Raw genomic sequence first — 72,089 nt, 5'->3', positions numbered from 1 at the left:
GCATTTGAATGTTACAGGATTATTTTACATATGCATCCATTTTTTTCTATGTTTAGAGCAAGCTGCCACTCATCACACCAACTAGAAATTCTTTCAAAGTCACCCTGCATCCTCCTACAGTCACTCAACAATGACAAATCATGTACACCACAGTGTAATCAGCAAACAGTTGTAAATTTCTGCCCACCCTGTGTATCAGATCATTTCTGTATGTAGGAAATAAGAGTGGTTCCCTCATACTTCCCAGGGGCACTCCTAGTTATACCTTTGTTTCTGATGAACACTCTTCATTGAGGACAATGTACTGCTTTCAATTACTTCAGAAATAATTCCTTGACATTGTCAGTGGGCCAACACACAATCTGTTGATTTAGGACGTGTGGATAAAAATCATACTTCAAGATCATAAATTTTTTCTTTATTGATTACCAGTTTTGGATCACTGACTAGCCATCTTCAGATCTAAAATACAGAAAATTGTGTATAAAAAGTGAACGATACAAAATATATTAAATATTTGAATTTCAGTTATGCAATACATATTAGTCTAAAATTTTGTTCAGAGAGTGATGGTCATTACATGTCGTCATATTCTTAGAGCTAAGTTGCCCTAGCAAATAAAAAGAAATCATATGGGCATAATGGGAAAAAATATTAAAATGTGCAAAATAAAAACATGTAAAAATATATAATGAGTGATATGAAATATCTTACCTAAAATGAAAAATGTAAATTGACAGCATTAATCATAAAATCAAAATTTATTCAGACAGTTATGCTAGAGGATTAGCACCTATGTTAATGGACAGTGGAGCTCGTGTGATTAACGAGTTTGAAATAGAAGGCACCATTAAATCAGGAGCTAATTTATGAGACATTTCAACATCAATCAAGAAAGAAAGCCCAGCCCTCATGGACAGAGACTTTGTAGTGGTAATGGCCGGAGCAAACGACATCAGCAGAAACGAAAGGAAGATAGCTTCTTCAACACTGAAGAAGGCTCTCGGAATGTTAACCCACACCAACGTGATTTTCCTTAATGTGCCTCATCGACATGATTTGCCCCAGTGGTAATGTGTGAATAAGGAAGTGGAGCAGACCAACAAGGAGTAAAAAGCTATCTGTAAGCACTTTAAGAACATTTCCTTAATTAACACCAGTAGTTGTAGCAGAGAATGGCGTACTAAGCATGGTCAACATTTCAATAATCTAGGTAAATGTGTGTTAAGTGATACAATTCTTGGAATAGTATCAGATAAGCTAGAGAAGGAAAAAAGACCAGTAATGTGTTTGGATAATGTTTCAACTGAGATGACAAAAAACTTGTATGCGTAGACCAGGCTGGGTGTTCTAGTAACATAAGGACACAACCTGGTCAACTTTCAGGAGGTAACATTAGGTCATGACAACTAAGAGAATATGCAAAAAAAAAGAAATGCCTAAAGTAGAGTTTAAAATATGCTACCTCAATATTCAGGGTATGGCAGATAAAAACTTAATAGTCAATGAATTTTCAAATGAAAACGTGGTAGATATTCTATGTTTAAGTGAACATTGGTGTAAAGAGGATGTGCTTGGGTACAAAGTATTGCATGATTACACACTACTTAGTTGCTATTGCAGAAAACAGCACTTGCGTGGTGGGGTAGCAATACATGCAAAAGCACCTCTTGCACCAAACTGTGGTAGGATGGATCTCAATACCATTTGTGATGAAATGCATTTTGAAATATCATGTCTAGTAATTGAGAAACTTAAGCTAATGACAGTAGTAGAGTATAGGCCACCTAGTGGTGACCCCCATATCTTTCTGGAGAAACTTGAACTCTTAATGCACATATGTATACCGAAAAGGAAAAAACACAATATTGTCATTGGAGGGGATATCAATTCAAGGTTTGATGTCCTGAAGGACAGAAAAACTGTGAAAGAGCTCAAAAATGTGCTTCAACAATTTAACTTGTACTATATTAACTGCAAACCTACCAGAGGCTCATACTGTCTAGACAATATATTTACAAATATTAAGAGAACTTGTATGTCCACTGATGTAATTAGTTTCCCTTACTCAGACCATGATATAGTATATCTTAGACTTAATAATGTAACTTCAGACTGCGCCAAACCACAATCTAAAATTGCGATTACTAGACCAGTGAACAGAGAGAGGATGGATAGGTTTAGACATGCCCTCACTTATTTCAATTGGGACGCACATTTTATTAGGCTTCAACACTGTTCAGCTGATATTGTTTTCACGAGGTTTTCTCCATATTTTTGAATATATTTGAAAATAACATCCCTCTGAAAAAATGTACAACGAATATTAGTACTAATTACAACAAAAGGAAAATGAAGGAATGGTATACTCCACAGTTAGGGCAACTGAAAAATACTGTTATGCTGTATTCTAGCCTGTACAAAACCAGTAAATCAGAACTGTATAAAGAACTGTATGATAAAGCTAAATACAAGTATAGGAAGGCAATAAATGAAGCAAAGAAACTGCATAACATAGTAAACATTGAAAAATCTAACAATAAATGCAAAAAGGCCTTTAGTGTAATAAACTCCATTGCTCACACTAAACACAAAGAAAAATCACCATTACCCCAGAAGAATTTAATAAATATTGCATTCAGTCCATTGAAGAAATTAGTAGCTCAATAAACAAACGCCCTGAAAATGCACTTAGTATTATGGACAGCTGCTTTGAAAAGCTTCTAATGTGTACCTATTTTATGCAAATCAATTTACATCAATATATTAGTTTATGTAGAAATATATGCTCATGACTTTGTCTATTGCTGTAATCAGCCAAATGACAATAAAATTTTATTATTATTATTATTATTATTATTATCAGACAAATATTGTTACAGTGCCCATACTGCCCCACATGTGTACAAACTATTGACAGCAATGATAAGTGCATCACCCATGAGTGGATGTAAACAAGATATCACTTCTAATAATATTCACAGCAGGAAGAAGAAAGTGTCGTGTAACAGCCATCAGCCAACTTCCAGAGGAGTAACGTCAAGGCTACACGAAAACACTAACTCTCAGATGGCACTATCATCCACTTAATTTCATACAGATGTGACTCTAATATGACAAAGGATGTTAATAAAATACATTTTTTATAAATTTATGTTGTATAAATTCAAGAAATTATATTCATATCTCTATGTTTGTGGTAAATACACACTGAGAATTATCTGTTCACTGAATAATGAAAAATAAAAAGCAGAAAGTACCAAATGTCACGGAATCATGTCCAAAGGTACAACTGGAGAGAGTACATTATTTTAAAGACAGAAAATAACAATACTGCTGATCAAAAGACATAAATTTGTAATATTGAATACCATGACAAAATAATGTCAAAGCCCGAGGTCTAGGTGCCAAATGCAACCAGCTCAACCAATGGACGGGATAACCACCCAGTATATATGTGGCTAACCAACAGAATTACGGCTGAGCCATTAAATGTTACAGGTCATAGAATATGATATCAAAAGTCAAGAATTTTATCAAAGTGATCTTATACTTAGCTGTTTGTTGTAGAACATAGCATGAACTGCTGCACGTGTCAAAATACAATGAGCTGATCACTAACAAGCAATATTCCAGTTTATTTTGTAATATGTTTGTCAAGTCAATCACATTCAAAGACTGAAATCAAGAAGCCATAAAATACATATACATGGTTTAAATTTTAAGTTGACAAACCTGAATATCTCGAAAAATAAGCTTCACACGAAAAAATGTGTAGAATCCAAAATTGATTATTTTCCAGGGGGACATCTGCTGGCGATAAAATTAGCCTGCCACCCCAACCCTGTGGGGGTGGGGCAGGAGGCAACTTTAAAATTTCTTATTGCAGAATCAGATTCTACATAAAAAAACTAGGTACATTTTGCCTTAAACATTTGTTTTGATTCTTGGTAGTTGGCGCTGTTATTCAAGAAAATCTAGGTTCTCATTTTTGCATGGAAAATGGTTACTGATAAATAAAAATTACTTATTTAATTCATAAATTATGATTCACTAAAACTAAAACTCTCCCTCTCTCCCCACAGGGTGGGGTTTGAGAGAGAGGAATTAGAGTTTTACAAATGTAGACCCAAATATTAAATATGTCTGCAGATTTAAATAAATTTTGTTTGTTTCATGGTCAACATTTGTAAAACTCTAATTCCTCTCTCTCAAACCCCACCCTATGGGGAGAGAGGGAGAGTTTTAGTTTTAGCGAATCAAAATTTATGAAGTAAATAAGTATTTTTTATTTATCCGTAACCATTTCCCACACAAAAATGAGGACATGGATTTTCTTGAATTACAGTGCCAACTACCAAGAATCAAAACAAATGTTTAAGACAAAATGTATGCAGTTTTTTATGTAGAATCTGACTCAGCAATAAAAAATGGGGTTCCCATTTGAAATTTTAAAGTTGCCTCCTGCCCCACCCCCAGGGGGCTGGGGTGGTGGGCTAATTTTAGCACCAGCAGATGTCCCCCTCAAAAATAATCAGCTTTGGGTTCTACACACTTTCTCATGTGAAGCTTATTTTTCAAGATATTCTGGTTTGTCAACTTAAAATTTACACCCTGTATAGTACACATCTTGCTTAAGATCTAGGTGTTCAATATGAAGGTCATCCACAAAGTAAGTTCCATTTCTATTTCTATCCACAGCAGAGCTACAATCACAGTTCTGATCATGTGTGGCAGTTACTCTGACTCAAGAAGAAGACATGTACATCATTTTCAGATCGCTGCTGTCAAAGTGTGCTTTGTAGTGCTTCTTTATAATGTCAGCTGTAATTGAAAATGCCGCCGCATGTGAAATCAGATCTGTGATTCATTTTCTAAATGCAAAGAAAGTTAAACCAAAGAAAATTCATTGGCAAATCTGCAAGATTTATGGACAAAATGCTATGAGTGATTCAATGGTTATAAGATGGGTCAGACTGTTCAATGAAGGACGTGATCAAGTGCATGATGAAGAATGAAGTGGACACCCATCTATGGTTACTGATGAACTGGTTCGCACAATTGAAGAGAAGATAAAGCACAACGGTAAGTTTACACTTAGTGCCCTTGCTATGGAAGTTCTGCAAATCTCATGATCACTAATTTATGAAATTGTGACTCAACGATGATGACAAGCTGAAAGAACATGTTACCACATGGCTGAATACACAAGAGGCAACCTTCTATGAAGAAGGTATAGAAAAACATGTGCCACACTATGACAAGTGCCTACAAAATTTCAGTAGCTATGTAGAAAAGTAGTTTAACAGTTGTAGATTTTTATACAATAAATATTTTTTCTGTATCTGTACACATTTGTTTTATATAACCAAATGGAACTTACTCTGTGGACATACCTCGTACGTTGCATGCCATGTAAAGTACTTCAAGAATTTATGCTTCACACACAAGCAGTGAATAGCTAAAATTTCCATAATGAGGTTAGTCACATGTGGGTTAGCCACATGCAGCACATTAGTGGATATATATTAGGATGTACTTATACCTTATGTTGTTGGTTTTTCTGTTACACTTTTATACATGTTTGCAATATGAGCACTGTAACAATATTTGATTGGCGATTAATATTGTCAATTTACATTTTTCATATCACTCACCATACATTTTTGCATGTTTTTATTGTGGCACATTTTAATACTTTCTCATTATGCCTGTGTGATTTTTTATTCAACTAAGGCAACTTGGGATACGACAATGTGTAGTGATCGTCACAAACTGAACAACATTTTAGACTGGTATGTATTGCATAATGGAAATTAAAATATTGAATATATTCTGTATTGTTCATTTTTTATATGCACTTTTCTGTATTTCAGATCTGAAGATGGTGTGCCAATGGTCGAAAACTGGTAATTGATAAAGAAAAAATTATGATCTTGACGTATGATTTTTATCCGCACAGGTTTTACTTAAGAAGTCTTCGAGCGACTCCCAAGTCAGGAAAACTAATCCATATCCTCAAACCTTCATCAACAGACTGCAGTGGGGCACCATATCAAATGTTTTCCAGAAATCTAGGAATCCATAATCTACGTGATGCTCTTTATCCATAGTTCACAGGGTATCACGTGAGAAAATGGCAAGCTGAGTATCACACAACTGATGCTTTTTAAATCCATGCTGATTTGCAGACATAAGCTTTTATTTCTCAAGGAAATTTTTTCTATTCCAACTTAGAATATGTTCAAGAATTCAGCAGAAACCAGTGTTAAAGATATTGGTCTGTAATAATGCAAGTCCATTTTTTTATCTTTCTTATATACAGGAGTCATATGCAATTTTTCCAGTTACTTGGGACCTTGCACTGGGTGAGAGGTTCATGTTAAATGCAAGGCAAGTAAGGGGCCACTGCTGCAGAGTACTCTCTGTTAAACCAAACTGAGATTCAATTGGGACCTAGAGATACCTTTGTTTTCAACTCTTTCAGTGGCTTCTCTATGCCAGGTATGCCTATTTCTGTGTATTTCAAGTGTGAGTCTGTGCAACAGTCAAACAACAGTTTGTTTGCACGATCCTCCTGTGTGAATGGTTTCTTAAATGGGAAATTTAAAACTTCACGGTTTCTTTTGCTGTCTTGTACTCACACATGAAGGTCGATGACTTACTGGATAGAAGCCTTTCACTCGCTTAGTGATTTTACATACGAGCACAATTTTCTCAGGTTCTTGGCAAGCTCTTTCCCTAATTTATGATGGTGCAAGTTATTGTACACTTTGTGCATTGATCTTGTTATGGAAGCATGAGTCACTACTAACTTTTTCATGGCAACATTTGCACTTTCTTTTTTTAACCTGAATGTAACAATCTCTGATTCCTCAGCATTTTTCAAATTTGTATCACTGCAGTGTACAGGTGAATTAGTACCACAAGCACTCAGTCAATCTGATTTCAACTCCCACTGGTGAAACAAAGAATATAATGAACTCTCCTAAAAGAAAAAAAAATGCAAGGAGGTTTATAATATTTCAACCAAAATATTCAAATTTTGTGTTTCTGGTGTAGTTATTGTACTCAAACATTATTTTCACAATGTATCTCTGACAACTAAAGTAAGGCATTGCACATTTACATGTGGGAGAAAAATGCTGGAAGAGGTTAACATTAAATATAATGATCAAGACTTAATGAGTGTGGAATCTAAAAAAATTTAGTTCAACCTCTTCTGCTGTCCATATTTTTACTTCTATTTGTGATACTGATGCTGTCAAGAACTGCATACTTCAGCTACTTCCACTCACTGTTGTATTATGGCATTATATTCTGGGCAACCCAGCCACAGGCAACAAAAAAAATGATGTTCACTATTCCAAACAGAGTAATAAGAATCATGTGCATGGTTCACCACAGAACTTCATGCAGAAACCTGTTTAGAAAATCAGGAATTTTGATGACATTATCCCAATATACAGACTCCCTGATGAGGTGGTTTGTAAGAATTAGTCCCTGTACAAATCAAACATCTCATATTGCAATCACAATATAAGGAGAAAGCGTGACCTACATTGTGAATTAAAGAACCTTAGCATGATACATAAAGGAGTGCACGGCACTATCACACAAGTGTTCAACACTCTTTCTCCCCACATTACATCTGTTGTCGATGAACAGTCAAAACTTAATATGCCTTTTTAAATAATTCCTAAAAGAAAAATCCACATATACTTCAGATGATTATCTAAACAAAAAGGGAAAACATCTACTAATTGTTGTTAAATCTGCAGTGCTGTACCTTTGAGTAATGTAACCCTTGTTAACTTTGTTACGTAATTTTGAAGGTTAAATGGAATCAACCTTATGCTAGCACACTTTTGACTGTAACCCATACAGTTATTTAATACAATATAATCTAATGTAATTCAGTAGAATCTATTAATTATTGACTAATTATTCATGCTTTATTTTTACAAAGTCTCAATTTTCTTTTAAATTATATTTCTTATATTCTATGTACCTCATAATAACATTTGAAGTAATTTTTGTAAGTATTTTTTGACTCTTCCGACATCCAAGTGTCTCACTAACTAAGTAGGTATACAGGATTTGAAATATATAAATCAATAAAGATAAATAGACTAATCTTTAAGGCAGGTATAATGGTGGATGTTAATAATTATGAACTCTTAGCACTTACTTACTCCTCAAAGGTCTTGGAAAAGGTACTTCAGAATGGATGAATATATCGGCAACTATGAGATTCTCAATCAGTCACAATTTGGGCTACAAAAGAGCGCCTCTGCTGAACATGTCATCTATCATTTTATCAACTATGAATTAAAATAAATGATAGTTAATTGAAACCCTCAGCTGCCAACAGGTGTTGTTGATATACCTCGATGGGGACAGCCGAAAATGTGTGCCCCAACTGGGACTCGAACCCAGGATCTCCTGCTTACATGGCAGACGCTCTATCCATCTGAGCCACTGAGGACATAGATGAATAGCGTGACTGTAGGGACTTATCTCTTGCATGCTTCCTGTGAGACCCACATTCCCAACTTTCCACAATCTACATACATAATGTTCCTAACAGACAATGTTCCTAACAGATATTTGCCCATCCACTCATTACTCATGCCAACTATTTGACGATTCCCGTAAGAGTTCAGACAACCTGTGTGCATTCGCGCAGACGAAGTTCAATGACTGGGTAGCCTTTAAGATAGTAACTGTTCTCGAAAGAACAGATACCATTGATGCCCATGCAGCTTCTCTTAGAATAAATGATAATTAATTGAAACCCTCAGCTGCTGACAGATGCCATATTTCTTGACTTACAAAAAGTCTTTGACTCAGTACCACACCTATGGTTATTATTGAAAGTAAAATCATATAGGGTATCAAGTGTAATTTGTGACTGCACTGTGGACTTCTTTTTACAATCAACATAGTACATTATCTGGATGTGTAGTCATCAACCAAAGTAGAAGTAATTTCAGGTGTGTCCTGGGAAAGTGTGTTCTGATCCTTTCTGTTTATGTTGTTTATTAATGGCCTTGCAGACAATATCAATGGTAGCCTCAGGCTTTTCACAGATGATGTAGTTACTTCCAATGAAATACTGCCTGAAAAAAGTTGTACAAATCTTCAGACAGATCTTGATAAGATTTCAAAGTGGTGTAAAGATTGACTACTTGCTTTAAGTGTTAATAAATGTAAAATTTCAGCCCAGTACAGCCGATAGTTACACAAAACAGAACAGAAAATTTACATTCCTGGAACAAAGTTCCAAAAGTTTAGTGTAACTATCGGCTGTACTGAGCTGAGGTAAGTACTAGCCAGCCCCTCTATTTCTTTGTTAGTATTTGTTTGACATCTTTATATGAGATTTTCCATTAATCACTTAAATGTAAAATTTTGCACTTCACAAAAAAAAAAAAAAAAAAAAAAAAAACAGTATCCAGCATCCAGGATTTACAGGTGGAGTTGGATGACTTATAAAAACACCTTGGAGCAACAGTCTGGAGAGATATGAAATGGAATAATCAAGGAGGCTCAGTCATAAGTAGAACAAGTGGCAGACTTTGGCTCATTAGTACAATACTATGACAATCAGTCAGTCTACAAAGAAGACTGCTTACTTAACACATATGTGACACATCCCTGAATATTTATCATGATTGAGGGATCAGTACCAATTAAAAGAGTGGCAATACAAATAGTGACATGTTTGTTTGACGCATGGGAGTGCATATTGAGATGCTGATAAACACTGAATAGTAGATGTTTAAAGATAAAAGTATGACTGAAAAAAATCTTGTGAGAATCTACTTTCAGAGTTTCAGCCATAATCTTTAAGTGAGGACCCTAGTAATTTACTATGACCTGCCATGTATTACTCCCATAAGGATCATGAAGAGAAGATTAGTTTAGTTACACCATGCAAAGAGGTGTTCAAGCAATCTTTCTTCCCATGCTCCAAACCTGGTACAATGGGAAGTAGACTATGCCATGAACTTCATGGTGATCTGCAGAGAATGGATCTCGATGGGGATCACTCCTGTATTTCCTGTCATAAATGGCCTTCCATCTTGCACTGATGAAACAGAAATATTGCCCTTCATTGAATGATGCAAGCAACATAATCTAGCTCAATAGCGGTGGAATAAAAGGAGGAGCAATAAAAGAAATATTAAGAAAAAATACTGATTGGTTCTCAATAGGTGGTTTAACATCCAACTTAGAAAAAACACAGTTCATTCAGTTCTGTATTAGTCAGCAAATACCAATCATCAATAGTAACAGAGCATTAAGGAAATCGAAATTTTAAAATCCAATATCCAGAATTCTTGGGTGTGCACACTAGTCAGAACTTTAACTGGTAAACACATATTAGAGATGTCCTTAAACACTTGTGCTCAGCAACATTTGCTCTGCATGTGATTATAATTTGGATAGTGAAAGCATCAGAAAATTGGTTACTTCCTTTCATTAATGGCATATGAAAAATTTTTCTGGAGCAAGTCATCACTTATACACACAAGGTGCTACCCAAACTATCCAAGAAGTTCATTGTGCCAGTCACACCAGTAACAATACAACATTCTGATGCTAGCTGTCTCAAGGTACACATCTCAATTATTGTGGCACACCAAGTTGTGTCATCTGGTGCAGGCAGTTGTGAGTTGTTGTGGTGCATGTCTGCACATGTGTCAGTGCTTCTCCAAATTGTGAAATGGATGATGTGAAGGAGCAACAGTCTTGCATTATATTCTGTTTCAAGTTGAAGAGAACTGCATCTGAAACCTGACACAAGCTGACAGAGGCATTTGGTGAGAGGGCAGTGAATCAAACAAGAACATTAAATTGTTCAAGCACTTCAAGGAAGGCCAAGAATCTGTAGAAATGACAAACATTATGGTTGACCGTCAACATGCACAACACCGGAAATGATCATGAAAGTGCGTGACATGAGTCGTGAAGACTGGCATGTCAACAAATTCCAGCTGTTGAATTGAACATGAGAGAAATTGCTATGAAGTTTGTCCATCACCTTCTCAGCATCAACCATGGAAATCTCAGGATTTAGATATGCACTGAGCTACAACAAAGAGATCGGGAGTGTCCAAAATTCCCATCCAGAGACATAACAGGTGATGAATCTTGGGTTTGTGGTTATGACCCTGAAATGAAGCAGTAATCACCACAATGGAAAATCCCATCTTCTGCAAGGCTGAAGAAAGCTTGACACGTTCACAGCAACAAGATGTTCATGCTGATAATTTTTTTTGGCATTCGGAGAATAGTCGATAAGGAGTGTGTTCCACCTGTTCAGACTCAACAGGCAGTTTTATTGTGAGATTTTGAGGTGACTGAAGGAAAATGTTCAGCACAAATGGCTAGAGTTTTGGAAAAAGAAAGATGAGTGTTGCACCATAACAAAACACTCTCGCACATCTCGCATGTTGTGAAGGAATTCCTGGCTAAAAACAACCCCACCCTCCCCACTCACCAAATGTGACCCTGTATGACTTGTGCCTCTTCCTAAAGATGAAAATAATGTTGAAAGGGCACTGTTTTGCCTCGACTGAAGACATCCAAGTCTAATCACAATGGGTCCTGAACACCCTTCACCTTGTGGACTTCCAAGCGTGCTTCCAAAATTGAGAACAATGTTGGGATCATTACATACATGCCCAAGGTGACTACTTTGAAGGTGATAAAGGACATTAGAATATAGGTATAGTTTTATGATTTTTAGAATGAAATTCAAAGATGTTTTGGGTAGCACCTCAGTAAATTATTAATTGCACAGAAACATGTTGTAAGGGGTCCAGCAATGAAGGTCATGCAGGCAAGCTTAACAATACATTTACTCTCTTATGTAATTTACTGAGTAAAATGTGGCATGATTTAAAAGTAACAGTAACATCCATAAATACAACACCAGGATCAAAAATGGCTCAACTATCCACAACTTAACCTTATTACTATATGGAATGGAGCAAGGTACACAGTCATAAAAGTATTTGATGATCTCCATTGTAAATTAAAGGTAATGAGGCAATAAAACAATTTTAAAAACCAACTGAAAAAATTTTTACTTGAGAATTCCTTCTACTCCAAATATGTATTTATGATTAGACAATATTTACATATGGTTGAGTTATATTTTGTAAATTGTTTAGTGGATTAAAATTAAAGTAAACTTGAATCATGCAAATCATCAGCATGTATGCTTCCTTTCACTGAGAAAAATGTATAATGTTTGTGTATCTGCAAACATGATCCACACTGCAACAAGTTCTTACACATACAGTCCAGCATGCAAATTACTAAACACAATGGAATCATCCTACATAAATAATCAAATAACCAAAGGTAACAAATTATGTGATTTAATTAGCAAAAATTTTAAAACTATAAAAGTAACAGTGTCTATGAAAGCAAACTACACAACCACGCAATTGGTACATTGTTTGCAAACATGTGTCATTGCTTTAGAACATACCGTGCAAGACACTGTCAGTACCTAAGTGAACTAGAAAAGTCTACAAAAAGCAAGAAAACACTCAATGTAGGAAGATATGTATTGCGTCAATGTAATAAAGCATTGTGTATACTCCAGGAATAAAACACTGCAGGAGGCTACTAACATGGACAAAATCTAACGCAGGTAGAAACTGGTCAAAACATACTCAAAAATGTTAGAGAACAACACACAGTGAGTATATACAAACATAATGGACCCAATGAACTCAAACTACAATTATGTAGTAATAAATATGCTGTTTTCCTCCATATGTATGTACAGTCTGTTACAGGAAAACTTAAAGAATAGCAATAGTGACTAGAGAGAATTTATTGCAGTGTCTCTTATAAAATGAAGACTGAATGAAAAACATTAGAGTATCTTCTTGGATACTTGCTACTGTTAGGTGCTGTAGAATAAGTATTACACATTGTCAGGTATAATTTTGCATTAAAAACGACCTACATTTGCATTATCCATCCATAGGCTTCAGCAGAATACACCTTGAAGGCATATTTTAAGTAGCAGATACAGTAATGCACACACAAAAAATTGTTTTACTTTCTCAAACCATTTTATAATAAGTTGTAAGACAGTGATGATGAACTGAATACTTTATTATTCCACTTTTTTACATATCAAGAGCATAAACATATCATTGCAAGTGATACTATCATAAATATGAGCAAAGAGAAAAAATGAGATAAATTGCAGATTTAGAAACATCCAACTGTGTATATTACTAAATGAAATAAGAAACTCAGTTCTGGCTACAAGATGAAGATTTAACACATAATATTTGATCACATAATAAGGGAGGCCAGTTAATGGTAGTTAGTCAGTATAACTGTTAAGAAAGTGAAGTAGAAGTAGAAGTTTATTGTCTCATAACATACAATTTCAAGCCATTGACTTCAAAGTACAGGAGACTCATCAAAACACAAAAACTGGTTTACAATTTTCCTTATAATACCAGTAATATAATATGCAGTATTGAATAATTACTTAATTAAGCAGTTAATAATTTTTCTTCAAAAGTAACAGACTTTTAAGATTAACAGTCCTAAGCACTTGCTCTCTCCTGCTCAAATTTTCAGGTAGTCGTTCATGAATTCTTCTACTGAATAGTAACATTTCTGCACTAGTTTCTCATATAAGGTTTGTTTCAGTGTTTCTAAATGTATGCTGAGCAATTCTCTTCCTTTCACTTTGTTATAAATTTTCATACCCATATAATGTGGAGTTTGAGCATAAAGTTTTAAATGGTGGGTGGGCAGCGTAAAATTATTTTTAAGTCAGGGTTACTGTGTACAAAGATAATCAGCTCATATATATATATATATATATATATATATATATATATATATATATATATATATATATATATGAACACTTAGCATACTCAGATTTTTTAGGAGTGGGCGACATGATTTTCTTTGTCCTACATTGCGCATATTTCTAATGATGGTTAAATGAAGTTTTAGTATTTGACACATAGGGTTTGAGGTACCCCAAAATACAATTCCATACCTTATTACTGACTCAAGTAGCTGTGATATACTTCTTTTATTATGCCCATACTGGTAGCATTGTACAATATTTTCATTGCATATGCTAGGCTATTCAATTTATTTGCAAGGTACTGCATGTGTGACCCCCATGATAGATTTTTATCTAGTTGCATTCCTAGGAATGTCACTCCTGGTTTCTGTCACTGACCTGAATATCATTTAATTTTGCTTGCTTTGTTTTAAATTGCATTAACTGAGTCTTTTCCATATTTAATTTTAACTCATTTAAATCAAACCAGGTATCTAAGTTTTCTAGAGTATTTAATACAGTTTGTGGAATTTGATCTGTAATGGTACTTTCAGTGATTAAAGATGTGTCATCTGTAGAGGTGGCAAAAAATAATGTAACTGATAGAAATAACCAGTTACTGAGAAGTAACAGTTACTGCAATAACCGTTCCTCTGATACTGGTAGTTATTTCAATAACTGTCTAGTGTCAACAGTGCCTCACGCCATCTGTTGACCGAAGATCCTACTACGCTTTCGCGTCAACTCATCGGAGATCTGGCTACAAACGAAGGAGAGCGATAGACCATTTGGAAGGTGTTTTATAGGCCATGGGAATAACTGCAAGCCTGCGCGCCATCTGTTGATAAGAACTGTGTACTATTTCATGCACCTGTGTTACTTTTAGCACAAACAATTAAATAAAGTTAATGTCCGAGCGGTGGCTGATAGGAGGTGCAGTACAGGCATTAACAAGTACGGTCGTTCCCTTGAGACACTGCCTTATATGTCAATTTAGCTTGGACGGGTATTATAAAGAGATTACCATAAGGAATTCGAGCGGCTATGGAAATAACTGTCAGAGATCGGTATTTTCCTCTGGCGGTTATCGTTATTGGCTCACAGTTCTCGTTCTCTGGCAGTTATCGGGCTACCACTACAGGTAACCTGGAAGTTGGTGTCTTTGTTCCTGACTCAGTGACTCCAGTCGCAGGCCCTGGTGATATTTACAGAGAGGATAGTTACTGGAGCGAACAAATATTTTCGTACTGCTTCGGAAATAGCCACTGGCCATCGCAAAAGACTAATAACATGTCAGAAAGTATAACATAATACATTTGAATACACTAATTATTATCCTCATCATTTGTCAGGAGATTGTCAAAATATGTGAATATATGACTCCTAATATTTACAGAATTGATACACTGTCAGAATAAAACATAGTTATACACTTTTAATAAATTTATCATACACAGAATACCCGATCTTGACTGTTGCAACCAAGTGCTGTCAAAACTGAAATATAGCAGAATTTTTACTTAAGCTGGTCTAACAGTCTCTGTTAAGATATTCATCTACAGAGTAGAAGGAGGGGTCAATGGAAGCATCCGATTCCACCTGTCTGCTTTGACATAAAGGTGTTGTGGTATGTGAATGTCATTACGGCACGGTGTTTATGAGTTGGTTTTTTGTGTGTGTGTTTGTTTTTTTGGCGGCAGTAATTGTAATTTCAAACGTAAGATTTGGAAGTTTTTTCAATGAATTATCAAGTTTTTTTGTTTATATGTTTGGCATTTTCGTTAGGTGTTATTGGTTTGTTATTTGTAGTGTCGTAAGACGTTTAATGTGTGTGCGTGTGTGTGTGTGGGGAGGGGGGTAGGGGGTTGGGCTGGCTGATCTAGTTTGCAGTGTCAGAATTTGCTGGAGGTAACTAACCTTTTTTTTCTACTTGTGATGTTTTGTGTATTTATGGAGTATTCAATGTGTTTTAATTCATGTATTGATTTGTGGATTTTTGAGGTTGTGGTTTTGGTTTTATTTTCTCAGTTGTAGGTGTTGGTTTTTTGGCATCAGTAGTTGTGGTGGACCTATACAGGGTGTTACAAAAAGGTACGGCCATACTTTCAGGAAACATTCCTCACACACAAAGAAAGAAAATATGTTATGTGGACATGTGTCCGGAAACACTTACTTTCCATGTTAGAGCTCATTTTATTACTTCTCTTCAAATCACATTAATCATGGAATGGAAACACACAGCAACAGAACGTACCAGCGTGACTTCAAACACTTTGTTACAGGAAATGTTCAAAATGTCCTCCGTTAGCAAGGATAGATGCATCCACCCTCCGTCGCATGGAATCCCTGATACGCTGATGCAGCCCTGGAGAATGGCGTATTGTATCACAGCCGTCCACAATACGAGCACGAAGAGTCTCTACATTTGATACCGGGGTTGCGTAGACAAGAGCTTTCAAATATCCCCATAAATGAAAGTCAAGAGGGTTGAGGTCAGGAGAGCGTGGAAGCCATGGAATTGGTCCACCTCTACGAATCCATCGGTCACCGAATCTGTTGTTGAGAAGCGTACGAACACTTCAACTGAAATGTGCAGGAGCTCCATCATGCATGAACCACATGTTGTGTCGTACCTGTAAAGACACATGTTCTAGCAGCACAGGTAGAGTATCCCGTATGAAATCATGATAACGTGCTCCATTGAGCATAGGTGGAAGAACATGGGGCCCAATCAAGACATCACCAACAATGCCTGCCCAAACGTTCACAGAAAATCTGTGTTGATGACATCATTGCACAATTGCGTGCGGATTCTCTTCAGCCCACACATGTCGATTGTGAAAATGAAGCCTCATCTGTAAAGAGAACATTTGCACTGAAATGAGGATTGACACATTGTTGGATGAACCATTCGCAGAAGTGTACCCGTGGAGGCCAATCAGCTGCTGATAGTGCCTGCACACGCTGTACATGGTACGGAAACAACTGGTTCTCCCGTAGCACTCTCCATACAGTGACGTGGTCAACGTTACCTTGTACAGCAGCAGATTCTCTGACGCTGACATTAGGGTTATCGTCAACTGTACGAAGAAGTGCCTTGTCCATTGCAGGTGTCCTCGTCGTTCTAGGTCTTCCCCAGTCGCGAGTCATAGGCTGGAATGTTCCGTGATCCCTAAGACGCTGATCAATTGCTTCGAACGTCTTCCTGTCGGGACACCTTCTTTCTGGAAATCTGTCTCGATAAAAACATACCGCGCCACGGCTATTGCCCCGTGCTAATCCATATATCAAATGGGCATCTGCCAACTCCGCATTTGTAAACATTGCACTGACTGCAAAACCACGTTCATGATGAACACTAACCTGTTGATGCTACGTACTGATGTGCTTGATGCTAGTACTGTAGAGCAATGAGTCGCATGTCAACACAAGCACCGAAGTCAGCATTACCTTCCTTCAATTGGGCCACCTGGCGGTGAATCGAGGAAGTACAGTACATACTGACGAAACTAAAATGAGCTCTAACATGAAAATTAAGCATTTCCGGACACATGTCCACATAACTTCTTTTCTTTATTTGTGTGTGAGGAATGTTTCCTGAATGTCTGGCCGTACCTTTTTGTAACACCCTGTATAGGTTACTGGAAATGACTGATTCCCAGTTTCATAGTTGCAGGTGTTGATGTTTTGGTATCGTCATCTGAGGTTGACCTGTGTAGGTCAAGGGAAATGTTTGATTCCAATTTTTGTACTTTTAATTGTGGGTAATGGTGTTTTGGTATGGTCACCTATGGTTGACCTATATTGTTCAAGGGAAGTGTCCGATTCCTGCAGATTTTTGTTGGTGCAGCAGAAATCTGTATTTTTTTTTCTTTTTGTTGTTCATTTTGTGTTTTTTTTATTAACTTGTCTTCACCCTAAAACCCCCAACTTCCCGCAGTTGTCCCATTGGTTTGATGGTATTTTTGGTGGGATATGTTATTGTATTATTTATATGCATCTTTGTGTTTGTTGCCATGTGTACGTAGTGACATCATAGACACACTTAAAATAGCCATTTCCGGCATATTGATGACATCCTGCGTCAAAGAAGACGGGTGGAATCGGACACTTCTGTATCAAAAAGTCTTTCAAACACTCTGTAAACAGTGCTTCATCTCAAACCAAGTTTTTAATGGTTGCTGACTTGCTGGCAGTTTATTGAAAATGCATGTTCCTGAATATTGGACCCCTTTTGGACCAAGCTAAGTGATTTTAGGTCTTTATGTAGATTGCTGTTCCTATTTCTAGTACTGATATTATGTATTGAGGTATTGGTTGGAAATATTTGCAACAAATACCATTAAGGAATAAATGTACTAGGAAGCAGTGGTTAGAATACAAAGTTCCTCAAACAGGTTCCTACGTGATGTTCTTGAATTTATACCACAAACGATTTTTATTACACACTTTTACATGCAAAAAACTTTTGCTCCATTTGATGAGTTACCACAGAATATCAGAATATGATCCGTTATGAAATAATAGAGTGAAAATATCTAAGCTTTTCTATATTTATGTCTCCTACATCTGACATCATTCTCACTGCAAATACAGACTTGTTTAGGCCCTTCATCAATTCTGTGGTATGTCCTTCCCAACTGAATTTATTATTGAGTTGTAGTCCCAGAAATGTAACATTGTCAGCCTTTTCGATCTGCATGTCTTCATATGTTATAAAACATGCTGTAGCTGGAGAAATCGAGCAGTTTTCCAAATCTCACATAAAACTTGGATTAGGCTACTCACACTTTCGCCAATAGGACTATCTTGCACAGGACAAGAGTAAACGAATCTGTCACATTACATATATTTTTTGTTGTATTACAAGGCTGTACACTTATTCTATTAAGTGAGCAGCACAAGAAGTTAAGCTTCAGATTGAACCTACAGTATTCAGTTTACATATTACTTCATACTTAAAAACGCACGTTGTTAACATTTTGCTTAAACAGTGCTGTGGCAAAGTTCTGCGTACTTTCTGTTGCAGCTGCGAAGATAATATTTCTAATAGTGACAGATAACCTACATACATATAATATGAAACACTAATAATCATTCTAACACCAACTAAAATGTACCTGGAGTTAATTAGCTAAGGTTATGACATGATTCATATGACATTCCTGCCATTTCACACTACTCACAGTTATACTGATAACTAAACTGATGGATTCCAACTATGTCGTTATTTAACTGTAACCCCGTCAGAGTATTCAGTATTTGGTAGCGAAAAATAACTTGACAGTTATTGATACCGTTAAAAATAATGGTTATCAAAGAATAACTGGAACTGTGATAATGGTTACTCCAGAATAACCATTTGGCCCACCTATAGTCATCTGCAAATAATACTGAGCGACACTCAATATTAATTGGCAGATCATTTATGTACAACAAAAACAGAATGGGACCTAAGGCAGAACCTTGGGGTACTCCTTGTAAAATGGTTTTCCATTCCGAAGTATAAGTTCCTCTCTCTGATGTTGTAACCACTCTTTGTCTTTGGTTGGTTAGATAGGATTTAAACCATTCTAATACCATGCCCCTGATTCCATACTTTTCCATTTTACAGAGTAGCAAAGAGTGATTCACACTATCAAAGGCCTTTGATAGACCAAAAAAATTCCTGTGGCATGCAGTGAGTTGTCTAAGATGATTCATATCTAAGATGAGCTAATTTTATCAACAAACTTATTTATAGCAGATATTGTGGTTTTGCCTTTTTGAAATCCATACTGATTTTTTGAGATTATTTTAAATTTTTCTATGAAATTTTGAATTTGTATGGTGACTGCCTTCTCAAATATTTTTGACAGTGATGGAAGAAGAGAGACTCGACGATAGTTTCCCATGTGTTCTTTTGTGCCTTTTTTGAATAGTGGCTTAACTACTGCGTACTTCAGTGTTACTGGAAAATAACCTTCTTGAAGGGACTGGTTACCTATTGTAGTTAGTGGCTGCATAATTATTTTAGAGACTGTTTTTAACGCTTTTGTTGGTATCCCATCCCATCCTGCTGCTGTATTACTTTTTAGTGGCAGTATCACATTTTATATATATTTTACTGAAGTTTTTGTAAAGGTACTGAAAAATTTACCGTCAAGTTGCTCACTGTTGAAGAAATTTACCATGTCTGGATACTCTGTGACATTGACATTAGATTTGTTTACATTTATGAAGAATTCACTAAACAATTTGGAAATCTGAGCAGGATTTACAATAGTTTTATTCTCTATCTTGATTTCAGAAATACTGAAACCTGTGGCACCGGTTTCAGCTTTGGTCACTGATCATAATGTCTTTGATTTGTTTTCACTATACAATATAAATCTATTATTTGCCAGTTCTTTGGCTGCCTTTACAACTTTTTTAAAAATATTTTTGTAATCTTTTACATAGGTAACAAAATCAGGACTCTTATTATGTTTTAGTTCCCTATGTAGCTGTCTTTTTCTTGCACTCAAGATTTTTGTTCCTTCAGTAAACCACTTTACTTTATTTCCTACTTTTTTATGATGTACAGTAAGGGGGAAAGTTTCATTAAAAACAATAAGGAATTTTTCCAAAAAAGTAGCAAAATGAAATACTATGATCTATAGACCACTCCACCTTATTTAATCTGTGATAGAATAAGTTTATATTTCCTTTACTGAACTGGCGTTTGGTGTAGGTTTTTTTGAGCAATGTTCTATTGTTTTTGGTAACTTCATAAACAGAGCACAATGATCAGAAAGTCCAAAATCGAAACAAAACTTATTTGCCTCATTGTAAGTGTAATTGGTTAAAATATTATCTATACATGTTGCAGACAGTTCGTATACTCGAAAGAAATCAGTAAAATTTGGGCTGAAACCCGATGTTTGAATCATATTAATGAATTTTCTTGTGTTATTGGCTTCACTGGCTAGATCTATGTTGAAATCAGCGATTATTATGATTCTTTTCTTGGTTTCTTTTTGAAGTTTTTGCAACAGACACTGGAATTTCAACAAAAAATGTTTAGTTATTTCTGCGCCTGTAATTTTGTACACAGATAAAATTACAATATTTTGCCCTAACTCTACGCAGCAGCTTTCAAATATACATTCTTCATCAAGGGAATTGAAATTGAGTCTTGCTTTACATTCCATTGATCTTTCCACAAGTATGCACGATCCTGCTTGAGTTAAATTACTTCTACAAAAGCTGCTGGCAACATAAAAATTATCAAGGTTATTTAAGATTTTGATACTATCCTTTGACATTATGGACTTACTAGATAGCACATGTACAAGCGTCACCAAAAAATGTTACATTCATATTGCACACAGACAACATTGTACCTACAAATGGTACAATCCACAACAAAATGGACATAGGTTGCAGATAATTATTCTGAATGCTATGCCTCAGGGAAGTGGGAAGGACATAGTAAGTTATATAAATATGAGGAAACAATACTAATCTAAATTTACTGAGTGTGAAGCAAATGAGTATATTTTAAATTCCAAAAACAATTGGAAAGTAGCTTGGAATGTTAAAATGTAGTGACTAATTCCAGTACAAAACAACATAGTCCCAACTGTGATAGTCTCAATGAAAACAATATTAATGTTATCACTGGCAGTGCCACTAAGAGTTACTGAATACAGTTTTCCGAAATTCCTTCATGAAATATAAAGTAAATATTCCAGAATGTGGATCAAGAATAGCTGCCAATATGAGTAAGTTAGAAGTAGATACCCTCACTGCAGCAAAGCAACTTAAATCATTTAATAAAGGAAAACAGCTTCCCTTCACAGTCTGCTGATGTAATACCTCCATACATAGGAATCATAACCACTCTTTCAACAAAAGATCATTTCCTAAGGATTGCAAAGTTACAAAGGTCACACCAAACCATAAGAAAGGAAATGGGAGCAATCCACTAAATTATACACCCATATCACTGACATCAGTTAGCAATAGGATTTTGGAACATATAGTGTGTTTGATCATTATGAATTATCTCAAAGAAATCCATTTATTTACACATAGTCAGCATGGATTCTGAAATTGTTGTCTTGTAAAACACAACTAGCTCTTTACTCATATGAAGCAATGAGTGCTATTGACAGGGGACCACAAGTTAATTCAAGTAATATTTTTTTCTGTTGACAAAAATGTGTACCATTTCTGAGAAAAGACATAAATTAATGAAATATTTCAAATATTACATTATAGCATAGATGCTTAGTCACACATAGGCACAACAAAAAGACTCTTACAACTATAACTTTTGGCTGTTAATGCCTTCGTCAACAATAGACAGACATATGCTCACACACCCTCACTCAAACACAACTCACTCAAACGCATTTGTGTGTGTGTGTGTGTGTGTGCGCGCACGCGCACATATGTCTATCTATTGTTGATGAAGGCCTTAATGGCTGAAAGCTATAATTTTGAGAGTCTATTTGTCATTCCTGTCTGTGAATCAGCATCTCTGCTATATGGTGAGTAGCAACTCCTTCTAAATATTGTAACATTCCATCCTGGATTTTCTGTTGTTTGACTCAAACATTACATTTTGATTTTAAGGCTAATTTTCGTGGGCTTTCATAGTAAATGTGGGGGGTGACTTGCACACCTAAATATCTGCTTATAAAACTAGAGCCTAATGTTAGTGCCAGTTAAAGAATAGTAAATCAAAATAACTTCACTTCTACATGTTTACAAGTACTGCCAACAACTCCTGTATTTCATGCTATTACTAATATGTAACACCCCTATATTTTAACATTGTGTAAAAACTTCCATACAGTAGTCTTTAATTGTCACCACTGAAAATGCTACATTCAGTCTGTGTTAAGCATTCATTGAATGGTGTTCTGACAGTCACCTGTAGCCATCACTAATCATTCTGTAATGAACAATCCACAGTTACTCAGTCCCAAGTTACAGATGAGGTCAGGCAGTACTAACTGGACAGTCAATCAATCATGTTTGGCTGAAAGCTTTGACAGTCTGTTTCTTGTGCCTATCTCCAACTCAACATCTCTGCTATATGGTCAGTTGCAACTACCCTTTTCATACTATTGTTATTATTTCATCATGGTTTTCCACTTTTCCATAAATTTTTGATAAACAAAAGTGAAAAATAGCAATAAATGCTACTGAAATACAACGGAAAATGCTGGCTACAACAATACTAAACTGAAAATCACTTTCAACAATGTCCATATAAAACTCTTCTGCTCCTTCTAGTATGTTTAAAAGCCCCATAAGTCTTAAGAATAATTTTTCTTTTCCTTGTTGATCATGTTCTTCTTTTCCACGTTGGCTGCTTTTCTCACGTCCTGGCTGCAGTTTTTGGATTTCCATACCTCATCCTCTACAGGACTTCCATTATCAGGGTATGATACTGACAACAATACCTTCTTCTCACACTTTTCAAAAGCCATCACTTACTGAGCAGTTATTTTGAAAGGTATCTTAGGCTTTTAGTATATTTGACTTGATATCCTGTGCATCCCGATCTTTATTTAGTATCTTGGCAATGCCACGTTGGTCCAGCACTTTATAGTATTCTATCAGTGAAAGAATATCTTTGCTCCAGTAGTCTTCATATGCTCTACCAAACTCTTTGTCAGGAGTAAAGCTGCGACCAAGAACATGGAAATAATGTACCAGCTTATTATTATCTCCTTTCTTCAATAAAGGCCATTAGTGTGCACATCAATACTGTATATTTATTTTGAATAGTACACGAGAAAGAAATTAAATAAAATTTCATTCAGACCATTTTCTAGCTGGGATACCTCGGGGTTCCTGAGAAAATCCGACTGGGGCTACTTGACTGTATCCTTTCAGCCTTTATGTTTTAAGCTAAGTATACAGAACAGTCCTTCCCATTGCCTGTGCTCTGAAATAAATCATATTGTGCAACTTGTATAACCAAACCTTGCTTGAATAGAATGCTTCATCTATCGAGAACTTCAGTATTGGTTGATTCTGTTGTATATCAAAACATACTTTAATGACATTTGGACTTCCCTCATTCATAATTTCATACATTTTTCATGCAACATGTGGTTTGTTATTATCTGATTCTTTTCCTCCAGATCTTGTTCCTTTTGAGAATCTGTCTTTGGATATCCTTCATGTTGCTTGAAATGGTGCAGCACATACAGGTATTGTGAGGCCATCTTTTGTCATTTTGATGTAGATTATTGAAACAATATTCTTCATTTTTGATTCTTTCTTAGCGGTTCTTCTCTATGAAAAAGCTGGCTAAAACTGGGCAATATGCCAGAGTTAAATGTTCTGTAAACCACTAATTTATTTCTATTGTTGGATCCAGCAGCAAGTACTTGCCTAAAGTTCAAGGTTCTTTTTCTTTTCCTTTCTCCAGGAAACTCTCTCACATTCTCATTGACAATGATGTCCTAAATTTTTATTCTCCCGACAGATCTCTCAGAAGGAAAGCACAGTCTGCATTTATCGACTTTTGCTTCAACTGGCTGAGGGGAAATATTGATTTTTGCAAACATTTATAGGTTTCAACACCCTCTACTGACAGCAAATATTGGTTTTTGACAAAATAGTTTACAACAGCACCCACTTGCTACAAGCTTGATTTGTAACTACAAATATCTAAATTTTGAACAATTGAAGATTTATCAACTTTGGAGGAAATGCTCCTCAATCATGACAAACAGAAGGTAGGTCCATATAAGTATATCAATGATATGTACAAATGCTCTTCATGTCATAAAATGAAACTCATTGTACAAGTTACAAAAACTACTAATATTACATGGCCCGCCAGGTTGGCCGTGCGGTCTAACGCGGGAAGGAGCGCCTGGTCCCCGGCACGAATCTGCCCAGCGAATTTGTGTCGAGGTCCGGTGAACCAGCCAGTCTGTGGATGGTTTTTAGCCAGTTTTCCATCCGCCTCGGCGAATGCGGGCTGGTTCCCCTTATTCCGCCTCAGTTACAGTATGTCGGCGATTGCTGCGCAAACAAGTTCTCCACGTACGCATACACCATCATTATTCTATCACACAAACATAGGGGTTACACTCGTCAGGTGTGAGACGTTCTCTGGGGGGGTCCACTGGGGGCCGAACCACACAAGAACCCTAGGTTCGGTGTGGGGAGGCGGAGGGGTGAAGTGGACTGCGGTAGTCATGGGGTTGTGGACCACTGCAGCTGCGGCGGGGATGGAGCCTCTCAGTCATTTCTAGGTCCCCGGTTAACATACAATACAATACAATACAATACAATATCACATGACTCACACAATATGCCTACCTAACATAAATGATTTCTGTGGGAAATTACTTTTGGCAAAGTACCTGACATGCACCTAGTATTACAACTCTGAGGATGTACTGGGAATGATGTCATTTCCTGACAACAGAACTCAATGTGCCATTTGCAAAACATACATGACAGGCACCTCTGTTCACTGACACACTTATTAATATTATGTGCTACTCTCATAACAGAAAAACACAAATCAGTATGCAAATAAAATACCTTGCACCATATGAACACAATGACAATGACTCTCAAATTGCACCTTTGTTAAAATGACCTTCTACCCCAAAACACTAGGATCTGCAAAGACTAGATATTAATTATAAACATATTTTACTCTCTGAGTATTCTTTTTTGATAGCTAATTCTCAAATAATGACTGTGTATCACACTTAATAATGGCAAATATTAAATATCTTCCATGCCTTATTAAACATTACTGGCCTTATTAAACATTACTGTACCAGAGATATATTATATGCTCATAACTTGTAAGGGCATAACAGCATCACTGAAAAGATCTAAATTGCTGCTCCTATTGCACATTTCTCAAACAATAGTTCAGATTTAAAAAGACAATAGATTTTAAAGTGATCATAAGTGACTTGTGAATGTTACAGTTCCCTATACCAAGGACAACTTGTGTACTGTGGAGCTTTTCAATCTCTGCAGCATAGATATGCATAATGGTAAGATTATTATAATCAAACATTCTACTTTTATCAGGTATAAAGCTTCAAATCACCTGGCAACTATTGGCCTTTGGAATTACACATGTGATTTGGGTGATGAAGTACTTGAGAAGAGTAGAAGAACAAATTCACTTTTTCCAGATGTAACTTATGCCTTGCTTTTCCTCACTTCAATTACAGTATGTACATTATATTCTGAACAGACTTTACAACTCTAGGTATGTCAATTACTGAATCACACTGTTTGAGGCAATTAGTTTCAGTTTTATACAAGTAAAAAACAACACCAAAAATACCTGTTTTCACTGAACTCAGAATCAGTAATGTTTTCTTTACATGGCTTAGGATCCTGCAAATGTAACATAATAGAATAAAAGATAGCCAAGCTCAACTGCAAAGCCAAACTGGAATTACATAACAGTCTAGGAACTTGCAAACCCATGGGACAGTCTCTTGTCTATTTGCATTAATGTGGTCAATTACATACCACAGTGTTTCACTATCATTATACATGAGCATCTCAAAACAACCTATACAGACTGAAATGAGAATCTTTTGCTCACATTCTTGTTTCTGTGTTTGTATCCTATATGTACAGTAGCTCGATGGATGTAATTTTACATTACACCATGACTAATTAACCTGAAGCACTCATGACTGTTCCTCGTCAACAAGAAGCATACAAGATCTCTTGTGAAGACATATATAAGCACAGCAAACATTTCTTAATCAACAACATAACATACAACATGTAGAAAAACCTAAAAATCACAATTCACAAATGCCAATGCGACATGTCTGGACATTTAAATCTAGTTCAAAGTGTAAGCAGTTGCCCATTTAATGCCTGAATGATTAAATATGTACTTACTTGTCTTCTGGAGTACTTTTGCCTCAGCACATAAGAATATTTACATCAATGTCAATATTTTGAAATGACAACTCCACTATAAGCAAGAACAAAAATGCTTGTTACTGCACATCTGTATTATTGTGTAATTAAACCATAAGCTAGACTAGATGTCTGGCAATAATTTGCATAAGAGACAATGTATTAGCTCAATTGTTATGAGTATATGAAAGATTTTCACAATAGTTTGATAGGGGAGCAGGAGTGTATTACAATGCACAAAGGAGGAACTAGATAGGGTGAGAAGGGTGAAGGGTGATGGGGAATGGGAATTGGCAGTTGGCAAGAATGAAGTTAAGAGGAGGAGGTGTTCAGACAGTTATACTTTGTGTATATGCAGAGTTGAGTGGAGAGGAGCCTCTTGTAGCTATAGATGTAGGGAACGTGAAACAGTCCTTAGCAGTTAGGATGCCTAGATCAGTTGCAAAGTATAACAGAAAGAAAAAGGTTCTGCTGCTAGGTAGTCTGCATGGTAGAGTTGTGGGCCAGCAGTTGCAGGAAGTGTTGGGGAGTGAGTGCCAGGTCACCAGCATTGTGAAGCCTAGAGCAAGGTCAGCTCAGATGACTGACAGCATAGGGGAGTTATATAGGAATTTTACGAAGGAGGCTAGTGGGTGGAGCAGGGAACAGTCTTGATAGGGATGGGGAATATCATGTACGTGGTGACCTGGTAAAGATAGCTACTCGACTGGTGGCACTAATGTGCATTTCGTGCAACTGTTTCAGCATCATGACAGGCCTCAACTTGATGCGGCTATCACGTGTGTTAACAAGGGGTTGGAGAGGGCGCTGATGGCAGAGGGCATGGGTCACATTTCAGTGGTGCCAGTTGGGTCTATCAGTAGATCGGTTTTCACTAGGCATGGCCTGTACTGCAATAGGTATGGGAAGGGGAGGCTGGCAAAGCTTATGGGTAAATGTGTAGTGGTAGGTGATGGGATCAGGAACTGCTAACATCAAATGACTCACACAAGATACATACCTCAAATAATTGACTCATATGGGAAAAGTTACTTTGAACAAAGGACCTGACATGCATATAGTATGACAACACTGAAATGTATTGCGAATGGTATAATTACCTTGAACAGAAATAAATGTGCCATTAGCAAAACATACATGACAAAGGATTCAGTAAATTCCTGTAAGGATCTATCCTCACTGATACACTTATGAACATTATAAATTACTCTCACAACAGAAAAGCACTAATTACTGTGCAAACGAAGAACCTTACACTACAAGGACACTATAAGAATGACTCTCAAATTGCACCTTATATTAAAATGAACATATACCCCAAAGACTAGATAGTAATGATAAATATATTGGCTCTCAAACCATTCTTTTCTGATAGATAATTCTCAAAAAAATAGCCATGTATCACACTTAAGACACAAAGGAATTGATGACATTAGCTGCCAGTGGTCGTTGGTTTAAATCAATGTGGAAAGTTGAAAATTTCTGCTGGATTGGGATTCAAACCCAGGTCTCCTGCTTACTAGGCAGATGTGCTGGCCACTGCGCCATCCAGACACAGTGGTCATTGTAACTGCACAGACTGCCCTAGCATACCTGCGTCAGATGTAAATTGTTAACTTAAACACACACTGCCAACACAGTGCCCCTTGCTTGTTATCTTCATTACTTGTGAGAGTTCACCAATTCCCTTAAAATTTCAAGTGTGGTGTGCATCTGCACTGAAGTGATCATTGGCTGCCCTTGTCTTAATTATAAAAGTGGCATGTGTCCTTTTGGTCATGTTTGCAAGACCAAAACTGACATATATAATAACTACTTAATTAGTGGACCACATTCTTTGTGCTCTCACTGAACTCTGCATCAATAGCATTTTCTTTATAGGGTGTAGAATCTTGCATCCAAAAATAATAGAATAAAAGATAGTCAAGCTTGATTGCAAAGCCAAACTGGAATTACATAACAGCCTAGTAACTTTGCAAACCCATGGGATAGTCTCCTGTCTATTTGCATTAATGAGGTCAATTATATACCACAGTGTTTCACTTTTACTATATGTGTGCATCTCAAAATAACCTATTTTTTTACTCAGATTCTCGTTTCTGTGTATGTAACCTTTTTCTACAGTAGCTCAATGGATATAATTTTACACTATACTTGGAGCACTCATAACTGTTCCTGCTGAGCACAAAGCATACAAGATCTCTTATGAAACATATATAAGCACAGCAAACATTTCATAATCAATAACATAACATACAATGTGTTGAACACCTAAAAATCACAATTCACAAACACCAATGCAATGTGGCTGGACTGTTGGCAATACTGAGAACAACATCTAAATCTGGTTCCATGTGTTATCAGTTGATGTCTGACCTGTTACATGTGTATTTCCTTGCCTTTGAGGTACTTTGGCCTCAGCACATTAGAACACTTACAAGGGGTTATTCCCCAAGTAAGGCCTCCTATTTTTATTCATGGAAACTACAGGGTATACATAAATCATAACAGCATAGCTAAATAGAGCAATATGTCAGCTACAGACTGTCATTTTTCCACATAGACACCACCATTTGTTATGCACTTTTGCATGCCACACTTGTAAAAATTAGAACCAGCTGAGGCTTACCACTTCCTTACAGCTTTGACAACAGAATCTGAGTCTTGAAAATGTTCACCATGTAGTCCATCTTTTAGAGGCCCAAAGAAATGGAAGTCTGAAGGTGCTAAATCCAGACTGTATGGTGCAGGTGGTAAGACAGTCCAGTCAATTTTTCAGTGAGTTGTGTGGTTGCAAAACTGGTGTGGCGTCCAGTGTTGTGATGTTGCAGTTGAAAGCGGTCTTCTTCTCTGACCTCACCCTGGAAATTCAGGCTTTCAGCTTAGTAAGTGTCATCCTGTAGCATGCTGAATTGAAAGTTTCTCCAGGATCCAGGACATCCAAAAGAACCACATCCTGGCTATTACAGAAGACTGTGAACATCACTTTGCCTGCAGATGGCTGTGACTCGAATTTCTTCTTTGACGGAGAATTCACATGTTGCCATTCAAAGGACTGTCGTTTGGATTCTGGCTTGAAGTGGTGATGCCATGTCTCATCTCTGGTGACAATGCTATTCAGAAAACTGTCACCTCGAGCTTCGTATTGATCCAGCAAGACGCATGTCGCACAGATCTTGCAATAACCAAGATGTTCCAACACTGTTTCCAAGGCATTACAGCCGACATTCAGCTTTCTACACAATTCTCTGGTCATTAGCTGCCAATCAGCATGGATAAGTTGATCATGATGCTCTTGCGAGGGATGCGAGGGATGATAGCTGTACAGGGTCGACCAGGCCATGGCTTGCCATGCAAACCCTTTCCACCACCTCGAAAAAGCTGCACCCATCGCCTCACATTGTTTACGTGTATTGCATTGTCTCCATACACCTTAAGCAAGTGTCAGTGGATTTCAGTTGGTGTGATTTCTTCAGCAGTGAGGAATTTAATCACACATAGCTGTTTTATATGCATGTCCATATCAGACTCCATTTTGGAAGATTCCTCTACTGGCGCCCACTACTGCAGGACAACACAACCACCTGCAAATGAAAGAGGAAGGTTCAAGCATTAACACTACACCAATTACATCTGGCATGGACATCAAAAGTCACAAAAAAAAAATTGGAGGCATAGCTTGTGGAACAACCCTCATACATCACTGTCAATTTTTTCAAATAACAATTCCACTAAAAACAAGATCAAACAGGCTTCTTATTGCATATCTGTATTTGTGTGTAATTATGCCATAAGTTAAATTAGATGTCTGGTGATGAATATGAGTTAGAGACAATGTATTGGCCCAATAGTTATGAGTAGATGAAAGCTTTTCACAATGCAAATCACACCTTTTGATAAAATATATGATATCAACAAATAATCCATTTCAGGTAGAATGAACCTACCTCACACAACCAACTTTCACAAAAATAAGGTTTTTTAAACATATCAGAAATGAAAAGCAACCACAATTTTATGCTGTGAATTTGTTATGGATGACTACCAACCACAAAACTGAAATCATGGGTTTAAATTAAGAGTGACTGTGCAAACAATTTGAAGGTATTTGTGGCAATTGAAAGTGTATAATGTGATGAGAAAGTTTTCACAATGTTGCCTGGAAAACTCTCTTTGAAGTTCTGAAGGTAGCAATGGTAAAATACAGGGATTGAAAGGATATTTACAACTTGTACAGAAACCAAATGGCAGTCACAGGAGTTGATGGGCATTAAAAGGAAGCCACCTATCATAAATGTTATTCAATGCATACATTGAGCAAGCAGTAAAGGAAACCAAAAATACATTTGGAGCAAAGATTAAGGTTCAGAGACAGGAAATAAAGAATTTGAGATTTCCTGATGACATTGTAATTCTGTCAGAGACAGCAGATTAGATTAGATTAGATTCAGTTTTCATTCCACAGACCCAAAAAATGAGATGATTCTCATGGATGTGGAACATGACAGAAAGTATACCATAAAAACATAAAGCATTTGAATATAATACTTATTACCCTGATCATTTGTCAGGAGATTGTAGAAATAGGTGAATGCAATGCGGTAAACTGGAAAAGCTAATATTTACAGAGTTAACACGCTGTCAGAATGAAACATTGTTATGCACTGTTAATAAATTTATCATACACAAAATACCTAATCTTGACTACTGTGATCAAGTGCTATCAAAACTGAAATCTAACAGACATTTTTACTTAAGCTTGTCTAAAAGTCCCTGTTAAGATGTTCACCCATAGAGTAGAAGGAGTTGCCTATCAAAAAGTCTTTCAGACTCTGGCTATTTGAAACCAGGTTTTTAATGGTTGCTGGGAATTTATTGAAAATGTGTGTGTGTTCCTGAATATTGGACCCTTTTTTGGACCAAGGTACGTGATTTTAGGTCTTTATGTAGATTGTTCTTATTCATAGTATTGATACTCTGTATTGGGCTATTGGTTGGAAATTAAGATATGTTACTTGCAACAAATTTAACTAAGGAATAAATATACCGAGAAGCAGTAGTTAGAATACCAAGTTCCTTGAATAGGTTTCTACATGATGTTCTTGAATTTACACCACAAATGATTCTTATCACTGCTTTTTCACCCTAAAAACTTTTGATCAGTTTGATGAGTTGCCCCAGAATATGATCCCATATGACATAATAGAATGAAATTAAGCAAAGTATGCTAGTTTTTAATATTTATGTCTCCTACATTTGACATCATTCTCACTGCAAATACAGACTTGTTTAGGCACTTAAGCAATTCTGTGGTATGCCCTTACCAACTGAATTTATTATCGAGTTGTACTCCCAGAAATTTAACACTGTCAATCTCTTCGATCTGCATGTCTTCATATGTTATACACATGCTGGAAGGAAATCTCTTACAGGTTCTGAACTGCATATAGTGGGTCTTCTCAAAGTTTAATGACAGTGAATTAGCTTTAAACCACTTATTAATGTCAGTGAAAATTTAATTAGCATCTATTTCTAAATCTGTACATGACTTGCTACGTATTGCAGTGTTTGTATCATCTGCAAACAAAACAAACTGCATCTGGCAATGTAACAGATGAAGGTCATTAATGTACACAAGATAAAGCAATGGACCCAAGATGGAACCTTGAGGAACACGACATGTAATTAATTCCGTCATATGAAGACTGACTGCTTACTTCACAGGTATTTCCTGATGACACCCTTTAGTAGCCTCTAATTTATTATCTAATGAATTAAGCACATTCTCACTGTAAGTGTAAATAGCTTTCCCTGTATCAGAAACCCTTAAGAAATCTAAACTGTGGCAAGGACAAAATATTATTTGTAGTCAGATGCTTAATGAGACACTTGAACACAACCTTTTCAAGTATTTTTGAGAAAGCCGGCAAATAATTGGTCGATAGTTTGATGGTATCTGTCTATCCCCATTCTTGTAAAGAGGCTTAACTTAAGCATATTTCAGCCAGTCTGGAAATGTTACACTGATAAGAGATTGATTACACAAATAACTTAAGATAGAACTCAATTCGCATGAGCACTCTTTGATTAACTTCATTGATATGTTATCATACCCACTGGCATACTTAGATTTTAAGGATTTTATGATGGATACTACTTATTTGGGAGACATGAGTGTCATTTCCATTTTACTGAAGTTATTTTTAAAGACTGGTCTCAGATACTCCATTGCACTGTTCAATGAACCTGATTACCCCAAGCTGTCAGTAACAGAAATGAAGTTCTTGTTTAAGAGGTTTGCAACACTGCATGCACTTGTTATCAAAGTCTCATTTATTTTTAGAGCTATGTGTTCCTCTTCCTTTTTGGCCCCACCTGTCTCTGTCTTCACTATATCCCATACAGTTTTTCTTTTGTTGCCTGATGTAATTACCTTTTTTCATAATAAAGCTGCTTCAATTTCTGGATTAGTTGCTTCAATATTATTGCTATATTCTTTGTAATGCATTACAATTCTAACATCAAAGCTGTTTCTCGAGAGGAGATACACTCTCCTTTTCATCCCACATTATTTTATTTCTTTTGTAATCCACAGTTTATTTTTTGACTTCTATGTGATTTGAATCACCTTTAGGGGAAAAAGTTTTCAAACATGGAGGTAACTTTATGTTCGCTTTGTATTTTCCATATGAGTAAGAAGTATTGCAAACATCTATCCAGTTAACGTCTTTGAGCAATTTCCTCAATTTCTCTATTTTTTACTTATTTATTACCCTCCTGTACTCAGATTTAATAGTTTTTTTTTCCTGAAAAGTTTTAACATTTAACACAAGATGCTGTATGTCATGATCAGATAGCCCATTTAATATTGGTTTTGTGATGTGACTTTTCTCCCTAGATTTGTCTACAAAGATATTATCAATAGCAGTCTTGATGCATTTACATATCCTAGTAGCAAAGTTCACAGTAGGAACCAAAATGAATGACAGTTTTACTGACTGCAATAATTGTTCACCAACAGAGCTTTTCAACAAGTCTACATTAAAATCACCAGCAACCACTATTTCCTTGTTTTTTACCATGAGATGGGACAGCAGAGCTTCCAGACTTTTTATGGTGAGGTTAATATTTCCTGAAGGTGATCTGTCTATACCTACTATTATAAAGGACTTATTATGGAATACTATTTGTGTTGCACAAGCTTCTAAGTGCTGCTCTGAGCAAAATTTTTTTAATATCAATATTCTTGAAATCAAAACAGTTTCTGACAAATGTGGGAACTCCTTCTTTCTCCATTTTTTCTTAACAGAAGTAAGAAGCTAACTAGAATCCTGTAACATTTAACATATCTACACCAGTGGTCAGATGATGTCCAGAGAAGCAGAGTATATCAACTGGTTTGCTCAACTCTAATTCTTCAACACAAATAAGCAACTCATTAAGCTTACCCCCTTGGTCCTCGGATATTTTGGTGCAATAATGATGACTGATTTCATACACTGGCTGAATTACAATTGGATGAACCTAGTATGAAACTTCCTGGCAGATTAAAACTGTGTGCCCGACCGAGACTCGAACTCAGGATCTCTGCCTTTCGCGGGCAAGTGCTCTACCATCTGAGCTACCAAAGCACGACTCACACCAGGTCCTCACAGCTTTACTTCTGGCAGTAGCTCAGATGGTAGAGCACTTGCCCATGAAAGGCAAAGGTCCCGAGTTTGAGTCTCGGTCTGGCACACAGTTTTAATCTGCCAGGAAGTTTCATATCAGCGCACACTCCGCCGAAAATCTCATTCTGGATGAACCTAATTTACCTGCCAGTTTTTGAGTACCTCTAGTTTCAATCAGAGGCTGTCGGCCTGAATTGTGTACATTAAAATTTGCTTTCTGGCTGCCTGTTTTATCAATGTGAATGTCATTTTCAGCCTGTCTCTGAACATCTTTTATTTCTGCCCTCCATACCCTGAAAAAACTGCTGATCTGTCACTTGTACTCACTGGTACTTTATCACTTGTGACAGTGCCCCCCCCCCCCCCCCGCCCCCCCCTTTACGTTATTTGCTATTAGCTTATAAAGTTTTCCCTTCCCTTTCCTGTTGATGTGAATGCGATGCCTAGTATAGTTCCACCTGCTGATAGAGTCAGCAGGAACCACACTGATATGAGACCCAATATCTGATCCAAGCAGCCATTCCACCTCTAAATTAACTCTCCTAACAAAAGAGTTTAAATGAGGCTGGTCATGGTGCCTGAGAACAGACCCAAGTCCAAACCAGTATGTCTCATTACTGAAGCTATTTTTACCAGGTTACTCTCAACTGAATAATTATGGTTCCTATCTATGCTGTTGCCTGCCCCACCCATTATTACCATGGTGTCTTCCTTTGTGAAGTCTTTGCAAAATGAACCTACATCCTCTATCACCTGAACCAGACTTGCAATAGGTTTAAAAGAACTTGTGACCTGGTAATCTGACCCTAGTTCATCCTGCAACAGTTGGCAAACACCTCTACCATGTGAACTACTTAACAACAAAACTTTCTTCTTCTTTACAGCTTTTTCTGACTTCATACTTTTCAAACACTTTTTGAAAGTTTGTTGTGTCCTGTCTACTCCTACATCTATTTGTGGCTCATAAGTTTCCTATTGTAACAACAGATCAGACCTGGTTTCCACATTCACAAACACACTGTCTGAGAATGTCCTATTCCTATTTCTTCTATAATCTCTCTTTTCCCTTCTCCCCCATTAACCTTTCCAAATCTTGTTTCCTTAAGGACCTGGAAGAGCAGTTCAGTGGAATGGACAGTGTCGTGAAAGGAGGATATAAGATGAATATCAACAAAAGCAAAACAAGTGTAATAGAATGTAGTCAAATTAAATCAGGTGATGCTGAGGAATTAGATTAGGAAATGATACATTTAAAGTAGTAGATGAGTTTTGGTATTTGGGCAGCAAATTAACTGACGATGGCCAAAGCAGAGAAGATATACAATTTTGACTCACAATTGCCAGAAGAAGAGAAATTTGTTAGCATCCAATACAGACTTATGTGTAAGGATGCCTTTTTTGAAGGTATTTGGATGGAGTGTAGCCATGTGCTGAAGTGAAACTTAGACAATAAATAATTTAAACAAGAAGAGAAGAGCAGCATTCAAAGTGTGCTGCTACAGAAGAATGCTGAAGATTAGATGGGTAGGTTGCATAACTATTGAGGAGATACTGAATAGAATTGGAGACAAAAAAAAATTGTGGCACAACTTTACTAAAACAAGAGATCAGTTGATAGGACACATTCTAAAACATCAAAGGATCACCAATGTAGTATTTTATGAAAGCATGGGGTGCTGGTGTAAAAATCATAGAGGGACACTAAGAGATGAATACAGCAAGCAGATTCAGAAGGATGTAGGTTGCAGTAGTTATTTGGAGATGAAGATTCTTGCACAGGAAAGAGTAGCATGGAGAGATACATCAAAACAGTCTTGGACTGAAGACCCCACCGACAATAATGTGGTTGTCACAAAATTTAACTAGTGGCACAACTTCACAGATCCGTAATCCAAAGAACAACAAGTCAAATGTACTGTACAGGTACTACAAAAAAGTATTTCAGGTTTCAGCTGAATTCTGCTTTGGCGACAAGCAACACCAGCCACCGTTTTGTTTCCCGTGGATATAAATTATACTTATGAACACCTCAAACATTACTGCACTCAGTAACTATAGTCTCATAAAGTCAAATGATGGTCTAAAACTAGTCCATTAGCAACAACATGCAACTGAGGATATACCTATGTGACACTTCATGTTAAAATAATTGAACTGATTCAGTTTTCCTGCTTCTTTCATATAATGTCATTTTCCATTTGACACACTCCTTTGAGGCAGTGTTTTGCTGTTTTGTCAAATGTTATTTTACAACTGCCCATTGTTCTTTGCAAGATTACAAAGTAAAAACATATTGTCCTTGGATATAATCTGATGGGAATAAAAATTGCAAAACAAAAAAATAATTAATGTAGAATTAATTGCATGGTCAATACAAGGACAGTTAACACTGGTTGTGAATGTCACTGGAGTTGTTGTCCAATGATGCTGCATATGTGCTTGATTGGCGACAGTTATGGTGATCAAGCAAGTCAAGGCACGTGTGGGCCATGTTGGTGTACAAAATTGATAATGGGCAAGTGTTATCCTGTTGGAAACACCCCCAGAATGCTGCCCATTAATGGCAGAACAATAGGTCGAATCGCCAGACTGACATACAAATTTGCCATCAGTGTCACACAAGATTGCATCCTAGACCACGACTCCAAGTGTATGTCCAGTGCTGTGTATGCAGACAGGCTGGTTACAGGCCCTCAAATGGCCTGCTCCTTACCAATACATGGTCATCACTGGCGCTGAGCATCAGGGAACACAACAGATCTCCAATCACACAACAGACCTCCATTCTGCCCTCCAATGAGCTCTCACTTGACACCACTGAAGTCACAAATTGTGGTGCTTTGGGGTCTGTGGAAAGTGTGCAACAAGGCTTCTGGCTTGGAGCTGTCCTTTAAGTAACTGATTTGTAACAGTTTGTTGTGTCACTGTGGTGCCAATAGCTGCGCAAATTGCTGCTGCAGATACAGTATGACGTGCAACAGCCATATGCCAAACACGATGGTCTTACCTCTCGGAAATGCCACATGACCATATGGAGCCCAGTCTTCTTGCAACCAAATGTTCCCATGACCACTGCTACCAGTAATCATGTACAGTGGCTGCATTCCTGCAAAGTCTTTCTGCAATATTGCAGAAGGAACATCCAGCTTTCCATAACCGTATTACATGACTTCGTGGAAACTGAGTGAGGTGTTGATAATGGCATCTTTGCCACCTTGAAGACATTCTTGACTAACATCAACTCACCACATCCAATCTCATAGGCAACTAATGCTCACAACTATTTCAGTGTGTATTTAAAGCAAACCTGATTTCCATTCTAATAGTGGTGCTACTAATGCCACTTTTATGTGACTGGCACAAAATTTTAATAGACATCACCTTTTAGATGTAGAAACATGCCTCCAACTTTAGTTTATGTTGCACAACTCCTCCTTCGTGATGTGATTTTTTATTTTCTGTATCTCTATATACAACACCTCTTACTAACAACTGAGTCCACATTTGAACTCTTCAATGTCATGACAAAAGCTATGAAAAATATCTATCTAACTTACGTGATGTGAAAACTACAAGTGTATGTACTATTATAACTAGTACAAGACACTAAGTGCAATGTAATATAACTGTTGGGAATTGTGGCAAATGGCTTAAAATCTGATTGCTGTTGTGGACAGTTAAATATTTTGATTTCTGTATTACCAACAATTCCACCTTTTATCTCCTGGACTGAGCACCAGACAACATTGTGCTTAATCAGTTACAATGCGCATAGGGTACAATAAATCACTTCCTGCAAGATAATGCTGATGCATTATTTCAGAATTTAAGTTTTTCAAGAATACAGATATCTCAAGAGCAGTATCACAGGTGAAAATTGTGGCTCACCAGATATGTCTAAGTATAACACTAATATGTATGAATACTCTCCATGTCATAAAATGTATTTCATTTTACAAGTTACAGAAACTACCAATGTCATTTGATACACAAAATTTAACTAACTCAAAGAACTGACTGCTATTGGGAAAAAATTACTCTTAACAAAGGACCTGATATACACCTAGTATTACAACACTGGGGATGCTTTGAGAATGATGTTATTGCCTGTAAACAGAATACAATGTGTCATTTGTAAAACATGCATGAGAGTAGGGTTTAGTACATCTACTGTCCTACAGCAGCTCTTTCCACTGGCACACTTAATAATACTGTGCATTACTCTCATGACAAAAAAGCACAAATTACTATGCAACTAAAAAACCTTACACTACAAGAATGATTTTGAAATTGTACCTCACATTGAAATGACCTACTACTAAAAAAGAGAAAAGGAGAGTATCTTAAGAGATAGATATTAATTATTGAATCTCAAACCATTCTTTTTTGATAGATAATTCTCAAATAATGACTGTGTATCATACTTAAGAACAATAAATCTTAAATATCTCCCATGTCTTATAAAACATTACAGTATCAGAAGGACATTATACTATCATGACTTATAAGGGAATAACAAAATAATTGTTCTTATCGAGACTTGCTGCTCATACTGCACATCTTTCAAAAAACAATTCAAATTTGAATAGACAGTACATTTTAGGGTGACCATAAGCACTTTGTAAAAGTTACAGTGCTCTACAATGTTGAAGAACTTGTGCAACATGGAAGCTTTGGAGATCTGCTGCATAGAAATGCATAATGGTGAGATTTTCTTGCTCTGTATTCAAATTTCATCAGGTAAAAAGGCCCACCATCTGGCAACTATTGGCCTTTGGAAATGCACATGTAGTTTGGCTGATGAAGTAGTTGAGATGTGTACAACATAAAATGCACTTTTTTCAGATGTAACTAATACCTTGCTTCTCCTCTGCACAAGCACAACATGTATAGCGTATCTGCAACTGACTTTGGACCTATAAGTTCCTTTTGCATAAGTAAGAAAACAACACCAAGAATACTTGATCCCATTGAACTCAGCATCAATAATATTTTCTTTACATTGTGGAGGATCCTGCAGCCTACATTTACATATTTATTCCACAAGCTAAGATATAGTGGATGGTGGAGGGTACTCTGTACCATTACTAGTCGTTTCCTATCCTGTGGCATTTGCAAATAGAATGAGGGAGAATCAACCATCTTCATGCCTCAATATGAGCCCTAATTTCTTGTATCTTATCTTCATGGTCCTTATGTGAAATGTATGTTTGGGGCTGTAGAATCATTCTGACGTCAGCTTCAGATGCTGGTTCTCTAAATTTTCTGAATAGACATCCTAAAAAAGAATGTGCCTTCCCTCCAGGAATATACATTTGAGTTCCAAAAGCATCTCTGTAACACCTGCAAGTTTTTTGAACCTATCTGCAAATAATCTAACAGCTTGCCTCTGAATTGTTTTTATACCTTCCTTTAATATGACATGGTGTGTATCCCAGACACTCAAAGATTACTCAAGAGTAGGTCACACTAGCATGCTACATGCAATCTCATTTACAGTTGAACCACACTTTCCCAATATTTTCCCAATAAACCAAAGTCAGTCATTTGCATTCCCTACCACAATCCTCACATACTCATTTGATTTCATATCACTTTGTAACGTTACACCCAGATATTTAAATGACATGACTGTGTCAAGCAGGACACTACTAATCATGTATTCAATTGTCACAGTTTTTTTCCCTATTAATCTGCCTTACCTTATATTCTTTCTACATTTAGAGTTCACTGCCATTCATCACACCAACTAGAAATTTTGCCTAAGTAATTTTATATCTTCTCACAGTCACTAACCTTCCACATCTTCCTGTACACCACAGAATCAATAGCAAACAACTGCAGATAGCTGCCCACCCTGCATGCTACATCAGTTACCCACAAAGAAAATAACAGCAGTACTACAACACTTCCCTGGGGCACTCCTGATGATACCCTTGGCTGATGAGTACTTATTGTCGAGCAACATATTGGGTTTTATTACTTAAGAAGTCTTCGAGCCACTCACATATCTGGGAACCTATTCCATATGCTTGTACCTTCATAAACAGTCTGCAGTGAGGCAACTGTAAAAGGCTTCCTGGAAATCTAGAGATACGGAATCTGCCTGTTGCCCTTCATCCATAGTTCACAATATATCATGTGGTAAAAGGGCAAGCTGAGTTTGGCATGAGAGGTGCTTTCTAAAACCATGCTGATTCATGCACATAAGCTTTTCTGTCTCAAGGAAATTTATTACATTCAGACTCAGTCTGTGTTCACAAATTCTGTAGCAAACCATTTAAGGAAATTGACCTAAATTTTGTGAGTTCGTTCTTTTACCCGTCTTATATATAGTAGTCACCTGCCCTTTTTTCAGTTGCTTGAGACTTTGTGATGAGTGAGAGATTCATGATAGATGTAAGTTAAGTAAGGGGTGAATTCCAAGGAGTACTCTTTGTAAAACTGAATTGGGAACCTGTTAACTTATTTGTTTGCAACTCTTTCAGGTGTTTGTCTATGGCGGGGATCCTTATTACTATGTTGTCCACACAGGAGTCTGTTCGATGGTCAAATGATGTTATGCCTTTATGATTCTTTTGCATGATTGATTTGAAAATGTGAATTTTAAAACTTCATCTTTCATTTTCCTACCTTCAGGTGCCACACCAGACTGTTCAATGAGTGGCTGTGTGGAAGCCTTAAATTTGGCTAGCAGTTTTACATAGAACAAGAATTATCTTGGTCTCTCTGCCAGATCTTTTGCTAATGTTTGACAGTGGAAGTAGCTGAACACGTTGCACATAGATCTTTTCACAGATGCACAAATCTTTTCTTTGCCTGTCATCATTTGCATGTTCTCTTTTGAACCGAGAGTCCAACAGCCTTTGCTTCATCAACATTTGCTGAATTTCACTGTTGAATGATGGTGGCTCTTTTCCATCCTTAATCCACTTACAAGACACATAGTTCTGCAGATCAGAATTCACAATCTGTTTAAACTTTGCCCATACTTCCTCTATTGGAAATAAATGACATCAGTTCATTGTCTAAGTGAGATGCTAACAGCTACTAATCTGCTCTTTCTAATACAAGCACTCACCTAGCCTTCTTCACTGATTTATCAACTTCTGTAACCATAGTTGCTATAAAGACATTGTAATCACTAACACCCACCTCTATACCGATACTGTTGACAGGGTCTGACTTGTTTGCAGCTGCAAGGCCTAAGGTATTTCCATTGAGTTTGTGCTGCTGAACTAGCTTCTCAAGACATATTCAAAAGTACTTCACAAGACTGTCTATTTGTATCCCCCCCCCCCTCCTCCCACTGAACAAAGAATCCTTAGATGTCCCAATCTGTACATGGTCAGTTAAAGTAACCTCCAACAAGTATTCCCCAATCTCAGTATTTACGTGCTACTGAGAGTGGAATTTCTTTGAATGACTCTAGAACTGTCACAGAAGAATTGGGTGGCTGGTAAAAGCATCCAACAATTAACTTGGTTTCACCTACAGCTGTTATAAGTGACCAGACAACTTCACTATCACACTCAACTTTGACCACAATAGAGACAATATTTTTGTCAACTGCAATGACACTGAGCCTTCTGTGGTATCTCATCTGTCTGTCAAATATACATCCCATGACTCACTAAATGTCTCAGAGCTTCTTACTTAATGTTTAGGCTAGTTCTCAGTCCCATGAATAATTTGAATGTGAGAACTTTCCTGAAGGGCAGTAAATTCAGAAACTTTGTTGAATGTAGTCTGACTTCCCTTTCTGTGTACCGACTGGTGAGCACTCATCAGAATACCTAAAACTACCACCTAGCCTAAAAAACCTCTATCTGTTCTCCACAAGTACTCTGCTACCCACGTAGCTGCATCCTTTGTGTAGTAAAACCCTGACATATCAGGGTGAGTCCTAAAAGTCCCCGCCCAATAATGCAGGTACAGAAATCAGCAGCCAAGACTCACAGAATCGATAAAGCCACTGGTTGAGACCCTTCATTTGACTCCAAACCAAAGGTACTGGCCCTTGACTTTAAGCTAAAATGGAATTATGTAACAGTCTAGTAACTTCCAACCTCAAGGGATGGACTGCTGGCTGCATGCATTAATGTGGCCAACTATGTACTACAGAGTATCTCTTTTATTGTAACAGTGGACCTCAGCACAAGCTATAAAAACTGAAATGAGAATTTTTTATGTCTTGGTCACATTTCTGTGTTTGTAAGCTTACTGCACAGTAGCTTAGTGTATATGATTTTGCATCACACCATGACAAATCAGTTTTGAGCACTCAGGACTGCTCTAATTGAGCAACCATAATATATGATCTGTTATAGAAACATATGTAAGCACAGCAAAAGTTTCATAATTGAGGACATAAGATAGGATGTAGGCTGTTTCCAATACTGTCATAACCTAAAAATTAAATTCTCATACTCCAGTGCAGTGTGGCTGGACTGTTGGAAACTGAGAACAACTTCAAAATCTGGTTGAATGTGCGCTCAGGTATCCTGTTTAATGTCTGCACTGTTAAATATGTACGTCCTTATCTTCTGGAGTACATTTCTTCCAGTGCATTCCAACACTAAAATCATTAGTCAATTGAAAAACAAACTCCTCTACAAAAAATAACAAAAAAGCATGTTACTGAACATCTGTATTAGTGCATTATTATATCATAAGCTAGATGTTAGGAATAAATATAAGTAAGAGACAATGTATTTTAACTCAATAGTTGTAAAAGAATGAAATTTTTTCACAACACAGATCACGCCTTTTTATAAAATATGTTTCCAACAAGGAATCCGTTTTCAGTAGCTTGAACCTACCTGTTTCTGACAAATGAGTCCACATTTCAACTATACAAGGCCACAATAAAAGTTATGGAAAATTCCTATCGAACACACATGATATAAAAGTTATGAAATGGATGTCCTATTTTAACCAATAAGATACCATAAGTGCAATGCTACGTATATGTTGGGAATATTTGCAAAAATCTTAAAATCTAGTTGAAGTTTTAGTTAGTTGAAAATTTTCATATCCACATTACCAACAATGCCACATTTTATCTCCTGGAGTGTACAGCAGACAACACAATGTATCACCAGTTATAGTGGGCATAGGGTACAATAAATCAAGTCCCTCAAAATAATGCCAAAGTAGCATCTGAAAGTTACATTTTTTTTGGGGTGGGGTGTGGGGGGGGGGGGTGAGGGTCACAGAATACTGATTAATGTATTTCATACAGCTGGAATAGTTCGGAGAGATATATTCTCGAAGCACCTACTTTGAGGTGGTAATGTTCAGACCAATTAGTACTATTTATATTAATATAAATAATAACATGGAGTTACATCTGTCTTTGATCAAAATATTAGAAATATGTTTAAATATTTGATTATCCAAATCATTAAAGTGGAAGATGACAAAGCAAATGTAGAATGAAGACTTATGCTCTTTGAATCTAAATATGCAAACACAATAAAACAAAACTAATCACCACTGCATGATGAATGTTCAATACTGAAGTGTTATCTTTCTTTTCTGTAAGATAGTCAGTACAGTCTGCACTTCCCTCATGTAATGTACACTTCAGTGCTTCGTAATACTGCTTGTCATTATGTGGTATGTACTACTCTGCCAATGTCATTATGTCTTTTAGTTTAGCGAGTTTTAATGGCAGCTTTCCTTGTTATGCACATTGAGCAGTGAGGGTAATATTCTGAGATTGCTTCAGCAGCTTGAACTTGCAAAAGATAGCGATGCTTGCAGATACACTACATTCTATGACATCACTGTTGTGACTGACACAAAATACATTACTCAGTAAATAGACACTAGAAATCTATCTTTGGTGTCACCTTTAAAGGTTTCTAGGAAGTTAAGGATTTTGATGACTCACAAAGTCACTATTTATAGTAGTAGTAGTAGTGATTACATGGGACTTTGATGGTGATGTCTTTTTCACTATTTTCTTACATTCCTTTTTTTTTCCTCTCTCACAACAGTTGTCTGAGAATGTGTATAGATGTCTAATATCTCTAGTCAATATATTCTCAAAGTAGTGTTTCAGAAAGCTGATTGTCTCATTTGCACTTTTCTTTCCAGTCGATTCATCATACATATATAAGAGTGCTGTCTAATTCTTGGTTCCATAGACATAGAAGTTATACATCCAAAGTTGACAACAGTAAGATGCATCAGTAGATGGTTCAAGAAATGGTTCCTTTCGTCCCATCCTAACCTAAAAAGAAACAATATAGAATGAAACTCCACTAATCTACATAGCAACATATAAACAGACATTCATTTCTGAAAATGTTGCATTTCACATGTACCTTAAACTTGAAACTGCAATCTCAACAACCCCTGGCCCTATTGTTGGTTCACATCTCATGATACGTCATACTGTTATTGAACCACTTAAGTATTGATGTTATTGATTTTCTATTTCACAGAAAAATGTGAAGACATCAGTTTTCTCATCATCTGTAAGAATCAACAAGCAGTTTCCCTTGCACCTTCCGTCTTTAGCAGGCTTCCTGCTTGGTAGAACTTTTCCAGTAAAACCTATACATTCTTCACTCATAGCACTTCTCAACTTCCTCAGATTCTTTTTCCACATCATTGGATTTCTCAACCACTTTCACCTGCTTTCATAACTCACATTTACATTTTTCTGTGAAGATTAATTTCCTATGTCACTGCCTGAATCTGCTCAAGGTTCACTCACATCACTAACTACTCTCCAATATTTAACCAACTACCAGCTGGAGAACTCAAAGCAACATGCACAAGAGTCAGAATGTGCTTCTCTCTACTGAGTAACTGCTGAAACACATTGGGGCAAGAGAGAGGTACATCTTGGAAGAGTCTCTTTTTTGCCCAAAATGCAAAAGGTATTAAAGTTTTAATCACATGTATTACCATCAGTTTTCCAGTGAATCTGCCTCATTGTTGCATCAGATAGGCAACTAATTTTATGGCATACACAGATGCAATATGCAGTTTTTCATGACTTTTGGAGTTACCACCCTCTTGCACCAAACCCTTCAATTGTGACTGACTGGAAACATGCTAGTATAACACTGATACGTAGGAATACTCTTCATGTCATAAAATGTATTTTATTTTACAGGATACAGAAACTACTAATGTCTCATTACTCACATAAGATACCTACCTCAAATAATTGACTTGTAAGGCAAGGCTGTCTTCACATCTCTGATGAGGCCCCCCAGCAGGTGCACTGAGTACACATTGACTCTCTTTCCAGTCCTGAACATTATCTTCCTAAGGCGGCTCCATAATGCACCAGCTCGGACTCTGCTGAAGGAGCAGTGAGCTGCTCACCCACAGGACAAATAGGTGTGGACAGATGGCCAACCTCCACATTGGCATTCAGCTGTTTGTGAACTGCAGCCAGCCCCTCCTACCATACCTACCAAAGCAGAATAAAGGGAAGACAAACTTGACTTTAAGCTAAAATGGAATTATGTAACAGTCTAGTAACTTCCAACCTCAAGGGATGGACTGCTGGCTGCATGCATTAATGTGGCCAACTATGTACTACAGAGTATCTCTTTTATTGTAACAGTGGACCTCAGCACAAGCTATAAAAACTGAAATGAGAATTTTTTATGTCTTGGTCACATTTCTGTGTTTGTAAGCTTACTGCACAGTAGCTTAGTGTATATGATTTTGCATCACACCATGACAAATCAGTTTTGAGCACTCAGGACTGCTCTAATTGAGCAACCACAATATATGATCTGTTATAGAAACATATGTAAGCACAGCAAAAGTTTCATAATTGAGGACATAAGATAGGATGTAGGCTGTTTCCAATACTGTCATAACCTAAAAATTAAATTCTCATACACCAGTGCAGTGTGGCTGGACTGTTGGACTCTGACAACAACTTCAAAATCTGGTTGAATGTGCGCTCAGGTATCCTGTTTAATGTCTGCACTGTTAAATATGTACGTCCTTATCTTCTGGAGTACACTTCTTCCAGTGCATTCCAACACTAAAATCATTAGTCAATTGAAAAACAAACTCCTCTACAAAAAAGAACAAAAAAGCCTGTTACTGAACATCTGTATTAGTGCATTATTATATCATAAGCTAGATGTTAGGAATAAATATAAGTAAGAGACAATGTATTTTAACTCAATAGTTGTAAAAGAATGAAATTTTTTCACAACACAGATCACACCTTTTTATAAAATATGTTTCCAACAAGGAATCTGTTTTCAGTAGCTTGAACCTACCTGGTTCTGACAAATGAGTCCACATTTCAACTATACAAGGCCACAATAAAAGTTATGGAAAATTCCTATCGAACACACATGATATAAAAGTTATGAAATGGATGTCCTATTTTAACCAAAAAGATACCATAAGTGCAATGCTACGTATATGTTGGGAATATTTGCAAAAATCTTAAAATCTAGTTGAAGTTTTCGTTAGTTGAAAATTTTCATATCCACATTACCAACAATGCCACATTTTATCTCCTGGAGTGTACAGCAGACAACACAATGTATCACCAGTTATAGTGGGCATAGGGTACAATAAATCAAGTCCCTCAAAATAATGCCAAAGTAGCATCTGAAAGTTACATTTTTTTTGGGGTGGGGGGTGGGGGGGGGGGGTGAGGGTCACAGAATACTGATTAATGTATTTCATACAGCTGGAATAGTTCGGAGAGATATATTCTCGAAGCACCTACTTTGAGGTGGTAATGTTCAGACCAATTAGTACTATTTATATTAATATAAATAATAACATGGAGTTACATCTGTCTTTGATCAAAATATTAGAAATATGTTTAAATACACTCCTGGAAATGGAAAAAAGAACACATTGACACCGGTGTGTCAGACCCACCATACTTGCTCCGGACACTGCGAGAGGGCTGTACAAGCAATGATCACACGCACGGCACAGCGGACACACCAGGACCCGCGGTGTTGGCCGTCGAATGGTGCTAGCTGCGCAGCATTTGTGCACCGCCGCCGTCAGTGTCAGCCAGTTTGCCGTGGCACACGGAGCTCCATCGCAGTCTTTAACACTGGTAGCATGCCGCGACAGCATGGACGTGAACCGTATGTGCAGTTGACGGACTTTGAGCGAGGGCGTATAGTGGGCATGCGGGAGGCCGGGTGGACGTACCGCCGAATTGCTCAACACGTGGGGCGTGAGGTCTCCACAGAACATCGATGTCGTCGCCAGTGGTCGGCGGAAGGTGCACGTGCCCGTCGACCTGGGACTGGACCGCAGCGACGCACGGATGCACGCCAAGACCGTAGGATCCCACTCAGTGCCGTAGGGAACCGCACCGCCACTTCCCAGCAAATTAGGGACACTGTTGCTCCTGGGGTATCGGCGAGGACCATTCGCAACCGTCTCCATGAAGCTGGGCTACGGTCCCGCACACCGTTAGGCCGTCTTCCGCTCACGCCCCAACATCGTGCAGCCCGCCTCCAGTGGTGTCGCGACAGGCGTGAATGGAGGGACGAATGGAGACGTGTCGTCTTCAGCGATGAGAGTCGCTTCTGCCTTGGTGCCAATGATGGTCGTATGCGTGTTTGGCGCCGTGCAGGTGAGCGCCACAATCAGGACTGCATACGACCGAGGCACACAGGGCCAACACCCGGCATCATGGTGTGGGGAGCGATCTCCTACACTGGCCGTACACCACTGGTGATCGTCGAGGGGACACTGAATAGTGCACGGTACATCCAAACCGTCATCGAACCCATCATTCTACCATTCCTAGACCGGCAAGGGAACTTGCTGTTCCAACAGGACAACGCACGTCCGCATGTATCCCGTGCCACCCAACGTGCTCTAGAAGGTGTAAGTCAACTACCCTGGCCAGCAAGATCTCCGGATCTGTCCCCCATTGAGCATGTTTGGGACTGGATGAAGTGTCATCTCACGCGGTCTGCACGTCCAGCACGAACGCTGGTCCAACTGAGGCGCCAGGTGGAAATGGCATGGCAAGCCGTTCCACAGGACTACATCCAGCATCTCTACGATCGTCTCCATGGGAGAATAGCAGCCTGCATTGCTGCGAAAGGTGGATATACACTGTACTAGTGCCGACATTGTGCATGCTCTGATGCCTGTGTCTATGTGCCTGTGGTTCTGTCAGTGTGAACATGTGATGTATCTGACCCCAGGAATGTGTCAATAAAGTTTCCCCTTCCTGGGACAATGAATTCACGGTGTTCTTATTTCAATTTCCAGGAGTGTATTTGATTATCCAAATCATTAAAGTGGAAGATGACAAAGCAAATGTAAAATGAAGACTTATGCTCTTTGAATCTAAATATGCAAACACAATAAAACAAAACTAATCACCACTGCATGATGAATGTTCAATACTGAAGTGTTATCTTTCTTTTCTGTAAGATAGTCAGTACAGTCTGCACTTCCCTCATGTAATGTACACTTCAGTGCTTCGTAATACTGCTTGTCATTATGTGGTATGTACTACTCTGCCAATGTCATTATGTCTTTTAGTTTAGCGAGTTTTAATGGCAGCTTTCCTTGTTATGCACATTGAGCAGTGAGGGTAATATTCTGAGATTGCTTCAGCAGCTTGAACTTGCAAAAGATAGCGATGCTTGCAGATACACTACATTCTATGACATCACTGTTGTGACTGACACAAAATACATTACTCAGTAAATAGACACTAGAAATCTATCTTTGGTGTCACCTTTAAAGGTTTCTAGGAAGTTAAGGATTTTGATGACTCACAAAGTCACTATTTATAGTAGTAGTAGTAGTGATTACATGGGACTTTGATGGTGATGTCTTTTTCACTATTTTCTTACATTCCTTTTTTTTTCCTCTCTCACAACAGTTGTCTGAGAATGTGTATAGATGTCTAATATCTCTAGTCAATATATTCTCAAAGTAGTGTTTCAGAAAGCTGATTGTCTCATTTGCACTTTTCTTTCCAGTCGATTCATCATACATATATAAGAGTGCTGTCTAATTCTTGGTTCCATAGACATAGAAGTTATACATCCAAAGTTGACAACAGTAAGATGCATCAGTAGATGGTTCAAGAAATGGTTCCTTTTGTCCCATCCTAACCTAAAAAGAAACAGTATAGAATGAAACTCTACTAATCTACATAGCAACATATAAACAGACATTCATTTCTGAAAATGTTGCATTTCACATGTACCTTAAACTTGAAACTGCAATCTCAACAACCCCTGGCCCTGTTGTTGGTCCACATCTCATGATACTTCATACTGTTATTGAACCACTTAAGTATTGATGTTATTGATTTTCTATTTCACAGAAAAATGTGAAGACATCAGTTTTCTCATCATCTGTAAGAATCAACAAGCAGTTTCCCTTGCACCTTCCGTCTTTAGCAGGCTTCCTGCTTGGTAGAACTTTTCCAGTAAAACCTATACATTCTTCACTCATAGCACTTCTCAACTTCCTCAGATTCTTTTTCCACATCATTGGATTTCTCAACCACTTTCACCTGCTTTCATAACTCACATTTACATTTTTCTGTGAAGATTAATTTCCTATGTCACTGCCTGAATCTGCTCAAGGTTCACTCACATCACTAACTACTCTCCAATATTTAACCAACTACCAGCTGGAGAACTCAAAGCAACATGCACAAGAGTCAGAATGTGCTTCTCTCTACTGAGTAACTGCTGAAACACATTGGGGCAAGAGAGAGGTACATCTTGGAAGAGTCTCTTTTTTGCCCAAAATGCAAAAGGTATTAAAGTTTTAATCACATGTATTACCATCAGTTTTCCAGTGAATCTGCCTCATTGTTGCATCAGATAGGCAACTAATTTTATGGCATACACAGATGCAATATGCAGTTTTTCATGACTTTTGGAGTTACCACCCTCTTGCACCAAACCCTTCAATTGTGACTGACTGGAAACATGCTAGTATAACACTGATACGTAGGAATACTCTTCATGTCATAAAATGTATTTCATTTTACAAGTTACAGAAACTACTAATGTCTCATTACTCACATAAGATACCTACCTCAAATAATTGACTTGTAAGGCAAGGCTGTCTTCACATCTCTGATGAGGCCCCCCAGCAGGTGCACTGAGTACACATTGACTCTCTTTCCAGTCCTGAACATTATCTTCCTAAGGCGGCTCCATAATGCACCAGCTCGGACTCTGCTGAAGGAGCAGCGAGCTGCTCACCCACAGGACAAATAGGTGTGGACAGATGGCCAACCTCCACATTGGCATTCAGCTGTTTGTGAACTGCAGCCAGCCCCTCCTACCATACCTACCAAAGCAGAATAAAGGGAAGACAAACTTGACTTTAAGCTAAAATGGAATTATGTAACAGTCTAGTAACTTCCAACCTCAAGGGATGGACTGCTGGCTGCATGCATTAATGTGGCCAACTATGTACTACAGAGTATCTCTTTTATTGTAACAGTGGACCTCAGCACAAGCTATAAAAACTGAAATGAGAATTTTTTATGTCTTGGTCACATTTCTGTGTTTGTAAGCTTACTGCACAGTAGCTTAGTGTATATGATTTTGCATCACACCATGACAAATCAGTTTTGAGCACTCAGGACTGCTCTAATTGAGCAACCACAATATATGATCTGTTATAGAAACATATGTAAGCACAGCAAAAGTTTCATAATTGAGGACATAAGATAGGATGTAGGCTGTTTCCAATACTGTCATAACCTAAAAATTAAATTCTCATACACCAGTGCAGTGTGGCTGGACTGTTGGAAACTGAGAACAACTTCAAAATCTGGTTGAATGTGCGCTCTGGTATCCTGTTTAATGTCTGCACTGTTAAATATGTACGTCCTTATCTTCTGGAGTACACTTCTTCCAGTGCATTCCAACACTAAAATCATTAGTCAATTGAAAAACAAACTCCTCTACAAAAAAGAACAAAAAAGCCTGTTACTGAACATCTGTATTAGTGCATTATTATATCATAAGCTAGATGTTAGGAATAAATATAAGTAAGAGACAATGTATTTTAACTCAATAGTTGTAAAAGAATGAAATTTTTTCACAACACAGATCACACCTTTTTATAAAATATGTTTCCAACAAGGAATCTGTTTTCAGTAGCTTGAACCTACCTGGTTCTGACAAATGAGTCCACATTTCAACTATACAAGGCCACAATAAAAGTTATGGAAAATTCCTATCGAACACACATGATATAAAAGTTATGAAATGGATGTCCTATTTTAACCAATAAGATACCATAAGTGCAATGCTACGTATATGTTGGGAATATTTGCAAAAATCTTAAAATCTAGTTGAAGTTTTAGTTAGTTGAAAATTTTCATATCCACATTACCAACAATGCCACATTTTATCTCCTGGAGTGTACAGCAGACAACACAATGTATCACCAGTTATAGTGGGCATAGGGTACAATAAATCAAGTCCCTCAAAATAATGCCAAAGTAGCATCTGAAAGTTACATTGCTTCAAATATAATGAATTCTCAAGAGCAGTATCCCAGGCAACAACTGAAGGGTTTTTTTTTTCTTTTTTTTTCTTTTTTTTTGGGGGGGGGGGGGTGGGTCACAGAATACTGATTAATGTATTTCATACAGCTGGAATAGTTCGGAGAGATATATTCTCGAAGCAACTACTTTGAGGTGGTAATGTTCAGACCAATTAGTACTATTTATATTAATATAAATAATAACATGGAGTTACATCTGTCTTTGATCAAAATATTAGAAATATGTTTAAATACACTCCTGGAAATGGAAAAAAGAACACATTGACACCGGTGTGTCAGACCCACCATACTTGCTCCGGACACTGCGAGAGGGCTGTACAAGCAATGATCACACGCACGGCACAGCGGACACACCAGGACCTGCGGTGTTGGCCGTCGAATGGCGCTAGCTGCGCAGCATTTGTGCACCGCCGCCGTCAGTGTCAGCCAGTTTGCCGTGGCACACGGAGCTCCATCGCAGTCTTTAACACTGGTAGCATGCCGCGACAGCATGGACGTGAACCGTATGTGCAGTTGACGGACTTTGAGCGAGGGCGTATAGTGGGCATGCGGGAGGCCGGGTGGACGTACCGCCGAATTGCTCAACACGTGGGGCGTGAGGTCTCCACAGAACATCGATGTCGTCGCCAGTGGTCGGCGGAAGGTGCACGTGCCCGTCGACCTGGGACCGGACCGCAGCGACGCACGGATGCACGCCAAGACCGTAGGATCCCACTCAGTGCCGTAGGGAACCGCACCGCCACTTCCCAGCAAATTAGGGACACTGTTGCTCCTGGGGTATCGGCGAGGACCATTCGCAACCGTCTCCATGAAGCTGGGCTACGGTCCCGCACACCGTTAGGCCGTCTTCCGCTCACGCCCCAACATCGTGCAGCCCGCCTCCAGTGGTGTCGCGACAGGCGTGAATGGAGGGACGAATGGAGACGTGTCGTCTTCAGCGATGAGAGTCGCTTCTGCCTTGGTGCCAATGATGGTCGTATGCGTGTTTGGCGCCGTGCAGGTGAGCGCCACAATCAGGACTGCATACGACCGAGGCACACAGGGCCAACATCCGGCATCATGGTGTGGGGAGCGATCTCCTACACTGGCCGTACACCACTGGTGATCGTCGAGGGGACACTGAATAGTGCACGGTACATCCAAACCGTCATCGAACCCATCATTCTACCATTCCTAGACCGGCAAGGGAACTTGCTGTTCCAACAGGACAAAGCACGTCCGCATGTATCCCGTGCCACCCAACGTGCTCTAGAAGGTGTAAGTCAACTACCCTGGCCAGCAAGATCTCCAGATCTGTCCCCCATTGAGCATGTTTGGGACTGGATGAAGTGTCGTCTCACGCGGTCTGCACGTCCAGCACGAACGCTGGTCCAACTGAGGCGCCAGGTGGAAATGGCATGGCAAGCCGTTCCACAGGACTACATCCAGCATCTCTACGATCGTCTCCATGGGAGAATAGCAGCCTGCATTGCTGCGAAAGGTGGATATACACTGTACTAGTGCCGACATTGTGCATGCTCTGATGCCTGTGTCTATGTGCCTGTGGTTCTGTCAGTGTGATCATGTGATGTATCTGACCCCAGGAATGTGTCAATAAAGTTTCCCCTTCCTGAGACAATGAATTCACGGTGTTCTTATTTCAATTTCCAGGAGTGTATTTGATTATCCAAATCATTAAAGTGGAAGATGACAAAGCAAATGTAAAATGAAGACTTATGCTCTTTGAATCTAAATATGCAAACACAATAAAACAAAACTAATCACCACTGCATGATGAATGTTCAATACTGAAGTGTTATCTTTCTTTTCTGTAAGATAGTCAGTACAGTCTGCACTTCCCTCATGTAATGTACACTTCAGTGCTTCGTAATACTGCTTGTCATTATGTGGTATGTACTACTCTGCCAATGTCATTATGTCTTTTAGTTTAGCGAGTTTTAATGGCAGCTTTCCTTGTTATGCACATTGAGCAGTGAGGGTAATATTCTGAGATTGCTTCAGCAGCTTGAACTTGCAAAAGATAGCGATGCTTGCAGATACACTACATTCTATGACATCACTGTTGTGACTGACACAAAATACATTACTCAGTAAATAGACACTAGAAATCTATCTTTGGTGTCACCTTTAAAGGTTTCTAGGAAGTTAAGGATTTTGATGACTCACAAAGTCACTATTTATAGTAGTAGTAGTAGTGATTACATGGGACTTTGATGGTGATGTCTTTTTCACTATTTTCTTACATTCCTTTTTTTTCCTCTCTCACAACAGTTGTCTGAGAATGTGTATAGATGTCTAATATCTCTAGTCAATATATTCTCAAAGTAGTGTTTCAGAAAGCTGATTGTCTCATTTGCACTTTTCTTTCCAGTCGATTCATCATACATATATAAGAGTGCTGTCTAATTCTTGGTTCCATAGACATAGAAGTTATACATCCAAAGTTGACAACAGTAAGATGCATCAGTAGATGGTTCAAGAAATGGTTCCTTTTGTCCCATCCTAACCTAAAAAGAAACAGTATAGAATGAAACTCCACTAATCTACATAGCAACATATAAACAGACATTCATTTCTGAAAATGTTGCATTTCACATGTACCTTAAACTTGAAACTGCAATCTCAACAACCCCTGGCCCTGTTGTTGGTCCACATCTCATGATACTTCATACTGTTATTGAACCACTTAAGTATTGATGTTATTGATTTTCTATTTCACAGAAAAATGTGAAGACATCAGTTTTCTCATCATCTGTAAGAATCAACAAGCAGTTTCCCTTGCACCTTCCGTCTTTAGCAGGCTTCCTGCTTGGTAGAACTTTTCCAGTAAAACCTATACATTCTTCACTCATAGCACTTCTCAACTTCCTCAGATTCTTTTTCCACATCATTGGATTTCTCAACCACTTTCACCTGCTTTCATAACTCACATTTACATTTTTCTGTGAAGATTAATTTCCTATGTCACTGCCTGAATCTGCTCAAGGTTCACTCACATCACTAACTACTCTCCAATATTTAACCAACTACCAGCTGGAGAACTCAAAGCAACATGCACAAGAGTCAGAATGTGCTTCTCTCTACTGAGTAACTGCTGAAACACATTGGGGCAAGAGAGAGGTACATCTTGGAAGAGTCTCTTTTTTGCCCAAAATGCAAAAGGTATTAAAGTTTTAATCACATGTATTACCATCAGTTTTCCAGTGAATCTGCCTCATTGTTGCATCAGATAGGCAACTAATTTTATGGCATACACAGATGCAATATGCAGTTTTTCATGACTTTTGGAGTTACCACCCTCTTGCACCAAACCCTTCAATTGTGACTGACTGGAAACATGCTAGTATAACACTGATACGTAGGAATACTCTTCATGTCATAAAATGTATTTCATTTTACAAGTTACAGAAACTACTAATGTCTCATTACTCACATAAGATACCTACCTCAAATAATTGACTTGTAAGGCAAGGCTGTCTTCACATCTCTGATGAGGCCCCCCAGCAGGTGCACTGAGTACACATTGACTCTCTTTCCAGTCCTGAACATTATCTTCCTAAGGCGGCTCCATAATGCACCAGCTCGGACTCTGCTGAAGGAGCAGCGAGCTGCTCACCCACAGGACAAATAGGTGTGGACAGATGGCCAACCTCCACATTGGCATTCAGCTGTTTGTGAACTGCAGCCAGCCCCTCCTACCATACCTACCAAAGCAGAATAAAGGGAAGACAAACTTGACTTTAAGCTAAAATGGAATTATGTAACAGTCTAGTAACTTCCAACCTCAAGGGATGGACTGCTGGCTGCATGCATTAATGTGGCCAACTATGTACTACAGAGTATCTCTTTTATTGTAACAGTGGACCTCAGCACAAGCTATAAAAACTGAAATGAGAATTTTTTATGTCTTGGTCACATTTCTGTGTTTGTAAGCTTACTGCACAGTAGCTTAGTGTATATGATTTTGCATCACACCATGACAAATCAGTTTTGAGCACTCAGGACTGCTCTAATTGAGCAACCACAATATATGATCTGTTATAGAAACATATGTAAGCACAGCAAAAGTTTCATAATTGAGGACATAAGATAGGATGTAGGCTGTTTCCAATACTGTCATAACCTAAAAATTAAATTCTCATACACCAGTGCAGTGTGGCTGGACTGTTGGAAACTGAGAACAACTTCAAAATCTGGTTGAATGTGCGCTCTGGTATCCTGTTTAATGTCTGCACTGTTAAATATGTACGTCCTTATCTTCTGGAGTACACTTCTTCCAGTGCATTCCAACACTAAAATCATTAGTCAATTGAAAAACAAACTCCTCTACAAAAAAGAACAAAAAAGCCTGTTACTGAACATCTGTATTAGTGCATTATTATATCATAAGCTAGATGTTAGGAATAAATATAAGTAAGAGACAATGTATTTTAACTCAATAGTTGTAAAAGAATGAAATTTTTTCACAACACAGATCACACCTTTTTATAAAATATGTTTCCAACAAGGAATCCGTTTTCAGTAGCTTGAACCTACCTGTTTCTGACAAATGAGTCCACATTTCAACTATACAACGCCACAATAAAAGTTATGGAAAATTCCTACCGAACACACATGATATAAAAGTTATGAAATGGATGTCCTATTTTAACCAATAAGATACCATAAGTGCAATGCTACGTATATGTTGGGAATATTTGCAAAAATCTTAAAATCTAGTTGAAGTTTTAGTTAGTTGAAAATTTTTATATCCACATTACCAACAATGCCACATTCTATCTCCTGGAGTGTACAGCAGACAACACAATGTATCACCAGTTATAGTGGGCATAGGGTACAATAAATCAAGTCCCTCAAAATAATGCCAAAGTAGCATCTGAAAGTTACATTGCTTCAAATGTAATGAATTCTCAAGAGCAGTATCCCAGGCAACAACTGAAGGTTTTTTTTTTCTTTTTTTTTCTTTTTTTTTTTTGGGGGGGGGGGTCACAGGATACTGATTAATGTATTTCATACAGCTGGAATAGTTCGGAGAGATATATTCTCGAAGCACCTACTTTGAGGTGGTAATGTTCAGACCAATTAGTACTATTATATTAATATAAATAATAACATGGAGTTACATCTGTCTTTGATCAAAATATTAGAAATATGTTTAAATATTTGATTATCCAAATCATTAAAGTGGAAGATGACAAAGCAAATGTAGAATGAAGACTTATGCTCTTTGAATCTAAATATGCAAACACAATAAAACAAAACTAATCACCACTGCATGATGAATGTTCAATACTGAAGTGTTATCTTTCTTTTCTGTAAGATAGTCAGTACAGTCTGCACTTCCCTCATGTAATGTACACTTCAGTGCTTCGTAATACTGCTTGTCATTATGTGGTATGTACTACTCTGCCAATGTCATTATGTCTTTTAGTTTAGCGAGTTTTAATGGCAGCTTTCCTTGTTATGCACATTGAGCAGTGAGGGTAATATTCTGAGATTGCTTCAGCAGCTTGAACTTGCAAAAGATAGCGATGCTTGCAGATACACTACATTCTATGACATCACTGTTGTGACTGACACAAAATACATTACTCAGTAAATAGACACTAGAAATCTATCTTTGGTGTCACCTTTAAAGGTTTCTAGGAAGTTAAGGATTTTGATGACTCACAAAGTCACTATTTATAGTAGTAGTAGTAGTGATTACATGGGACTTTGATGGTGATGTCTTTTTCACTATTTTCTTACATTCCTTTTTTTTTCCTCTCTCACAACAGTTGTCTGAGAATGTGTATAGATGTCTAATATCTCTAGTCAATATATTCTCAAAGTAGTGTTTCAGAAAGCTGATTGTCTCATTTGCACTTTTCTTTCCAGTCGATTCATCATACATATATAAGAGTGCTGTCTAATTCTTGGTTCCATAGACATAGAAGTTATACATCCAAAGTTGACAACAGTAAGATGCATCAGTAGATGGTTCAAGAAATGGTTCCTTTTGTCCCATCCTAACCTAAAAAGAAACAATATAGAATGAAACTCCACTAATCTACATAGCAACATATAAACAGACATTCATTTCTGAAAATGTTGCATTTCACATGTACCTTAAACTTGAAACTGCAATCTCAACAACCCCTGGCCCTGTTGTTGGTCCACATCTCATGATACTTCATACTGTTATTGAACCACTTAAGTATTGATGTTATTGATTTTCTATTTCACAGAAAAATGTGAAGACATCAGTTTTCTCATCATCTGTAAGAATCAACAAGCAGTTTCCCTTGCACCTTCCGTCTTTAGCAGGCTTCCTGCTTGGTAGAACTTTTCCAGTAAAACCTATACATTCTTCACTCATAGCACTTCTCAACTTCCTCAGATTCTTTTTCCACATCATTGGATTTCTCAACCACTTTCACCTGCTTTCATAACTCACATTTACATTTTTCTGTGAAGATTAATTTCCTATGTCACTGCCTGAATCTGCTCAAGGTTCACTCACATCACTAACTACTCTCCAATATTTAACCAACTACCAGCTGGAGAACTCAAAGCAACATGCACAAGAGTCAGAATGTGCTTCTCTCTACTGAGTAACTGCTGAAACACATTGGGGCAAGAGAGAGGTACATCTTGGAAGAGTCTCTTTTTTGCCCAAAATGCAAAAGGTATTAAAGTTTTAATCACATGTATTACCATCAGTTTTCCAGTGAATCTGCCTCATTGTTGCATCAGATAGGCAACTAATTTTATGGCATACACAGATGCAATATGCAGTTTTTCATGACTTTTGGAGTTACCACCCTCTTGCACCAAACCCTTCAATTGTGACTGACTGGAAACATGCTAGTATAACACTGATACGTAGGAATACTCTTCATGTCATAAAATGTATTTCATTTTACAAGTTACAGAAACTACTAATGTCTCATTACTCACATAAGATACCTACCTCAAATAATTGACTTGTAAGGCAAGGCTGTCTTCACATCTCTGATGAGGCCCCCCAGCAGGTGCACTGAGTACACATTGACTCTCTTTCCAGTCCTGAACATTATCTTCCTAAGGCGGCTCCATAATGCACCAGCTCGGACTCTGCTGAAGGAGCAGCGAGCTGCTCACCCACAGGACAAATAGGTGTGGACAGATGGCCAACCTCCACATTGGCATTCAGCTGTTTGTGAACTGCAGCCAGCCCCTCTTACCATACCTACCAAAGCAGAATAAAGGGAAGACAAACTTGACTTTAAGCTAAAATGGAATTATGTAACAGTCTAGTAACTTCCAACCTCAAGGGATGGACTGCTGGCTGCATGCATTAATGTGGCCAACTATGTACTACAGAGTATCTCTTTTATTGTAACAGTGGACCTCAGCACAAGCTATAAAAACTGAAATGAGAATTTTTTATGTCTTGGTCACATTTCTGTGTTTGTAAGCTTACTGCACAGTAGCTTAGTGTATATGATTTTGCATCACACCATGACAAATCAGTTTTGAGCACTCAGGACTGCTCTAATTGAGCAACCACAATATATGATCTGTTATAGAAACATATGTAAGCACAGCAAAAGTTTCATAATTGAGGACATAAGATAGGATGTAGGCTGTTTCCAATACTGTCATAACCTAAAAATTAAATTCTCATACACCAGTGCAGTGTGGTTGGACTGTTGGACTCTGACAACAACTTCAAAATCTGGTTGAATGTGCGCTCAGGTATCCTGTTTAATGTCTGCACTGTTAAATATGTACGTCCTTATCTTCTGGAGTACACTTCTTCCAGTGCATTCCAACACTAAAATCATTAGTCAATTGAAAAACAAACTCCTCTACAAAAAAGAACAAAAAAGCCTGTTACTGAACATCTGTATTAGTGCATTATTATATCATAAGCTAGATGTTAGGAATAAATATAAGTAAGAGACAATGTATTTTAACTCAATAGTTGTAAAAGAATGAAATTTTTTCACAACACAGATCACACCTTTTTATAAAATATGTTTCCAACAAGGAATCCGTTTTCAGTAGCTTGAACCTACCTGTTTCTGACAAATGAGTCCACATTTCAACTATACAAGGCCACAATAAAAGTTATGGAAAATTCCTATCGAACACACATGATATAAAAGTTATGAAATGGATGTCCTATTTTAACCAAAAAGATACCATAAGTGCAATGCTACGTATATGTTGGGAATATTTGCAAAAATCTTAAAATCTAGTTGAAGTTTTAGTTAGTTGAAAATTTTCATATCCACATTACCAACAATGCCACATTTTATCTCCTGGAGTGTACAGCAGACAACACAATGTATCACCAGTTATAGTGGGCATAGGGTACAATAAATCAAGTCCCTCAAAATAATGCCAAAGTAGCATCTGAAAGTTACATTGCTTCAAATATAATGCATTCTCAAGAGCAGTATCCCAGGCAACAACTGAAGGTTTTTTTTTATTTTTATTTATTTTTTATTTTATTTTTTTTTTGGGTGGGGGGGGGGGGGTCACAGAATACTGATTAATGTATTTCATACAGCTGGAATAGTTCAGAGAGATATATTCTCGAAGCACCTACTTTGAGGTGGTAATGTTCAGACCAATTAGTACTATTTATATTAATATAAATAATAACATGGAGTTACATCTGTCTTTGATCAAAGTATTAGAAATATGTGTAAATATTTGATTATCCAAATCATTAAAGTGGAAGATGACAAAGCAAATGTAGAATGAAGACTTATGCTCTTTGTATCTAAATATGCACACACAATAAAACAAAACTAATCACCACTGCATGATGAATGTTCAATACTGAAGTGTTATCTTTCTTTTCTGTAAGATAGTCAGTACAGTCTGCACTTCCCTCATGTAATGTACACTTCAGTGCTTCGTAATACTGCTTGTCATTATGTGGTATGTACTACTCTGCCAATGTCATTATGTCTTTTAGTTTAGCGAGTTTTAATGGCAGCTTTCCTTGTTATGCACATTGAGCAGTGAGGGTAATATTCTGAGATTGCCTCAGCAGCTTGAACTTGCAAAAGATAGCGATGCTTGCAGATACACTACATTCTATGACATCACTGTTGTGAATGACACAAAATACATTACTCAGTAAATAGACACTAGAAATCTATCTTTGGTGTCACCTTTAAAGGTTTCTAGGAAGTTAAGGATTTTGATGACTCACAAAGTCACTATTTATAGTAGTAGTAGTAGTGATTACATGGGACTTTGATGGTGATGTCTTTTTCACTATTTTCTTACATTCCTTTTTTTTCCTCTCTCACAACAGTTGTCTGAGAATGTGTATAGATGTCTAATATCTCTAGTCAATATATTCTCAAAGTAGTGTTTCAGGAAGCTGATTGTCTCATTTGCACTTTTCTTTCCAGTTGATTCATCATACATATATAAGAGTGCTGTCTAATTCTTGGTTCCATAGGCATAGAAGTTATACATCCAAAGTTGACAACAGTAAGATGCATCAGTAGATGGTTCAAAAAATGGTTCCTTTCGTCCCATCCTAACCTAAAAAGAAACAATATAGAATGAAACTCCACTAATCTACATAGCAACATATAAACAGACATTCATTTCTGAAAATGTTGCATTTCACATGTACCTTAAACTTGAAACTGCAATCTCAACAACCCCTGGCCCTATTGTTGGTTCACATCTCATGATACGTCATACTGTTATTGAACCACTTAAGTATTGATGTTATTGATTTTCTATTTCACAGAAAAATGTGAAGACATCAGTTTTCTCATCATCTGTAAGAATCAACAAGCAGTTTCCCTTGCATCTTCCGTCTTTAGCAGGCTTCCTGCTTGGTAGAACTTTTCCAGTAAAACCTATACATTCTTCACTCATAGCACTTCTCAACTTCCTCAGATTCTTTTTCCACATCATTGGATTTCTCAACCACTTTCACCTGCTTTCATAACTCACATTTACATTTTTCTGTGAAGATTAATTTCCTATGTCACTGCCTGAATCTGCTCAAGGTTCACTCACATCACTAACTACTCTCCAATATTTAACCAACTACCAGCTGGAGAACTCAAAGCAACATGCACAAGAGTCAGAATGTGCTTCTCTCTACTGAGTAACTGCTGAAACACATTGGGGCAAGAGAGAGGTACATCTTGGAAGAGTCTCTTTTTTGCCCAAAATGCAAAAGGTATTAAAGTTTTAATCACATGTATTACCATCAGTTTTCCAGTGAATCTGCCTCATTGTTGCATCAGATAGGCAACTAATTTTATGGCATACACAGATGCAATATGCAGTTTTTCATGACTTTTGGAGTTACCACCCTCTTGCACCAAACCCTTCAATTGTGACTGACTGGAAACATGCTAGTATAACACTGATACGTAGGAATACTCTTCATGTCATAAAATGTATTTCATTTTGCAAGTTACAGAAACTACTAATGTCTCATTACTCACATAAGATACCTACCTCAAATAATTGACTTGTATAGGAAAAATTACTTTGGACAAAGGACCTGACATGCACATAGTACCACAACACCAAAATGTATTGAAAATGATATCATTACCTGTAAACAGAAATCAATGTGCCATTAGCAAAACACACATGACAGAAGGACTCAGTACACATACCATACTACAAGCAGCTCTTCCCACTGACACACTTATTAACATTATGCATTACTTCCATGACAAAAATCACAAATTACTATGCAAATGAAGAACCTTACACTACAAGGACACTATAAAGAATGAATCACAAATTGCACCTTATATTAAAATGAACATATACCCCAAAATACTAATATCTTCAAAGACTATATATTACTGATAAACACATTGGCTCTCAAACCATTCTTTTTTGATAGATAATTCTCAAATAATAGCTGTGTGTCATACTTACGGCACAAAGGAATTCATGACAATAGCTGCCAGTGATCATTGATTTAAATCAAAACTGAAAGTTGAAAATTTCTGCTGGATTGGGATTCAAACTCAGGTCTGCTGCTTACTAGGCAGATGTGCTGACTACTGCGCCATCCAGACACAGAGTCATCATACTGCATGGACTGCCCTAGGACACCTGTGTCAGATGTAAATTGTTAACTTAAACAGACAATACTGATGCAGTGCCCCTTGCCTGTTATCTTCGTTACTTGTGGGAGTTCACTGATTCCCTTATGAGTTAGAGTGTTGTGCGCATCTGCACTGAAGTGATCATTGGCCATCCTCGCCTTAATTATACAGGGCTATTACAAATGATTGAAGCGATTTCATAAATTCACTGTAGCTCCATTCATTTACATATGGCCACGACACACTACAGATACGTAGAAAAACTCATAAAGTTTTGTTCGGCTGAAGCCGCACTTCAGGTTTCTGCCGCCAGAGCGCTCAAGAGCGCAGTGAGACAAAATGGCGACAGGAAACGAGAAAGCGTATGTCGTGCTTGAAATGCACTCACATCAGTCAGTCATAACAGTGCAATGACACTTCAGGACAAAGTTCAACAAAGATCCACCAACTGCTAACTCCATTCGGCGATGGTATGCGCAGTTTAAAGCTTCTGGATGCCTCTGTAAGGGGAAATCGACGGGTCGGCCTGCAGTGAGCAAAGAAACGGTTGAACGCGTGCAGGCAAGTTTCACGCGTAGCCAGCGGAAGTCGACGAATAAAGCAAGCAGGGAGCTAAATGTACCACAGCCGACGGTTTGGAAAATCTTACGGAAAAGGCTAAAGCAGAAGCCTAACCGTTTACAATTGCTACAAGCCCTGACACCCGATGACAAAGTCAAACGCTTTGAATTTTCGGCGCCGTTGCAACAGCTCATGGAAGAGGATGCGTTCAGTGCGAAACTTGTTTTCAGTGATGAAGCAACATTTTTTTCTTAATGGTGAAGTGAACAGACAGAATGTGCGAATCTGGGCGGTAGAGAATCCTCACGCATTCGTGCAGCAAATTCGCAATTCACCAAAAGTTAACGTGTTTTGTGCAATCTCACGGTTTAAAGTTTACGGCCCCTTTTTCTTCTGCGAAAAAAACGTCACAGGACACGTGTATCTGGACATGCTGGAAAATTGGCTCATGCCACAACTGGAGACCGACAGCGCCGACTTCATCTTTCAACAGGATGGTGCTCCACCGCACTTCCATCATGGTGTTCGGCATTTCTTAAACAGGAGATTGGAAAACCGATGGATCGGTCGCGGTGGAGATCATGATCAGCAATTCATGTCATGGCCTCCACGCTCTCCCGACTTAACCCCATGCGATTTCTTTCTGTGGGGTTATGTGAAAGATTCAGTGTTTAAACCTCCTCTACCAAGAAACGTGCCAGAACTGCGAGCTCGCATCAACGATGCTTTCGAACTCATTGATGGGGACATGCTGCGCCGAGTGTGGGAGGAACTTGATTATCGGCTTGATGTCTGCCGAATCACTAAAGGGGCACATATCGAACATTTGTGAATGCCTAAAAAAACTTTTTAATTTTTTGTATGTGTGTGCAAAGCATTGTGAAAATATCTCAAATAATAAAGTTATTGTAGAGCTGTGAAATCACTTCAATCATTTGTAATAACCCTGTACATGTGGTGTGTGTCCTCTTGTACACATCTGCAAGAACAGAAACAACATATATAATAACTACATGATTAGTGAATCACATTCTTTGTGCTCTCACTGAACTCAGCATCAATAAAATTTTCTTTACATGGTGTAGAATCTTGCAGTACAAACATACTAGAATAAAAGATAGTCAAGCTTGAGTGCAAAGTCGAACTGGAATTACATAACAGTCTAGTATCTTTGCAAACCCATGGGATAGTCTCTTGTCTATTTGCATTAATAAGGTCAATTATATACCACAGTGTTTAACTGTTATTATACGTGTGCATCTCAAAACAATGTATACAGACTGATATGAGAATTTTTTTACTCAGATTCTTGTTTCTGTGTATTTAACCTTATTGTACAGTAGCTCCATGTATATAATTTTACACTATACTTGGAGCACTCATGACTGTCCCTGCTGAGCAAGATGCACACGAGATCTCTTATGAAAACTTATATAAGCACAGCAAGCATTTCATGCCGGCCGAAGTGGCCGTGCGGTTAAAGGCGCTGCAGTCTGGAACCGCAAGACCGCTACGGTCGCAGGTTCGAATCCTGCCTCGGGCATGGATGTTTGTGATGTCCTTAGGTTAGTTAGGTTTAACTAGTTCTAAGTTCTAGGGGACTAATGACCTCAGCAGTTGAGTCCCATAGTGCTCAGAGCCATTTGAACCATTTTTGAAGCATTTCATAATAACATAACATACAACATGTCGAAAACCTAAAAATCAGAGAACAACATCTAAATCTGGTTCATAGTATAATCAGTTGCCCATTTAATGTCTGAAGTGTTAAATATGTACTTACTTGTCTTCTGAAGCACTTTGGCCTCAGAATATTAGAATATTTATATCACTGTCAATATTTTGGAATTACAACTCCTTCTTTTTAGAAGATCAAAAAAGCTTGTTATTGAATACATGTATTGGTGTGTAATTATACAATCAAACAATGGAAAACTGAGGATGGAATGTAACAATATTATGAGAAGGAAAGTTGCTACTCACCCTATAGCAGAGATGTTGAGTCACAGATAGGCACAACAAAAAGACTCTGACAAATTAAAGCTTTCGGCCATTAAGGACTTCGTCTTCAGTAGACATGCATATTCACACACACACACACACACACACACACACACACACAAACGCACCTCACACACACAACTGCAGTCTCAGCAGAAGAGAAATTCGTTAATGTCCAATTTAGACTTAAGTGTTACAATGTCTTTTCTGAAGGTATTTGTATGGAGTGTAGCCATGCGTGGATGTGAAGCATGGACAATAAACAATTTAGACAAGCAGAGAAGAACCTTTCGAAATGTGCTGCTACAGAAGACTGCTGAAGATTAGATGGGTATGTTGTGTAAATAATGAGGACATACTGAATGGAATTGGGGGAAAAAACAAAAATGTGGCACACCTTCACAAAAAAAGGAATCAGTTGGTAGGACACATTCTGAGACATCAAAGGATCACCAATTTAGTATTTTATGAAAGTGTGGGGTGGGAGTGTAAAAATCATAGAGGGACACCAGAGATGAATCCTGTTGGGAAGCTTCCCCGGAATGCTGTTAATTACTGGTGCACTACAGGTCAGACCACCAGATTGATTTACAAATTGACCATCAGCGTGCATGGGAGAACTGTGAGTGCACTCCTGCTGTCATATATCATAACTCCAGGTGTGGGTCCGGTGAGTCTAGTATGCAGACAAGCTGGCTGCAGATCCTCAAATCGCCTGCTCCTAACCAATACACGGCCAGCACTGGCACTGAGGCAGAACCAGCTCTCTTCACAAAACACAACAGACCTCCATCTTGCCCACCAATGAGCTCTTGCTTGACCCCACTGAACTCGCAAATTGCAGTGGTTTGGGGTCAGTGGAATGCATGCAACAAGGCTTCTGACTTGTTACTTTCCTTGGAGTAACTGTTTAGAAATAGTTCATTGTGTCACTGTGCTACCAACTGCTGCACAAATTGCTGCTGCAGATACAGTATGATGTGCAACAGCCATATGCCAAACAAAATGGTCTTACCCTTTGGAAGTGCCACATGGACATACAGAGCCATCTTCTTTCGATCATATGTTCCCCTGACGACCACTACCAGTAATCGTGTACAGTGGCTACATTCCCGACAAGTCTTTCTGCAGTATCGCAGAAGGAACATACAGCCTCCCACGGCCCTATTATGTGACCTTGTTCAAAGTCAGTGAGGTATTGCTAATAGCGTCTTCACCACCTTGATGTCCTTATATGTCATGCTAGTATAGCATCCTTCTGCTGCTGTAATCACATCACAAAAACAGAAGTTTGCGATGTAAATGAAAGTTGCAAAATGTGTTTCTACATCTAAAAGATGATGTCTATTCAATTTTTTTTCCACTCAAAAGAGTGGTACAAGTAACACCACTATTAGAATGCAAATCAAGTTTACTTTAAATACACACTGAAATAGTCATGAGCATTAGTTGCCTATGAGATTGGATGCAGTGAGTTGATTTTAGATTGTTTTGTGTGTACAGGTCACCATGTGGCAATATCAGCATCTTTCTGAAAAAAATTGCTAGCTTATTGAGAATGAATATGAAGAGAAATCTTATTATATGTGGAGACTTCAACATTGACATGGGAAAAGACACAAAAATAAGACAGGATTTTGAAGAACTGTTAATGCAGAATAACATGAAAGTAACAATAATTGCACCAACAAGAGTGACTTCACACAGTGAGACAGTTATTGACAACATAATTACTAATATGTGTAACTACGAGTCACATGTAGTTCATACAGCAATATCTGATCATCATGGACAACTAATCAGCTTTTGCAGGAGTAATGACGCAGTATCAGAACCAAATTGAACAACCAAAGAAATTAGGATCATCAGACAAGAAAGGCAGCAAGATCAAACACAATGGATTACCAGTGAAATACTAGAACAGCGAAGGAAGCTTCAGGATCTGAGACGGATGGGCGAAGCTGAAAACTATAAAATGTTAAAAAAGAAGTATAGAAAAACAATAAGAGAAGCCAAAGCAAGAGCAATTGACACCACCATAATGAACTCAAACAACAAGGCAAAGGCACTGTGGAATGCAATCAATGCTGAAAGAAAGGAAAAAGATGGGTCAAACAAAGAAGAAGGTATTAGGTCAATTAAAGTAGACAACACAGTGGTCACAGATGGCATGGAAATAGCAAACATACTGAATAATAACTATATCAGTGTAGTAGAAAACTTAAAATTGGAAAGAAATAGTCAAAAACAGAAGGGTATTAAGGTACCAAAAAGATCATGCAGTACTGTGTTCTTGAGACCAGTCACAGAAGATGAATTACGGAAAACTATACAGAAACTGAAGTCCAAGAAATCAGCTGGCGATGATGAAGTATCAAATCATGTAATAAAGCTGGTAAGTGAGCAGATAATAACACCACTGCTGAACATAGCAAACTGTTCTTTCAGAGATGCAATTTTTCCAAGAAAACTGAAGATAATGAAGGTGGTGCCAGTGTACAAGAAAGGGTATAAGGATGACCCCAACAACTACAGACCAGGTTTCTCGAAAATCCTAGAAATGCTTATGTATACCAGATTAGTTAATTATTTGGACAAACATAACATTCTCATAACCTCACAACATGATTTCAGAAAGGGTAAATCTACAGAATCAGCAATTGCCAGTCTAACAGAATACATTTTACAGCCCATAGATGAGAAAAAGGTTGTGACTGCAATGTTTCTGGATCTTTCAAAAGCATTTGACACCATTGACCATGAAATGCTGATACAAAAATTGGGCCACTACGGCATTCGAGGGCAACCAGGTGAATGGATAAAATCATACTTGTGCAACTGCAAGCAGTATGTATCATTAGGAAACTCATACCAATTAGAAACCAAACCCATCAAATAAGGAGTGCCGCAGGGTTCGGTAATGGGGCCATTGTTATTTAATGTGTTTGTTAATGTTATAGGTGTTGAGGAGGAAGAAAAGAAAATATTGTATGCTGATGACATGACAATACTAAATAGTGACCAAAATATGGAACAGCTTGAGAGAAGAGCATACATATCTGCAAATGTCACAGCTCAATGGCTGTTGGAAAATGAACTGGTTATAAATCTAAAAAAGACTATTTATGCAGTGTTTAAAAACAAGGAGAAAGCTGTAGACATCGATTTAGAGGTTGATGGAACAAGGCTGGAAGAAGTAGAATCTGCTAGATTCTTAGGTATTCTTGTGGATAATGAACTGAAATGGAAAAAAGATATTAATAACGTCTGTAAGAAACTGAGCTCTGTCATATTCTTAATGATGCAGCTATCACAGTATTCAGACAAGAACCTTCTGTGTACAGTGTATCATGGACTTTTCGAACCATACTTACAGTATGGAGTGACTGTGTGGGGAAACTCAAACAAACAAGAGACAAAACGAGTGTTCACATTACAAAAAAAAAAAAAAAAAAAAAAAAAAAAAAAAAAAAAAGCAATTAGGACCATTTTAAGAAGAAAGACCTCTGAAACATACAGAAACTGTTTCAAGAAGTTAGGTATCTTAACTTTTTCATCATTGTGTATATACAAAACAATAATGTACATCACAAAAGGTAGTGAGGACTGGATTACAAATGCTAGTGTACACACCCACAATACAAGAAGGAAGAATGAAGTACGGAGCATACCCCACTGACTGGCAATCCTAGAAAAAGGACCCCAGTACTCTGGTACTAGACTACTAAGAAGTCTGCCTAAAAACCTGCAAGATAGTGTACTTGACACTTAAAGACCATCTCATTGAAAAAGAGTTTCACAGTGTTGCAGAATACTTATACCATTAAATTTGAATATATTGTTATTCATTATCAATTATGTAAAAATGTAAGCTAAAGGTGTAGAAAAATAAGTGATAATGAATGTTAATACTTTGACATGTCCTATATTACACATACATTTACTGTACACTATGTAATCTTACAGGATCAAATAAAATTCAATTCAATTCAACATTTATATCTACTTACATAGACAGGAGCCTGGAAACAGCATGAGGTCACTGGCTGCACCAAAAAATCACACTTCCATCTGGTCATGAGATACAAGGGGCAGCACATCTCTTTTTGAAGGGTGACTATTTAAGCCAAACCAGGAACTACTGCAGACAGTTCCTGCCAATGAAAGCTGGCCATGTCATGTGCCAACTGGTTGCAGTCCAACACTTAAGCTCATGTCAAAGTGCCATCGGGGAAGACTGGGTTAGGAGTTAGGCTTTGTAGTAGGCAACAGTTCTTCAAGTGCTAGTTTTTCCTGTATTAGTTCCAGCGCCTGGGAGTTTGTTGGCGACTGTATTTAATTGTATTTTAGTTTTTTTCTTTTTGCAATGTCAGCTAATAAAGCAGCTGTTTGTAACATTTCAATTAGTAACAAAAACTAGGATTTTTTTTAATTTCATTCCTTGCAAATGTAATGTACATACATGAACACCTCAAACATTGCTGCACTCAGTAACATTGGGCTCATAAAGCCAAATTATGGTATAATACTGATCTATCAGCAAGAACATGCAACTCAGAACATATCTGGTATAAGACTTGTCAAAATAATTGAAATGGTGCAGTTAACCTGCTTCTTTTATTTAATGTCATTTTCCATACTTGTGAGACATTCCTTTGCGGCACTGTTTTGATAATTTGTTAAATGTTCTTTTACAGTTATACATTACATTGTTCTCTGTACAACTATAAAGCAAAACCATATTATCTGTAGATATATATGGCATGTCTCACTGACAAATGAGTCAACATTTCAATTATACAAAACTACAACAGAAGCTATGGAAAATTCCTATTTAACACATATGATGTGAAAATTATGAAATGGATGTCCTGTTCTAACTAATAAGAGATCCTAAGTTCAGCACTATGTGAATGTTGGAAATACTTGCAAACACCTTAAAATCTGTTTGAAGTTGTAACTAGTTAAATATTTTTATTTTTGCATCACCAACAATTCCACCCTTTATCACCTGGAGTGCGCGACAGACCACATGGATCATTATCAGTAATAATGTCCATAGCTGGACTGTTGAGAATACTGAGAACAGCATCTAAATCTCGTTCAGTGTGTACTCAGCTGCCCCATTTAATGTCTGCACTGTTGAATATATATACTTCCATGTCTTCTACAGTACAATGGAAACAGCACAATCCACCACTTATATCACTGGTCAACTGAAACAATAATTCCACTGCAAACAAGAACAAAAACACTGTTATTACACATCTGCATTACTGCATAATTATGCTGTAAACTACATTACTGGCAATGATTATGTGTAAGAGACAATGTATTAACTCAATAGTTATAAGTACATGACAGCTTTTCACAATACCAATCACAGCTTTTGATAAAATATATGATACCAACAAGTAATCCATTTCAAGTAGCTTGACCTAACTCACTCCACTGACTTTCACAGTAAAATATTATCCTGACATATCACCAGTTACAACTCGCCTGAATTTTGCACTGTGACTGTGTTATGAGCGACTACCAACCACAAAAAATGAAATTGTGGGTTTAAAGTAAGAGTTACTGCATAAACAGTCTGCAAGTACTTGTGCTGATTGATTGTATATAATGTGATACAAAGGTTCACTAGTGATCAACTTCACAAATCCACACCAAAAACATTAAAAAAAGATTAAAATTCTCTGTAGGCACTATAAGAATGTGTTTTAACTTTCAGCTGAAACGGAAATTAATTTAATTTCCTGTCAATGTACTATATTGCTGTACTCAGTAACATTGGGATCATAAAGTCAAATAATAGTATAAAAGTAATCCACCAGCAGGAACATGCAATTCAGGATGTAGCTAGTACATAAAATGTGACACTTCATGTTGAAATAATTGAAATGATGCAGTTTACCTGTTTATTTCATATAATGCGATTTTCCACACTTGTGACACAGTCCTTTGATGCACTGTTTTATCTACTCATTGTTCTCTGTAAGATTATAAAGCAAAATCATATTATCCTTAGATATATATGAACCTCTTACTGACAAATGAGTCCACACTTCAACTCCACAAAGCCGCAATAAGGCTCTGGGAAACTGCTACCAAATATGGTGTGAAAATTATGAAGTAGACGTACTATTCCAATCAATAAGAGACCCTAAGTGCAGGCCTGTATACACGTTGGGAATACTTGCAAACATCCTAAAATCTAGATGAATTTGCAGTTAGATAAATATTTCCATTTCTGCATCACCAACAAAACTTCACTTGGTTTTATGAGCCTGATGTTCTTGAGTGAAGGTATGTTTTAAGTGTTCATATGTATAAATGAAATTCACGTTCATCCCAGCCAAAAGATGAAATACAGTCTTACAGTGCCTACAAAGAATCTGAATCTTTTTGTTCTTTCGGTGTGGATCTGTGAAGTTTTGCCTCTAGCTAACTTTCCTGACTATCACATTGTATGATTTT

At 37.6% G+C, this 72,089-nt stretch overlaps 1 protein-coding gene across 5 annotated transcripts; it reads right to left on the bottom strand.

Moving 5' to 3' along the window:
* Positions 1-26,932: 26,932 nt before the first annotated feature.
* Positions 26,933-62,534, bottom strand: LOC126249596 (uncharacterized). Of its 5 annotated transcripts, XR_007545622.1 has the most exons (5): positions 58,919-59,159; positions 55,413-55,670; positions 50,479-50,736; positions 45,608-45,865; positions 26,933-30,342 (listed from the first exon to the last, which is right to left on the bottom strand). XR_007545622.1 is itself a non-coding variant. In XM_049951258.1 (4 exons), exon 4 carries the CDS (start codon positions 30,147-30,149, stop codon positions 29,628-29,630), a length of 522 nt encoding a protein of 173 aa, XP_049807215.1. In that variant the 5' UTR covers positions 30,150-30,342; positions 45,608-45,865; positions 58,919-59,176; positions 62,440-62,534; the 3' UTR covers positions 26,933-29,627. The 5 variants fall into 5 exon arrangements, 1 of the variants encoding a protein (XP_049807215.1); XR_007545623.1 differs by lacking the exon at positions 45,608-45,865; XR_007545624.1 differs by lacking the exon at positions 50,479-50,736.
* Positions 62,535-72,089: the final 9,555 nt, after the last annotated feature.

This window comes from Schistocerca nitens, chromosome 3 (assembly GCF_023898315.1).
Source record: "Schistocerca nitens isolate TAMUIC-IGC-003100 chromosome 3, iqSchNite1.1, whole genome shotgun sequence".
In the NCBI taxonomy this organism is placed as follows: Eukaryota; Metazoa; Arthropoda; class Insecta; order Orthoptera; family Acrididae; genus Schistocerca; species Schistocerca nitens.
This window is presented reverse-complemented; position numbering and strand designations above follow the sequence as displayed.

Coding starts and splice junctions, on each gene's coding strand:
- LOC126249596 (XM_049951258.1), bottom strand. CDS start 30,149: ATGGGTGCAGCTTTTTCGAGGTGGTGGAAAGGGTTTGCATGGCAAGCC.